Source organism: Lactuca sativa, chromosome 7, assembly GCF_002870075.4.
Source record: "Lactuca sativa cultivar Salinas chromosome 7, Lsat_Salinas_v11, whole genome shotgun sequence".
Lineage (NCBI taxonomy): Eukaryota > Viridiplantae > Streptophyta > Magnoliopsida > Asterales > Asteraceae > Lactuca > Lactuca sativa.
The window spans coordinates 88,343,616-88,415,704 of record NC_056629.2 but is presented as its reverse complement, the minus strand read 5'-3'; the positions used below and the strand labels follow the sequence as shown (position 1 = coordinate 88,415,704).

The 72,089-nt window shown below is 36.7% G+C and overlaps 1 long non-coding RNA gene across 1 annotated transcript; it reads right to left on the bottom strand.

The window, feature by feature from the left end:
* Window positions 1-45,725: 45,725 nt before the first annotated feature.
* Window positions 45,726-47,428, bottom strand: LOC122195003 (uncharacterized). Its single transcript, XR_006184919.2, has 3 exons — window positions 46,626-47,428; window positions 46,361-46,430; window positions 45,726-46,254 (listed from the first exon to the last, which is right to left on the bottom strand). It is a non-coding gene; the product is annotated as an uncharacterized LOC122195003 (long non-coding RNA).
* Window positions 47,429-72,089: the final 24,661 nt, after the last annotated feature.

Below are 72,089 nucleotides of genomic sequence, written 5' to 3'. Positions count from 1 at the left end.
GCAATCCCGAAGACACCAACAGAAATCCGACAATTCTTGGGCCTCGCGGGCTACTACCGAAGGTTTATCTAGAATTTTTCCAAGATAGCCAAACCCCTCACCACCTTGACACAAAAAGGTGTATCATTCAACTAGATGGAAAAAGCAAGAAGTTGCCTTCCAAACTTTGAAGCAAGCCCTCTGTAGTGCACCAGTGCTATCCTTACCTGAGGGAACTGAAGACTTCATGGTCTATTGCGATGCTTCGAACCAAGGTTTAGGTTGTGTCCTCATGCAGCATGGAAATGTGATAGCTTACACATCCAGGAAATTGAAGACGCATGAAGCAAATTACACCACCCATGATCTCGAGATGGGAGCTGTGGTCTTCGCTCTAAAGATTTGGAGGCACTACCTCTATGGTACGAAGTGCACCATCTTCACTGATCATAAAAGCCTCCAGCACAATCTAAACCAAAAGGAGATGAACATGAGGCAGCAAAGGTGGGTTGAGCTGTTAAATGATTACGAATGCGAGATCAAGTACCACCCAGGCAAGGCTAATGTGGTAGCCGATGCCCTGAGCAGGAAAGAATACTCAGGCCGCTGGGTGAAGGCATTATCAATAACCATCCACTCCCACCTAACCTCACAGATCAAGAGAGCCCAATCAAATGCATTGAAGCCGGAGAACGTCATAAATGAAACACTGTGTGGGATTGATAAAAACTTTGAAGCCAGGGAGGACGGAACTTACTACTTCATGAATAGAATATGGGTCCCTAAACTTGGGGGATTCAGAGAGATAGCCATTAACGAGGCTCATAGAACGTGATATTCCGTCCATCCAGGTTCGGATAATATGTACCTGGATATTAAGCAACATTATTGGTGGCCAAATATGAAGGCAGAAATCGCCACTTACGTGGGCAAATGTCTCAGTTACGCCAAAGTAAAGGTGGAGTATCAAAATCCCTCGGGATTATTACAACATCCAGTGATACCCGAGTGGAAATGGGAAAGGATTACTATGGACTTCATAACCAAATTACCTAAGACAACAGACGGATTGGATGCTATCTAGGTGATTGTCGATAGGTTAACTAAATCCGCTCATTTCCTACCAATAAAAGAATTGTTCAAGATGGAACGATTAACAAAAATTTATATCAGATAGATTGTGAGACTTCACGGAGTTCCGGTATCTATTATCTCGGATCATGATAGTAGATTTACTTCATGGTTTCGGTAGTCACTCGAGAAGGATATGGGGACACAACTAGACATGAGCACTGCTTACCACCCTCAAACGACGACAAAGAGAACGAACCATCCAAACACTCGAATACATGCTCCGAGCCTGTGTGATAGATTTTGGCAAGTCATGGGATACTCACTTTCCCTTGATTGAATTCTCATACAATAACAACTATCACACAAGCATAAACATTACTCCTTTTGAGGCCTTGTATGGTCGCAAATGCAGATCGCCTCTCTGCTGGGCTAAGGGGGGTGATACACAGCTAGCAAGAGGGCAAATATGGAGCAAAACTTTTGCAGGACCATAAATCATTTGGGAAACTATAGAGAAGATAATCCAACTCAAAGCCCGACTTCAAGCGTCGTGTGATCGGCAAAAGAGTTACACTGATAAACGACGAAAGCCTCTAGAATTCCAAGTCGGAGATCGAGTACAATTAAAGGTCTTTCCATGGAAAGGAACGATCCGTTTTGGGATATGAGGGAAACTAAATCCGCGATACATCGGGCCGTTCGAGATTCTTGCCCGAATTGGTCCGGTGGCTTATAAGTTGCAGCTACCTTCGGAGCTCAGCAACATACACCCTGTGTTCCACATATCAAACTTGAAAAAGTGCTTAACAGATGAAACCCTCGTCATTCCTCTAGAAGAGATCGAAATAAACAAGAATCTCCTGTTCATCGAAGAACCGGTCGAGAAAATGGATAGGGAAGTAAAGCGTATGAAGCCGAGTCGTATTCCAATTGTGAAGGTTCGATGGAACGCCAAGCGTGGACCGAAATTCACATGGGAACGCGAGAACCAGATGAAGCAGAAGTACCCTCACTTATTCTCTCGTTCGTGATCCTACCTTTCAAAAGAATTTCGGGACGAAATTCCCTCTAACGGGGGGATGATGTTACAACTACAATTTGAGTTAGGGATTTCTATCGTCATGTAAACATCAACTATATTAATACTTGTAATCTAAGTGGATATCATACTTTATGCTCAATCAAAATCATCCATTGGAATCAAAACTCCTAAGTGAAGTTCAAAACCTAATACAATACATCTCATATATTTAACTATGGGTCTGAAACCCTAAAAATCCTGGTTCAAATTTATTATGGACTAGGATCCTCTTATTGGGCCTAATGGACCAATAAACTTTCAAGTTGAGTATGTTGGGCCAAGGAACCCTATTTGGGCTCTAATTGTAACCACATTCATTAAGCTAAAGTATTTTGGGCCATGTTGGGCCTAAATGACTCACTTCCTTTTTATGGGCCGTAATGGGCGATAGATGTTTTCTTGAACCTAAATGGGCATAAAACATATTATGTTCACTCCTTTGGGCCGTAAACTCCTAAGAGGGTCCAATGGGCCAAAAACTTCCACCTTGGACCTTGTAGTTTCAAGTATATTCAATTCTAGCCCTACATTTCTCCTCACACTATCTCATTCTCGACCCAATATAAAAAAACTAATAATAAAATAACAAGATGACAAGCTAAGTGCCACCTAATCTTTGTATGGTGGACTTCCATGCTTAAACACAACAAATATCAAGACAAACACATACAACCATGCAACATCATTTCAATATTTCTCTCTTTCTTCTCTCATCTTCTTAACTCTCATCTTCTTTCATTTCAACTCCACCATAAATCTTTCTAGAACTTCAAGAATTCACTCATCATATCTCCAAAATTTCAAGTGTGTCTTGTGAAAGATCAAGAACTCTTCATCAAAGCTCATCACTCTTGGTAAGTTCTTGTTTGACTCTATGGTTTAACTTCAAGTTTATACCAAAAATCTCTTCTTAACCCACGTCATTTCATGATCCATGCTCTTAGAACTTCATTGATCTCGAAAATCTCCTCAAGGAAACATCTAGGGCCGAGATCTTCTCATTTCCTCACCAAAAACCGAAAGCTTCAAAGCAATGTGAGTTAATAACCACTATTTTCGGGTTACACTATGTTTTGGGGGAGAATATAGTATGTTTTGTGTAGATCTATGTGTTTATGCATGCATATGTGTGTTTTCATGTTATATGTTGTGTTTATGTTATGAAAACATGCTAGATCTTTACCAAACGTGAAATATCTACTATATTTGGTGATGTTTGTAAACTAAACAATATTATGTGACATACTTTGGGGTGGAAAGGATTAAACATGCTAAAATAGTGTGAAAAGTAACCAAAATCGTATAAAGGGCCATTTTTGACAAAATAAACAAAAAAGTGAGGTTCATATGTAACTCACGGTTCTGAGAGGACCAAAAGAGTCAATTTTAAATCAAAATGGATCTTTATGATATTCATGGTTTTAAAGGGGCCAAAAGTGCAAATTTTCACAAATGGGCTTCTATATGGGCGTTCACAGTTTTAATGGGCCAAATATGCCAATTTTCACAAAAGATGGGTCTTAATTATGCAACCCACGGTTATTAAGGGTCAAAAAGGATTATCTTTGCTAAACATGGTTAGTTGCAATATTTGAGACCCTACAAGGACTAAAAATGTAAACATTATTAAAAATGGGTCATATTTGGACTTTTCACGGCTTTGGGCCAAAAATATGTACTTTTGGACTTTTATGGGCTTCAATGTCATTTTCAACAAAGTTGTGCCAAAATTGTAAATTTTTGATAAGAGGGACTAAAAATGTGAATGTAGTTAAAATTTGGGCCAAAAAGATGAAATTATCTATGATGGGCTGAAAGTGCACATTTTTATAAAGAACAAGCCAAAAATGATATTTTTGACAAAAGTGAGTTAAAAATGTTATTTTTACAAAAGTTGGCCTTTTATGTCATTTTGATAAATAATTGAACTAAAACAAGCAATAAAATAACAAACGGAGTAATTTTTTCATTCTCATGTTGTTGGACCTTAGTGACCTATTTATATGCTTGATAGGTCATGAATACTCTTTACATGTTTATTGGGCCTTGTTGACCCATGTACATGCTCGACGGACCATGGATACTCCTTGCGTGCTTTTTGGGCATGTAAATATCATACATGTGAAATGGGCCTTAGTTGTCCTTTTACATATATTTTGGGCCAATGTTATATAATCTCATTCCTTATGAGCCTAGAAATGATTTGCATGCTTAGTGGGCCTTAGTCGTTCACTTACATGTTCATTGGGCCTGGAATGTGCTTTATATGTTTCTCTTCGCGTAAATTCGATTATGGATCTAGTGAGACGTGTCGGTGGACACCTATTGAGTGTACGATCGTAGCATGTAGTTATAACCAGAGTCTCTTGGAGGGAGAGCAGGGATTTGTGTATAGATCTATACGAGGATGACACCCACAACTGAGTTGTTTGCTACAGTTAGACAAAACCAGTGTAGGATGACGAAAACCTTACCTTATTCCGTCAGCGTTCAACAAAGCTAAGACAGGGGAAATTGTCATTATCTAGTATAGTTATAACGACTCACTTAGAGGAATTAACATTTTGAATTTTATAGAAGACCATTCTCTTTTCTCTTTGGATTACTCAGGAACATACTCACGCCGATACTCAACTTCGGAGGTTGGTATAACAACATTCTCTTTCACAAACATCAACAGGTTGTCTGGGGGCATTCTCTTTACATTCTCAGCATTCTCATTCACAAAAAACATCGGGTTGTCTGGGGGAATTCTCTTTGCAATATCTTCATTATCTTTTTACATTCTAGTAAACATTAACACACATTCATTAATACAAGATCGGACACAAACATACTAAGCTATTTTCAGAAAATATAGGATTTTTTGGTGGTTACAAAACTATACAAAATCATTTTCACAAACATGCTTATAAACTCACCAACATATATATGTTGACCTTTTTAAATTAACTTGTATTCTCAGGAAACCATTGAGCAGGTTGGGCTGAAAGAATCCATGGATATTTTGTTATATTTTGTTTCATCGTACTTTAACTATTTTGGCATGCAATATTTAAAACACAATACTCGATGTAAATAATGTATGTTGTTATATTACATGTGTGATGATGATGATGATGTTATGTTTCACTTATATACTATGTGATGATACCGCATTGTTGAAAGTCACACCAAGCCCCCGGACATTTCTGCCGTCTGGTTCAGGGGTATGACAAGTTATAACCTCTTGAAGTTAGGACGATTTTGGGTTAGCCGTGGACATTGGGCGTACATGGAGTACGCTTTGCGTACTAGGCATCCCTGGTCCGATGGGTGTAAACAATCAGAATCCAAACCTTATTTTCATGGTTTGAGCCCCATTTAAACTCCTTAACTTCCCCAAACCCATTCCTTTATCATCCTCCACCCCTTCAACATCCCCCCTTGAAACCCTAACCCTAGTCTAAGCCTTGTGAGAAAAAATAATGTGTTTTTAAGTGCTTTGGAGTGTTCTTGGTGCATCTTGGAGAAGAGGGAACTCATTGGAGAAGTGTTGGTTGCATTGGAGCTTGTAGATCCAGAACTTGTTCTCCCTGATTCTTCTTTTGGAGGTATAAAGTTTGAATTTTGATGATGAGATTGTTAGATGTATCTAGTTTTGGGTGTGATGAGCTTTTGATCACTTTAAATGCATAAAGTTTAGATCTTGAAATTTTGTGACCTTATTATGGATAAATTTGGAAACTTTATCGATCTAAACATTATATTGATTCAGATCTTAAGGTTGGAGACTTTGACTTAATGGATTAAGTTGAAAACAATGCAGTTTTGGTCCCTTTGAGACTTAAAGACTAGATCTTGTTTGATGGGACCATTCAAATGGATAAAGTTGGAGACTTTATCCATTATGAAGTTATTAGGAACCATAAAAATGTGATCTTGGTCCTTCTCCCTTCCATGATAGAGTTATGATGTCTTAATGGATTAATAAGTTAGGGTTTTGGCTTTTGGACCTTTTCTAGTCATAGAAAGTCATAAAGGTGGAAACTTTATGACTTATGTCCATGTTTTGACTCTAGATCTGAGCTGTAGACAAAAGGACTTAAGTGATAAAGTACTTAATGGAGAAACAAGATTAGGTTGCGTACAATGGGCTTACGCAGCTGCCATGGACTTTGACTTTGTTGACTTTTATTGACTGTTGACTTTTAACCAAGTTTGTCTTTAGGTCAAAGTTGAGGGTTTTGGACTATTAATTAAGGTTTTACTTGGTTTTCATGATTAGCGAATTCGTAGGAGCATGCAACACAGATGGGAAATGCGTCTCGGTTTTTCGGGTTCTTCATTTCAGGTGAGTTTTGCCTCATTATTTCCGTGGATCGAAGGCACCAACGCCGACCCACTAGTTTTGGTTACCTTTTAGGTGAAGGGTGCCATAAGGACTGTATATTGTCATGTAGGATAGACTGAGGACTCTTGATTTAGGCTTTCTTGCCTGTTCCTTGTTCGGTTGTGGCTCTGGAGTTGGATCACCTGTCTAGGTATCCATCTCACTGCTGAATATATACGGTTATGCATTCATTGGATTGTTGGTATTTTGTATGTTGCTATGTTGTAGTGATCTGTTAGATTCGTATCCTGGTATATAGTATGTTTCTATGTTGTAGTGATCTATTAGATCTGTATCCTGTTAGATAAGATGTTGCTATGTTGTAGTGATCTGTTAGATCTGTATCTTACTATATAGGATGTTGCTATGCTATAGAGATCTGTTAGATTTATATTCTTGTATATAGGATGTTGCTATTCGGTAGAGATCTGTAGATCTATATGACTACATGTACTTGTTGGTTATCATCTAGTGGAGTGCCCAAGGCACTATATGTAGTCATATAGGATAGCCTGAGAACTCTTGATCTTGGGTTTCTTGTTTGTTCCTTGTTAGGTTGTAGCTCTAGAGTAGGATCATCTATTTGGGTGGCAATCTCACCTCTGGGTTCTTACGGTTACACATTTCATGGAGGTTAGCTGGTAGTGGGACTGTGTGTTGTGAGAGTACTAGTAGGCGGTAGTGAGCTGTATGATTGTTGTTTTCCTATATTATGTGCCTACTTGATCCTGATTGTTTATATGTCGACATATGGTAGTAGTGGGTTGAGGCGATCCTACTTTGTGTTGTAGGCCAAGATACCCACTGCGGGCCGGCTGTAAGCCGTAGGAACAAAGGCTCGGGAAGAGCGATTGGGTTGAGTCAGTAGGCTAACAAACCCTGGGTATTCTAGCTCGATGGCTGATTGGATCCGTTGCATGTTGGTATTCCAGTCCAAGGATTGATTGTGCCTAGGCATTCCCACTGGGAGTTTGTAGGCCATCATGCATGCGTGTATGTTTATCGTATGGGGTATTTTGAGGGAAAATCACTAAGCTTTATGCTTACCCAGTTGTTTAGTGTTTCAGGTATCATCGGTGGCTATGGGAAGTCAAAGGCGAGACTGTACACACTTATCCGCTGCATTGAGGATTATGCGGTCATTATAATACTCTGATTTTTAATAATTGTAATTGGTAACGTATGGTTTTCTTAAAATGGTGTTATAATTGGGATGTTTTACTTTAAATAGCATGAAAAAAATTTGGTCGTGAAAACGGGACGTTACAAACATACTCGATGCGTAACCTATGAGTAAACTGCTCCCAAATCACTATGACTTTGTCCGCAGGAGAATAACCACCGGTCACCAACTTCCACCAATCCTTCACCTCCAAATGAAGAAGGTTCAAGGAAAACTTGACCTTTTTGTCCTCTGGGCACGAGCAAGTGAAGAAAAAACCCTCCACGTCAAATAGCCACCTTATAGCAACAATTTCATCCTTGACCGCGTCGAACTCTGGGGGCTTCATGTTGCTGAAGTCCCGATACTGAACCATCCCTCTCCCCTATAGTCTTGCAACAACAACAACAGTTATAGTGGATGTGGCAGCAACTACATATCTCTCATCCAAAAGTTCAATCATGCGGTCTTGAAAGACCCAAATATCTTCAGGATAGCCTCCCTAACAATCATGATCACTTAGGTGGTGATCATCTAAACGAATCTCATCGCCAGTCAATCATGGCTCTCCAGGCGGTCTGCTCCAAATCCCGATCCTCTCATGATCGCCTTACCGAAAACAAACCAAGATACATAAGAAAAGTCACAATTCATACTTCATCTTTATGGAATCACATAAATAATTTGGGTTCGTAAGTTCCTTGATACACATACAGGTCCCGTGCTACCAGTAGTATGAGCCCACACTACCTTCCACATCTACATCTATTTGTCTCAAAGGATCGTTATGGACCACTCGACCACCAAGCCCAAAGTACTAGGATATGCATACATCTTATACTCACTCTCTCAAAAGTGGCTAATCATTCCTCATGTTGGCCTTCTATAAGTCCTACTCACTAGGCCGTAATGGTCTATTAGCTATTAGAGTGACGCGTAAGGTTTTCTGCCACTTTGCATGACTCGCGAGTGGTTTCCTCCTTATTCCTCGCTGACTCCTCTGTTAACTGTCCTAGTGAGGTGGTGTCTCTAGCTAAGTTTCCAGTGCGAGAATGGGAATGTCTAAAGAATCTATGAGAATACTTAATCTATTTCTAGTACTAAGTTTTAACTTGAGATCCTTATTGAATCTTTCTATAATCACATAGGGTGTACAGATTATATATAACTCGAATCTAATAGACATTCGAATATGTGATACTACTCTAAATCCACATCTAAAAAAGGAAAAGGAAGTGAAGCGAAACCACACATTCTAAGTCTATGAGATCTTTATTATATATAATTCTATGATGTATACACTTTGCAATTATAGACCAATCAGTAAGGGTCTTTTAAATTTTCACATAATTATTTATAGTTATTTAAGATACTCATATAGTATCTCTCAAGCTATAAAATATTATTTATGTACAACTATGATGCACACACACTAAACAACCATAGTAATAATGTTAGTTCCATTTAGTATAACAAAATCTTTTAGGCTATCAGGCATCCTGTAATACCCGTTTTAGGTATGAGCTAATCCTTTATATTTGAATTCTTCATTTTAGGTGGCCACAACGTGGTGGATCCTCACCTCAGTGTGGCAATATTTTCAAGGGTTGCAGGATTTAAAGACCCGCCACGGCGTGCCCATATGTGCCATGGTGTGGTGGTTGATTTTAATGAAACCCTAATTATCGACCATTGCATCCTATTTAAATAAATAAGGAGGCTAGGTTTTATTCAACCTTAGCCTCCATCACCCTCAAGCTTCAGAAACCCTAACAATAATTCCTCCTTGTGAGTTGTGAGTCCTTTTTGATGATTTTGGTTGCTTTTGAAGGAATAAGAGACACTGGAATGGATTGTGGTACTTCTTAGCTGGAGTGAAGATCTCTTTGGACATCTTGGGATCATAGTAAGCTTTTTTCTTTATGACTCTATGATGATATATCTAAGGATTTTTCCCATTTTCTTCTTGTGTTACCTAGTTAGAATGGAAGGATTCCATAAAGTTGGAAAGTTTACGGATCCTAGAGGTCCCTTTAAGATCATATGTTTTAGATATGATGTTCCATGGCAAATGTTATCCAATGTATGATTTTTAAGCCTCTTTATCAATCTTTTAGACCTAAAATTAAGAAGACATGCATTGTATATGCATGTCCATAAAGCAACCAGCTTTATGGCTCTTAGGGTAAAGGAAAACTGTAGCGTCCCAAAAATACCGACGAAAAGTTTCACTTTAATAATAATAAAACCATCATCCAAAATGTGTTTATAAAATCATAAAATAAAATTAGAGTATGTCAATAATCATCCAAGTACATCAAATCAACAGAATGTGGAACAACGTGGTGTGTGCAATGCGATCATCCCAAGTCGTTCCCTTTTTGATCCAGAAGTACTTGAAACATAAACTGAAAACTGTAAGCATGAATCTTAGTGAGTTCCCCAAAATACCACATACCCAAAACATATAGGTTCCATGGGCTACCCCCATGGTCTTTCCTTGCAATGTCGATGGTCAAATCCCGGTCATATATACAAGTGCCATGGGCTATCCCCATGGTCTTTCCTTGCAAGGCCTAGGGCCAAATCCCGGTCTTACATATAAGTGTCAGGGGCCAGATCCTGGCATTTCATGCAATAACCAGGGGAAAGATCCTCGTATTTCATGTAATTATCACAAAAGAAAACTAGCATTCCACATAGCAAGTAACACGCCAACATTGGTGCCTTCGACCCTTGGATATAGTGAGATAACTCACCTCAAACTGTTGAATATCAGATAAAGGATCGAACTGCTGATATGGAAAAATCATCGTGCTAATAAATCAAACAACACCCTAATTAATAATTGGGCTATAACTGTCACACCCGAAAACCGGAACGGCGGAAACGTTCGGGGGTGGAGGACGTCATATGTAGTATCACAACAATTGAATAATAGTAATCAACGCAACAACATTCTTTAGTATAAATGTAAAAGTGTTTACATTGAGTTCAAAACATTACATGTTGTTATAGTATAATAGGATCAAAAGATAAGACGAGAAACTACTACTCCGTCATCACGAACTCCGGGTGGCTACCTGTCTTAATATATTCCTGAGAATACAAGTATTTTGAAAGCGAGTATCAGCTATAAAGCTGGTGAGAGCATAAGATTTAGTTTAAAGTAAGAAACTTCTTTGAAAATTGAATAAGTTTGAAAGATTGACAAGAAAACCATATGTTTCCTTAAAATAAAGTAATACCGAAACAATTTCCTCTATAATCATTTAGTTTATACTAATTGCATATAATCAATACAAGACGGATAGTCAATTGTGTGATTCGGTCATACCCCCACATCCAAACAAGGAAAAGGAAAGTGAAACTGGGTTCACAGTTTCTCCAATCTATCTAGTCTTCATTATATATATAACCTTTCATATAAACTGAAGGATTATAGTTATAATTAAAAGTAATCTATGTTATACTGATTCTAACTAAGAGATGAGTTAATATCCATGAAAACTTATCATATACACGTTATGATATAATCAAGATTGGGAGGATAATAAAATGTGGGGTTCTACCTTAGTTTCACATCCTAACAAGGAAAAGAAACTAAGTTAGAAGTCTCACATTCTATTGTCTACTAGATCTTCGTTATATATAACTCGGGAATGTATAAGCGAGGAAATCATAATAATAACCTTCTTACGAATCCTTTATAATGAACTAGAATGCCTAGTTAATGTTACTAGAATACCTAGAAAATGTTACCATTGAACCTAGGAAAACCCATATTCCCTAACTATTATCGAACTGTGGTTTTATCTCTGAAAACCGTTACACTGAAGGTTGGCATACCGTGTTATCGAATAGTCAGCTTGTAACTCTCCAAAAGTACGACTTAACGAATGTATAGATATACTATGGAATAGTATACTTAGTTTTATATCTCATAAAACCATTCTTGTGTTTGGATATTATGCTATTAAAATAGCAAGTTCAGTCTCAGTTCATAGTATAATAAATATACTATGAAAAGACTATAGTGCTATTGTTATGTTCCTCTGAATAGTACTCTGAATGCTCTTTGAAAAGACTATCCTATGATTCACCTAGTACATACTTATTATACATAACCAGAAATGGGTGGACAGTTGATTGTGCGATCCTATCGTACCCCCACATCCAAACACGGAAAAGGAAAGCAAAACAAAGTTCACACAGTTAACCGTCTATCAGTTTCTCATTGTACATAACTTATGTGTATATACTAAGCAATCACATAAACTACTACCTATATTCTTGTTATGTTTGGGTGTTGGTACCATGCGTGCGTACCCACCTATGAGTGGTGTCGTGGTACTATGCTCGCATACCCATGTTAACTGAAGATACAATATCGTGCCCGGGTACCCCTTTTATACGTATGGTACATTGAAAGATGTACCTTTTTGAGTTCTTTATATTTAGTTCGTATTATTGTTTGTACTTTCTAAATAGATAAGACTAACAAGTATTAGATCTCTATGTATGGCTATGACTTTAATGAACTACCAAGTGATAAGTATTGATCTACCAAGTAATGAACATTGACTCTCTAACTATACTCCATATAGTTTACTAGTAAGTTCTCTAAAATTGACTGAACTGAACTGAAAGAATACCATTGCTACCCAAGGTATTAAACTGACTTCTAGAAATTTTATATCTACATACATATACATAATATATAATAAATATTTAAACGACACTCGGACAAATAACCTTACTCTAAGCCCACATCCAAACAAGGAAAAGGGAATAGAGCTGGTAGTCAGTCCTAAGTCCTTTAAATACTACTTATATAACTATATCTACATAGACATCAATTATACACAATATAAGTTAAAAGATTTTATAAAACATTTAAAAGCATTGCCAAATATTAAAAGAGTTTAAAACCATTCAAAAGCATTTTACAATATTCAAAAGAGTTTATTTAAATTTAAAAGCATTTTGATGACTTGATTTCATTTACAAAATTTAAAGAGTTTTATTTATTATAAACACAATTACTTGTGTTTAGACTTATATTCCCCCCTTAAAACAGTGAAAAGTGATAAAATGTAGGGGTATGAAGTCACCTTATGATTGGTGATCCAAATGAGTCTAGTAAGGATGAGAAGTTCCACGAATGAAGTTCCGAAACACAAATGAGTCCTAATGACATATATTGTTACATATATGTGTATAATTAGTGATAATACAACTAATCATGAAAGAAACAACCTAAAGGACTAAGGAACTTGGACATGAAGTGTTGAATCACATGTGATTCATCAAAGGAAAGTGTGTGGCCACACATAAGTGTGTTTACGGCCAACACACATGAGTTTACGGCCTAGCAAGGAGTTTACGGCCGTAAACTCATGAAAATTATGCATAAGTGAGTGATTTAAGGTCCTATTAACATCTATTAAGGGTTCAAGGTCTAAGGCTTGCTTGTTGGAAGAGTTTAAGGTCCAAACATGCATCAACATGGAGTTTACGGCCAAGGAAGATCTTGGGCCGTAAACTCAAGATGTTCTTGGGAAATGCATGTTTTAAGGGTGTGATTCAAGGCCTCTTAGTAGATATGAAGTATAATGAAGGGATACTTACGATATGGAGGCTTAAAAGGGGTGATTTTCGCCAAGAACACTAGTGTGTGTTCTTGGTGTTCTTGAAGATCTATTAAAACATGATTTTCATGGGTGAATCATGAGGATGAAGCTAGTTAAGAAGGATTAAAAAAATACTAAGGAAAGAACACTTATGACTTTTGAAGATCAAGGAAGACAATCCAGATGATACTTGAGAGAGAATGGAAGTGTTCTTGAGGTGGAAATGAACTAATGAAGAAAGTTGAAGAATATGAACCTATATAGGGGAGTTTATGGCCATGCCTTGAGTTTACGGCCATAAACTCTTGTGTTTAGGCTGTGAACTCCCTTTTGGTGAGGCTAAGCTTGATTTGTTGTTCCGTGGCTTTAGCAGGTATTTTGTGACACTCATTCCTTAAGTGTATTGGGCTCAGAACACTCAAACAGACTCTAAACAGACTTTGATTGAATTGAATGGCTTTTAATGTAAAAAATTTCAGGTTGTCACAATAACCATCACTATGAATCTCATTCATTTGTCCAACTCTCAGGGTAAAAGACCATTTTACCCTTTCCTCACGTAGCCTAATAACCGAGGCCTATACCAATGACTCCAAAAGCCTAATATGGCCCAAATTCCTAAATGAGGCCCAAATCCCATTATGGACCCATATCCAAGAAGGCCCAAAGCCTAATAATGTTCCAAAGAAAAAAAGACCATTGGCCCAATAAGGCCCAAAACCCTACTAGTCCACATATGGCCCAAATAGCAAAAGTCAACAAAAGTGAAGCTGTTAAGTACACCCGACGTACTCAGACTTATGCCCAACATACTCCCTATGTGGTCAGTATGCGTAGAATACGAGCTGGGTACGCCCAACATACTCCGCAGTCAACCCAACTCACCAATAAGTGCTTAATCGGTTAAGCCACAAAGCCAAATTCTTTAATTTGATCCTAAATGATGTCTTAACACGTAAAGTTGGCAACTTTACACCCTTTCATTACTTAATGGGACCTAATACTCAAAATAAACAATAAGAATAACTCCAGCTCATGCATGGACCAAGATGACTCATTAAGATTGAATTTTATGAACAAGGGTCCTCAAAATGCCAAGATCTGCCATCCTTAGCTTCTGGAGTAGCTCATACTCTCAAGCATGGCTTAAAGGACCATAAAAACATAAAAACAAGTCCTAACTAGATCTAACCAAATGATCCATCAAGTTAAGAGCTTTATACCTCAAATAGCTTGCAATGTTGATGAAGGTTCTAGATCTTCAAGCTCCAAGTCCACCAAAGCTTCAACACCAAGATGCACCTCCTTCGAAGGATCCAAAAACACCACAAGATTACAACAATGGCTCACAAACACTCCAATGAAGCTAGGGTTTCATTCTTAGAGTTTTGAGAGGTGCAAGCTGGTCGTAAGAGAGTCTAGAAGCAACTTAATGTGTTCAAATACGGCACAAACCCTAAAAATTAAGGTTTTTCCTAGCCGGACATATGCCCACATACTCCCACGTATGCCCAGCATATGTGGGTGCCTCCGTTATCAAGCATCGAACCAGTACGTCCTAGTGTACTCCTAGAGTACACCTAACGTACTCGAATAGTGGCTAAAATCACTAATCTCTCGAAGGCCATAACTTCTCCATTCTAAGTCCGATTTTGACCTTCTTTATATCCACGGAAAGGTAATGAGAAGCTCTACAATTCTATCAACTCTCTTTTTCCTTAAAACTTCCTAAGCTTAAATACAAACTTCATAAAAGGTTTGAACTATCACTTAAAGGTTATACTCATGGGCTCCGAAACAAAAACCGAACTCTTGGATCCCGTAATCTACATTTCCCACTTCCAAATGTGTCCAAACCTCTGTTTCCCAAATCCCGAAACCATATGATAATTGATTCGGGCCACGACCCCAAGTTATCAAACGAATCGAAACATGTTGTTACAAAAACCCTTCTGGAAAGTTTGGGCTTGTTTCCTTTGTGATTAAGGACTTAATGTATGAGTTGCACTTCTTGTATGACCTTTAGAACCTAGGTTTAGAGATCTTGTCTTCATGGATAAAGTTGGAGATTTATCCATCAAGGCATTAGGAAGGATTAGATCTGGGATTTTGAGCCCTTGAAAATGAGTTAACAACAACTTAACTTGAATAATCCATTCAGACTAGTACCCACGAATGGCGACAAAGGATCAGTCGATTGATTTTTTGTTTTGTGCCCATGGCGTGACCAAGAAAGGCCAGAGCATGGAGAGTCACTGATGACATTGTGACTTTGTCTTTGACCATTGACTCCTTAACCTGAGTTGAGTTTTGGTCAACTCTTAGTTTTTGGAAAGTGGACTAAGGTTTTACCTTGTATGAATGATTAGATGGGGGTACAGAACCTATATTTCAGCAGTAACAGCAATAGCAGTTGATTATCATCTGAGAGGTAAGTCTCTTCACCATATACGTGGGTCAAAGGCACCAATTCCGACCCATTAGATTATGTTTATAGGATGCTAGTTGTCTTTATGACTCTTTCTTGTGTTTTTATGTGTGTTGAGCGATGCCCATTATGAATATCGGGCTGGTCCTGATGAATACCGGGTGGGGCCTGATGCCTGGTAGGGCCCGATGTATGTATGTTATCTTATATTTTGGGGATCTCACTAAGCATTGTGCTTATGGTTTTATGTTTATGATTTTCAGGTACTTTCGGTTCCAAGGGGAAGAGCTCGACGTGACTGCATCACATCCGCCAGGATTCCACATTTATGTTATGATTTGTACTTTCATAACTATTTTATACATTTTCATACTTTGATGGGTTTTGAAATGGATGATCGGTGGTTTTGTTTGACTTAAAAACAATTTTTTTACTTAGTATTTCTAGGATGTTACAAGTTGGTATCAGAGCTTTGGTTTGAGGGATTTAGGCGCACTCTCGAGTGAGTCCAAACTCAAACTGAGGTATTGGTAATCTTCTTAAAAGAAAATGAATTTTCTAAAATACTTATATTAAGGAAAGGGGTGCGATGCGTGCAATCAATCGAACTAAAGTAAATAATTCCCAAAATACACATACATGTTTATTTATTTTAGTATGTGTATATCTCTATAACATGCTAGCTTGGGGCCAAAAATCTGATAAGAATCGTATGATAGGATGCTTAGAGAAATGCCTTTGTATGCTTGTTGTATGAGCCTTTAGAACTAGATGCTAGTATGGATTTTAGATGAATGGATAGAGTGGCTAGATTAGGTAGTGTGTTGGTTTTGAAATCGATGCCCAAATGTTGCTTGCTTTGTGCTTTTAGGATCCTCCACTAGTATCAATTAACTACCAAGCGAATATGCTAGGTTACATGTTACAGAATATAGATAATTTTAGAAGGTTAGGTTTAACTGTATTGTGTAGCCCTTGTTTGAGTCTAATTGTTGTAGTGTGAGACCTTGTAGTCAAAGAATTATCTAGTTCCCATCACATGTAATTGTATCCATAACGTAGTTAGTTGGTATTTATGGGAGTTTCTTTTGCAGCTGGTGGCGGAGAGAGGTATAAAAGGAATCCTAGGAGAATCTAGGAAGTATATTAGCATGTTGAACACATTGTTTAGCAGTATTGGTGAGTATTTTACGGTGAGGGAGTAACTTAGATGATTCGGGGCGGTTCTTGAGGAAAGTACAAATAGGTATGAAAGGTAGTATTGGGCTTGTACTACTGAAAGCAAATGATTCATACTCGAAACAAGGGAAGCCATGAGGATAATAAAGAACTTGCTAAGTGTGGAGAATTCGCCGAGTTTTTTTTTGATGGTTGCACTGTTCAATTTCAATATGGTGGTCGCTCAAGGTGGTGTAGGTCCTAGTGAGGGATCGAGTTCGGGCTGAGCCGAACCTTGGATGATCAGATGCAAGAGTTCATGAGTTCATTTCATCAGAGATCACTCGTGGTATTCTAGAGTAGACTCATGTGATTTTTGGTAAGATCGAAGAGGGAATTATGAAAATGTTGGATGAGCATATGGTCATATTCGGTACTGAGATTGTGGCTATGGTGGGTGCACGCTCTCTGACATTTCGAGCGTTTCATGCATGTATGGCTCCCAAGTTCTTCGGGAGGAAGGACCCCATTGTTAGAAGGGGATGGTTTTCAAACATCGCTAATGCTTTCTGGACTAGCTTCTACCCCGAGAGGTCGAAAGTCAGATTTGCATCCGGTCTTCTGAAGGACAAAGCTTGTGATTGGTGGGAGGAGGTAGATCATGAATTGGGAGGTGAGGCTGTTGAGACAGTGACATGGGAGGATTTTGTGATGAGATTTAAGGTTGAGTTTTCACTAGTGATCGAGGTTCAACAGTTGGCGAGGTAGTTTTAGGACCTTCGTCAGACTACTGAGTATGTGGCGCAGATCACCGCCTTGTTCAGTGAAAAGGCTTTGTTGGTTCAGCAATATGTGGTAGATGAGGAGATGAAAAAGGAGAGGTACCATGATATGCCGAAGGATGAGATTCGGGAGTTTTTTAGCATGTCCAGTTGTAGGACCTGAGAGGACATGATAGTGAGTGGCGGGGAACGTGAGATTGACTTGGAGCTACTTAGGAAGCGGAAGCCGGTTTAGGATCAGATATCTGAGGGCACAATAAGTAAGCCCAAGACTATTGATTCACGTTCAAGAGGCCAACATGGCCAGATTCGATGTGGCAAGTGTGGTAAGATGCATGAGGGGGTTTGTAGGGTGGGTGGTTTTGGTAGCTTCAAGTGTGGAAAGACTAGTCACCACAGTAAGGATTACACAACCACCACCACTACCACCCAAGGATCGAGTGTGATTTGCTTCCATTGCAATAAGATGGGCCACAAGAAGGTCGATTATACGAGCTTGATAGTGGGAGCGGTATCAGCACCCACTACATTGACATTCAGGATCACTGATGACCGCCAAGGCAAGGCGAAGGCACCGGTTGTGAGGAGTCGAGCTTTTCAGCCGACGGACGAGGAGGCTCGTGCAACATCTAATGTGGTCACTAGTATGTGTCTTCTCCTCATTTTATTTATTGGTTTACTGACTATGCTTATTGTCTATGTTGCTATTTAGGGACGTTCCTTGTGAACGAAATTATAACCTTGGTCCTTTTTGATTTGGGTACCACCCGATCGTTTGTATCTCTTGCTTTTAGCAAGAGGTTTGGTGACGCTCCTAGGGAGATTGATTACCCACTAGAGGTGGAGATCACCAACGATCGTCCATTACATGTATCAAGGTTTCATTAGAGATGTGTGATGAAGTTATTTCATGGGCGATATCTGATTGATTTGGTTCATATACCTTCGCGTGAGAGCAAGCTTATTGTAGGTATGGATTGGTTAAGCCCCAATGGGGCAACGATTGATTGCAGACACCAGTTAGTTTGGGTTCGAAACCCAAGTGGGGGAGAACTAGTTATTCATGGCGAGGGTGCTCAGCGTGGAGCCACTATCTGTTCAGTCTTGGGGGCTGGGAGGTATCTTCAATAGGGTTGTTTAAGCTTCGTGGCTTACGTATTGTACACCAGAGAGGAGGGAAATAGGACAATTGATGATGTGTTGATATTTCAGGAGTATCCCCATATGTTTTTGGAGGACTTCCCTAGGGTTCCATCGGAGAGGCAGGTTGAGTTCTATAGTGATCTGGTTCTGGGTGCGGCTTCGATAGCCAATGCACCTTATCAATTAGCACCACCTAAGATGCAAGAGTTTTCTACAAAGCTAAAGGAGCTGTTAGAAAAGGGGTTTATTAGGTTGATTAGTTCACTCTGGGGAGCATCGATACTGTTTGTGAAGAAGAATGATGGTTCCCATAGAATGTGGATCGAGTACCGAGAGCTGAACAAGTTAATGGTAAAGAACCGTAACCCACTTCTGAGGATCGATGACTTCTTCGAACAACTTCAGGGTGCATCTTGGTTTACCATTGTTGAGAAGGAAAAAATTTATTTGTCTACTTATTGTTGGATTAATGTCTAAGTCCATAACTATAACTGGTAAGACTTGACCCGATCCGGCACGGTCCATTTGGGTTGCATGGCATCATGCACTTGGATAGACTATAATGAGAGAAATAAGACACTTATGGTTATTAATATATTATAAGTTCTAGTATATTAATAATAAGAATAATAAGATTATTTAATTAGTATTGATCAAGAATTAATCTAGGATTAATTAAGTGATCAAAAGAAGACTAATTAAATATATGGGTTGATTGTGTAAATCATCCATACTTGTATAGTGGGCTAATGCTCCATGGATAATCAAGTTGGGCTAAAACCCATAGGATGCTCCATGGTGTATTTGTACCCATGGATCATGGAAATGAAAGGCCATGACAATTAGGGTTTACATGGTGTAACCCTAACTATATAAGCATCTTATTCTTGACCAAAATCGGCCACTAGTGTGTGAAAGAAAAGGGCTAGCCGATTTCATGAAGTGTAGAATTCTCTCAAGTATAATAGAGAAAACATAGATCCAAGGTATTTAGGGTTGCATGTACACTTAGGAGTGTTAGAATGCTCATAACCCAACAGTGGTATCAGAGCCTAGGCTTGTTTTCTTGTTATACTTGCAAAAGAAGCTAGAAAATCGAGTTTTGATGTTGTCTGCCCAGCAGACTCGCCGAGTCCATGAATGGACTCGCTGAGTCCAAGGCAAAAAGCATCCAACTCACTGAGTTGGTTCGTGCACTTGACGAGTTGGACCCCCAGACAGCATAAATTCCACTTTTTTGGCTGGAATTGGACTAGGAACATTACCCTAAGATGTTTTTGAACTTGTAAACTTGTTTTTGATGTGGTAATGTTCATGATAATCCAATTTCAAAGATAATTGTCAATAGATTCATGTTTTGTATTAGTTTAAGGCTTAGACTAATTACATGAAAAAGTTTGATTTGAATTATCTTGTTCTTATGAGTTGCTTAGATTAATAGAAATGTTGAGTGAAATAGTTGTTTTCAATCCAAATTAATCTAAGAGTTGATTCTAAAATGTGTTTTTGTAACTTGTCCTCAAGTTATATGAAAAGTCACATTTAAGTTCCATAAAACTCATAAAAGTTGGCAAAGGTTACAAAAAAATGAAGAGTCTAGTTCTAATTAAATGGTTTTATGACTCCATAACTTGTCCTCAAGTTATGGAGGACCAAGAGTCTCTTCATTAAATAATAAATTAAAAAAAAAGTGTAACCTTAAATAATTCCATAAGTTATAAAATAAAGAAAAGTTAATTCTTTTATTAGTTTAAAGTCTTCCATAACTTGTCCTCAAGTTATGGAACTTGAAGAGTTTTTGGATTAAAACTACTTTAAACACATAAGTTATGGAATTAATTAGTTTTGAATAGTTTCAAAACTTGCCCTCAAGTTTTGGAATTTGAAAAGTTTTCACTTATGAATACTTTAATTCCAAGTTAGCCCTTAGAATTTTAAAAGTTAAAATTCAACCCTTATACTTTATAATATTATAAGTTAATAATATATATATGTATAAGAGTAAAGTCAGTCTTACCGCTAGTACGCCTCATTCACGAAGCCGGTCTATAAGGTGGGTATAAGGTTGTTGCCTATAAAATGGCAACTTAATGGGTGTCCACTCTCACCCACTGCTTGCTTGACTGGTGGAGGGTCGTTAGCCGAACGGGTTTGACAGGACTAGAATTCTCCCTTCATTAAAAGTATTAATGATAAATACTAAGTAACTAAACTCTTAATAATACCCAATCTTAGTTACTTAGGAAAATGTGAATAAGGTGCTAATCCATGAAATTACACTTTGCACTTTGTTGAAGTCGGTTAGTGGAGCGTGTGTGGTTAACCGGCACATTAACTTAATGTTTATCATAGTATCGATGGAGCGTGTGTGGTTAACCGGCACATCGATTGCGGGGTGAACACTTAAGGGTACCAAGTAATTTGCATGGTTACTTCACACCTTGTTTTGTGATCCTCGGCATCCCAGTCACAAAACCTGAAGGGCACACTCGAGATTGAAACATGCCATTGAACAGTTCAATGAATCTCAAAAGATCTAGGAGTTTCAAAAACCAATTAAAACCTAATAATACATTTCGTTTATCTTGGTGGAAATTGGTGAATCGTCATTCACCTACCTTCAAATATTTTATAGCTTGGATTACGGCATACCTCTTCTAAGTTATAAAATAGTTTGTTGGGTCCTAGCCTTAATATTTCATATTGGGTGTCATATTAAGGACTTTAGATCAACTATCTTGAATATCTCCCAAAACATGTCTGGTTTAGACATTTATGATCTTCTCAAATCTCTTGAAACAAGCTTTCCTAAATGAAGATGATGTCCCTTGGAAATCATCCTTCTTTCACCTCCTCCAATTATTCTCCCTAACCCACAAGTTCAAGGTCACTCAAGCCCTATTGGCAAGGCAAGGTCTAGGTGTGATCACATCTTGGAGATGTAGTCACATATTGACAAGCCGGGAGAGTTGGGTGTCAAAGTCTTGAGAAAGTTGGTGGTTCAATCACTTTCTAAGTCACATAGTGAGTTCCTTTGGGACACTTATGAAACAGACTATAACAAGACCCTTAATGATCTTATCTATTTGATAAGATCAACTTCCTTAAACTTTATGGACATTGACAATGATGACATTGGATATCTAGTAAAGCTCTCTCTTCCCAGTGGAAAGGGATCGGCCATAGTCAACTCGGTTGACCAAATGGTAAAGAGAAAAGCTAAGTTTGTGATAGTCCCGTGTACCATTATCAAAGAGTCCATATGTTTATATTGCCAAAGGAAGGGACATTGGTTACGAATCTGCCAAATTTACCTAAGGATGTTGAAGTCAATAAGTTTGACTCTACTTCAGGTAAAGTCCACTATCTAACTCTGCTAAGTTTCTAATATGAGATTCTTGATACATGATGTGACTGGGTCACATGTTGATGTTTTAAGAATCAAAGAAAAGTAAAGAAACTTAAAGAAAGAATATGTTGAATCTGATCGTGTAGATGGATTTCTATCGCGTAGCTTGAAGATCGGATTCTTGAGCTACTTCTTAGGAGTTATGAGATATTGCTTAGGAATAAATAACAACAACTTTTCATATGGATTGTAAGGATAAGTTTTTCCGCAAAGTTTTAAAATAAAAGAAAATTTTTGATTTTATTTATTTTAAAATATCCTTACAATGGCATTTGAGGAAAAAATGTTGCTTATATGATTCCATTAATAGCAAGAGTGGAAATATGAAATTGATTCTTTCATTTGTGGTAATGTCTAAATTTAGAAAATAAGGAAAGAGTCTCATCACCCAAGTTTCAATTGGACCGGAACTTGGAATCATGCAAGTTGTATAGCATGATGAATGATAACTTTCAAGTATTGGAAAAATTAAGACTAACTACTTGTTCACATGGATGTGTGAGTCAAGTAACGGACTAAGGGATCGAGTACACATTCTTGTGCACTGATTAAGTCCACCACAAAAGATCGATAAGATTATTCGTCATAATTTACTAAAGCTTAGTAAATATGGTTATACTTACAGGCTAAAGTATAATTCTGAGACATTGGAAAAAGTTTCAATGTAAGGTAGAGCGAATAAGAAGAATCAAATTAGGCAAAAGGTTAAAAGTTTCTAAAATCTGAAGAGATGGGAGAGTACTTTAGTATCAGTTTTTGTGATCATCTTAATGATTAAGAAACCATATCAAAGTTAGTTCTCTAAGGAAATCTTAGTGTATTCTTATGATTAAGAAGAGGAACTTGAATTGTTGAAATGGTTAAATCAAGAAGATGAGTCATACTTCGTTCCAATACAAGTCTTAGAGTTATACTCCAAGATTGTAACTTGAGTGACATGTCTTAAAGAATGTTTAAAACACTTGTCAAATGTAAGAGTAAAAGTTTTCTACTCTTTTACATTTGAAAATGGTAAGTTGTGAGGTTTTGGATAAAACAAAGACCAACTTAGGCCAATTTTGTGAAGTGTTTGTCTTGATTAGAATCCACACTATCTCTTGAATAACTGACAAGAAAGTCTTATATGTCAAGAGGACAGTGGGAGTCTTTAAGGTCTTGAAAGTCTCAAGAACTAATCAAGAATAAAACCTGAAGTTCTTCACTAGCACACGATTTGAGGTTTCTAACCTATCGTGTTGACATATTCTGTGCCCATTCCGGTTAAAGTTGGCTTTGCATATGAGTTCTTAGAGTTCTCAATTAGTTGCACAACAACTTGGAAGCAATGGCAGGCCCTTGAGCTGCCAGGTGGCAAGAAATTAAGATTGAGTTCAGTCCATATGAGTTTGGATTTGTCATTATCCTTGTCTTGTGACTATGGTTTTGACAATTTAAATGGATAAGAACACATACACCATTAAATCTAAGTGTCATAAGGTTTCTCTCTGATTCATGAAAATGATGGTGAGGAAACACTTTCACTAAGTAGATTTCAGCTAGATAGCAATTGTGATATTTGCATTCTCAAAGTCGTTAGTGGAGCGTGTGTGGTTTACCGGCACACTAACCTGGACTTGTGAGAAGTGGCAAAAAGGTCTAACCATTATGATTACGACATCCCTCTTCATAATTTTTTAGACACACAAGTGTGCTATCTAAGGGAAGGTGTATGATTTTGATAAAGTTTTATCAAAACAATCTAGTATCAGAAATCTGAACTTTGGTAAGAAAGTCAGCTGATTTCTGAGTACATGTCAAAGCTAGTGGGAGCATAAGTGTTATGCTAATAATCATCATGTTAGTGGGAGCATGATAATTATGATAAGTATTGCAAGTTAGCAATGTTAATTATAGAAAACAAAAGTTTCAATTGGGAAAGAGTTGTTTTGCTATAATTAAGGGAGAGGAAATTATACTTCATCTCAAATCTATAAGCTTAGATCGTGAGGTTTTAATCATTTAGTCAAAGATATATATGAATTTCATGTTGGAATGGCTCAACATAAGGAAATTTTGTATATGAGTCCATTATTTGCGTTCTAAAATTTGATTACGATTACGGCATCCCTTTTTCATAATCTAGATTATGAGAACTTGCCAAATTGAAATGGACATATTATAGCAAAAGACTGGTTTAGTCTTTATGTGAGACATCATGAATCGTGTCCCATATGCTTCGGATATAGGATCGATTACATGTGCTGTATTCATCCTTTCTAAAATTTTCCAAATGCCTAGGGCATTAAGAAGGGAAAAGGTTTAGAACTGGATATGACTAAAAGGATTAAACAATTGTCGAGGATAATCTAAGGTTTACCAAAGATTGGTTGCTCAAGGACAGTTGGAAGTATAGTGATAATTCTGGAAGGACCATATTGACATAATCTGGAAGGAGGCAACTCTTGTTCAGAAGTGATAGTCAAAATGGAATCTGGAAATGTTTCAAAGTTAGAATTTTCATTCTGTTTAAGATTAGGAAACTTAATGCAAGAAGGATGTTTCCAAGGAGCTGTTCTCCTTTGGAATACTCTGTAATGATTGTTGTCAAGTCTTTCTGACTTTGTGCATAATCATTACAAGAGGATCAATGCATATAAGTTTAGAATCCAACAGATTTTAGTAAATGACATGAATTTGGAATTCTTGCATTTGCAGTAAGGATTTGGGACTGTGAAAAGAGGATCATTGGAGTTATGTTCAATTGATCTAGTTCACAAAGTGAAGATCATAGACAAACATAGATTGCATACTTGGTGTATGGCATGACTAGTGTTTAGAAAACATAGTGTACATGCTTGGAGCATGGGACTACTATTGTTTTAAATTCAAGAATAAAGTTGATAGCTGAAACAGTATACATGAATAATGTGTAATTATATGGTGATAAATAAAAGGTGTTTTATTTATGTTCATAGGTTTTGATACCATATTGGATTCAATTATTCTTCTGTTTCATTTTGCATGTTTTGACTTCCCGAATAAACTAGGTTATTCTTCCGGAATGACTAAGTTATTCAAACCATCCACAGTCAGTCATATGTTGGAAGTAGATATGAATTAAGACTGTCATGGGTTGGCTTGTAGAGGTCTAAGGTGTTGGACAAAGGGCAACAACACTCATGAGTGCTCATAAGTTCTGAGTATTGGATTCAACCCGCGCTCATTGGAATCACTTCATGGATTTTATCATGAGTGATCATGAGACAATAATATCTTATATTCTTCAAACCTAGAGATATGTGTTGTTACTATGAGTTGATAGTACATTGATTGCACGAAAACGCATTTGGTAACTCGGTGCTATAAAACGTGTCTTTGTGTATGATTCAACAAGTAGTAGAACAAGCCATATGAGTCGAAGTTTATCCATTCCTTTTACCTTTGGGATAAAAGCGATATCTGTGGGCCCCTCGATGATTTGATGATGACAAATGGAAGTGCTCGGCCGGGCCAGGACTGATTTGATTTGTTCAATTAGTCAGTCGTCATAAATCGGAAATCGGGAAACAACAAATGGACAGAGAGAATGATTATAATCCATGTCTCAGTCCATATGATATCTAGAATGGAGGAATATATGATCCCTTATCTAATGGACAAGTCATTGACAAAGGTCAGAGTTCATCGACAAGGTCAGAGTTCGATAGAAGCTTTTGAGAGCTACGATTGCCAGTCGGTTCCTGAAGTCATATGCAATATTAGTTTTAGACTTATCCAAGTGGGAGACTGTTGGATTAATGTTTAAGTCCATAACTATAATTGGTAAGACTTGACCCGACCCGGCATGGTCTATTTGGGTTGCATGGCATCATGCACTTAGATAGACTATAATGAGAGAAATAAGACACTTATGGTTATTAATATATTATAAGTTCTAGTATATTAATAATAAGAATAATAAGATTATTTAATTAGTATTGATCAAGAATTAATCTAGGATTAATTAAGTGATCAAAAGAAGACTAATTAAATATATGGGTTGATTGTGTAAATCATCCATACTTGTATAGTGGGCTAATGCTCCATGGATAATCAAGTTGGGCTAAAACCCATAGGATGCTCCATGGTGTATTTGTACCCATGGATCATGGAAATGAAAGGCCATGACAATTAGGGTTTACATGGTGTAACCCTAACTATATAAGCATCTTATTCTTGACCAAAATCGGCCACTAGTGTGTGAAAGAAAAGGGCTAGCCGATTTCATGAAGTGTAGAATTCTCTCAAGTTATTCCAAGTGTATTTGGTGTTGTGTGAACCATTTGAGGTGTCACACTTGGGGCACTAGGCACTCAAGCTTCATGAAGACTTTCTACATGAAAGAGGTATGTATTCTATCTTGTTATATTCATTATTTTATATGCTAGATTAGGATAATACCTTGGATGTTCATATTTGTATGTATAATAGAGAAAACGTAGATCCAAGGTATTTAGGGTTGCATGTACACTTAGGAGTGTTAGAATGCTCATAACCCAACACTTATGTATGTCTAATTACCAAGACAAAATGACATATAATGTAATAATATATGATCACATAATGAAATACACCTTGCTCAACAAGTTACAAGGCGGAATGAAATTGATAACATTTTTCTGTTGTTAACATATTGTATTGCTGTTCTTAGAAAATTTATAGAAAAATTATCAAAGGTCCAACTCAAAAATCCGTAAATTCTGGGAGTTTGGAAAATGAGTCTAGTTTGTTCATAAATTTTATTATGATTTTTCGTGACCTCCAACTTGTGTGAAAAAGTCCATTATCACAGACTGGTCCAGATTCGTTCTTGAAATGATAGGCGGTTTTGTAAAAATCACCATAAATTGTAGAAAAATCATATGGAGATGTGCAAGTGGTCATTGTAAAGCTAAGAAGTTGAACTATTTGCACCTAGTACAGTTTGGAAAACTAAAATGTTTAAGTTGCCCAAAACAGTCTGTGAATGGAATCCAACTTTTCAGATGAAAGCTGTTGGAAGAGTTTAGTTGTGTTCTTGTTGTATTAACTTGTATTCCCCCCCTTAAAACTTAAGAAAACCTGAAAAGATAGGGGTATGAACTCACCTTATGTGTTCTTAGTGGATGTATGTTGAAGAAAAGAAGTGTTCAACTCAAGAACACTTAGAAGATGCCTTGAAGAATCGAGAACCTAACATGAAGGTGACGATGTTTGTGTAAAATTTCTATGATTTTGAGTAGAAGGATGCATAATAATCATAAGAAAGATGATGATACTTACCAAATGAAGGAGAAAATCCTTGGAGTATGCCTTGAAGTTCTCGAAATTTAGAGGGAAAGATGAGAGAGTTTGGAGGGTGATTCTTGGTGTAAAATGAGAGAATGAATGAAGTGTGAGGAGAGAGGGTGGATGTTCCAGCTCTAAGAACGTGGGAAATGGCTGGAAATGATGAGAAACTACATTGACATGACCTAGGCATGGTGGAAGGAGTGTGGCTGGTCATGGAGTGGGTGTGGGTGGTTGCTTGTGTCATAATCTAAAGGAAAGTCAAAACTCCACCTTTTGTACTTCACCCACTCTTCTTGGATAAGGTTTATCCCCAAAAAATGTGATTAATTAATAAATATGGGGCCTTATATGTTAAAATAAAGTTTTGGGTGAAAATCCCACATTAAAATGATGAAAAACAAGTTTAAAATGAAATCTTAGTCGAAAACCAGGAAGAATGGTCTTTCTGCGAGGCTTCTCGCATGGGGGGGCCGAAGGTGGTTAGGTTCGGTCCTTAGAAGAATGGGACCGAAGGCACGGTTGAGTCAGGAGGCGAAATGGAGCGAAGCTGGTTAGAAGCGAAATAGCCCGAAGGCGAAGGTAGGAAGCGAAGGCTTCGGGTTCGGTTCGTCCGAGGTTCGGGCCCGAGAGGGAGGGTTCGGTCCGAAGGTAAGTTCGGTTCATGGCAGCTTCGGTCCTTCAGCAGTTCGGTCCCTAATAGGACTTTCGGCCCTATAGAGTGGGTTTCGGGTCCTTAAGGCTATTTTACCTGTTTTTACCCCGTTTTAAGTGATTTTTGACCCGGTTAAGGGTCGGGATGACCCGAAAGTTTTCAAAAAGTTAAAGGAACTTTCGAGAAAGATTTGGGAGAGATTTTTAATAGAGAGAGATAGAGTGAAAAAGGTTGAGAGAGGTTTCGTTTGTGACATTTTTGAGAGTCCGACTTCGCAACGCAAGGTCCGTAAACCCCGTTAAGCCATGTTTTAGTGTCGCACACACTCCCGATGAGTGCGTAATAGTGTTTTATCGCTTTGGTTCATTGTTTAGCACTATTAAGGCTACGTAAATTCAAACACACGAATTTTCCAATTGATGTTTTCTCATTAAAATAGTGAATTGTTCAGTAAATACATAACGTAAACCCTAATATACAAGGGTTGACTGAGTTGACCGGTTTGACTTGTTGACTTAGTTTGACTTTGACTTGACCAGAATTTGACGGTTGTCACATTAGTTATTTTCTGTTGGGGGCATGAGCAATAGACATCATTTGAAACTTTGAGGAAGAGACTATGCAAGGCTCCCATCTTGACTCTTCCTGAAGGAGTTGATGACTTTGTGGTTTATCGTGAAGCTTCCATCATAGGATTGGGTGTAGTGCTTATGCAAAAGGTTGTGTGATCGCTTACGCATCGAGGTAGTTGAAGCCTCATGAGGCGAATTATCCTACGCATGATTTGGAGCTAGGTATATGGTTTCATCCTCAATATTTGGTGACATTACCTCTATGGGGTTTGTTGTACATTTATACAGATCATAGGATTTTAGGGTACTTGATGGATCAACCAAATCTGGATATGAGGCATCGTACATGGCTTGATGTCGTGAAAGATTATGATTGCAAGATTTTATACCACCTTGGGAAGGATAATATGGTTGTTGATGTATTGAGTCACAAGATGACTAGCGCACATATTCGGGATCTATGTTTGAGGATGACGGTGGTTACCCCATTGCTGGAGCGGATTTGCGAGGCTCAGGTCGAGGCATTAAAGGATGAACATCGGGAGAGTGAGCGCATAGTGGATCAGGTGTCCTCTTTTGATTATAATAGTCAGGGTTTGGTGACCTTGCATCAGAGGGGTTGGGTTCCATATTTTTGTGGAACATTGCAGATCCTGATGCAAGAGTCACATAATTCAAGGTTTTCTATCCATCCGGGAGCGACAAAGATGTATATAGATCTCCAACTTGATTATTGGTGTCCCTTCATGAAGCGGTATGAGGAGAGGTGCCTAACTTGCAGAAAATTCAAGACCGAGTATCAGCAAACTCATGGCAAGATGGAACCATTGGCTATCCCAGTTTCAAAATAGGAAGAGATCATGATGGACTTCATCACGAAGTTACCGTAGACACCGCGATGGGTGGATTCGATTTGGGTCATCATGGATCGATTGACCAAGAATGCACATTTTATCCCTATTATGGAGAGTATCTCGATAGAGAAGTCAGCATACATCTATATCCTTGAGGTAGTTGTGTCATGGAGTCCTGGTATCAGTAGTTTCAGATTATGATGTACGTTTCACTTCTAGATTCTGGAGGAGATTTCACAAGGAGTTGGGTACTTAATTGCACTTCAACACGACTTTCCACCTACAGACTGATGGTCTGAGTGAGCAGACTATTCAGACCTTAGAGGATATGCTCCAGGCATGTGTTTTGGACTTTAGTGGTAGTTAGGTTATATACTTCCCATTAGCTGAATTTTCTTACAACAATAGCTACCATGCCAATATCGATCGACCTCCTTTCACTATGCTCTATGGGAGCAAGTTCCAAACCTTGATTTTTTTGGGGAGAGGTCAGTCAATGGGTCATGGGTAGCAAGGAGGTGGTGCTCTGGACTACCTAGTTGATTTAATAGGCATGCGTGAGATTGCAGACCGCGCAAAGTCTGCAGTAGAGCTATGTGGATCAGCGGCGATCCGATCTCGAGTTTCAGGTTGGTGACATGGTAATTCTGAAGGCATCACCTTGGAAAGGTGTCATCCGATTTCAGAAGCAGGGAAAGTTGGGCCCCATATATATTAGTCCGTTCAGGGTTGTTTCCTGGGTAGGCAGGGTTGCGTACCGTTTGGAGTTACCCGAAGAGCTTAGTCATATTCATAGCACTTTCGACGTCTCTCAGCTGCAAAAATCCTTTGTTGATGGTTTCGTAGTAGTGCCGTTGGAAGATATTTAGTTTGAAGAGTGTCTAAACTATATGGAGAGACTGGTTATGATCCTTGATAGGAAGACAAAGACACTATGAAACAAGGAAGTGGGTTTGGTGAAGGTGCAATGGAAGCACCATAATGGTTCCGAGTGGGCATGGGAACCTGAAGAAGAGATGAGAGAGCATTATCCATAGTTATTTGTAGCAGAGGACTTCGAGGACGAAGTCTGTTTCAAGTGGGGGAGAGTTGTAACACCCATTTCAGGTACAAGCTAATCTTTTATATTTTAAGTCTTCATTTTGGGTGGTCTCGGCGTGGTGGAGGCTAACCACGGAGTGACGATATTTTCAAGGATCGCGGGATTTAAAGACCCAACATGGCATGGACATATGTGCCACAACATGGTAACTAATTTTAATGAAACCCTAATTTTCGGGTTTTGAACCCTATTTAAAGGAACGAGGAGGCTAGGGTTTATTCATCCTTAGCTTCCATCACCCTCAAGCTTCAGAAACATTAACCCTAATTCTTCCTTCTGAGTTGTAAGTCCCTTTTGTTGATTTTGGTTACTTTTGAAGGAAGAAGAGACATTGGAAATGATTGTGGTGCTTCTTGGCTAGAGTGAAGATCTCTTTGAATATCTTTGTACCTTTGTAAGTGTCTAAGCTTTTTGCTTTATGCTTCTATGACGATAGATCTAAGAATTTTTTGATTTTCTTCTTGTGTGACCTAGTTTGAATGGAAGGATTCACTAAAGTTGGCAACTTTATGGATCCTAGAGGTCGCTTTGAGATCATATGTTGTAGATTTGATGTTCCATGGAAAATGTTATCCTATGCATGAGTTTGAAGCCTCTTTATTACTCTTTTAGACCTAAAATAGAGAAGACATGCATTGGAGATGCATGTCCATAAAGCAACCAACTTTCTGGCTCTTAGGGGGTAAATGAAAACTCTTCTAGAAATTTTAGGCCTGTGTCCTTTCTGATTAAAAACTTAACGGTTAAGTTGTACTTCTTGTATGACCTTTAGAACCTCGGTTTAGAGATATTGTCTTAATGGATAAAGTTGGAGACTTTATCCATCAATACATTGCGAAAGAGTATATCAGGGCTTTTTAGCCCTTAAAAAAGTTAAAAGCAGCTTGACACAAATAATCCATTCAGACTGGTCCCCACAGCGTGGTACTAGGTCGTCATGGTGTGGGGATTAAGGGTTAGTCGACTGATTTGTTGTTTTGTGCTAATGGCCTAGCGAAAGAAGGACACGACATGGAGAGTCGTTAATGACATTTTCACTTTGTCTTTGACTGTTGACTCCTTGACCTAAGTTGAATTTTGGTCAACTCTTAGTTTTTGGTAGGTGGACTAAGGGTTTAGCTTCTATGAATAACTAGGTGGGGTATAGCATCTGTATTTCAGCAGTGAGAGTAGTAGCAATTGATTATCGTCTGAGAGGTGAGCCTCTTCAACTTACTTGTGGTTCGAAGGCACCAATGTCGACCAACTAGATTATGTTTTTAGGATGCTAGCTGTCTTTGTGACTCTTGCATGTGTTTGTATGTATGTTGGGCGGGGCCCGATGAATATTGGACTGGGCCTAATGAATTACGGGTGGGGCCTGATGTATGCATGTTATGTGGTGTTTTGGGGAACTCACTAAGCTTTGTGATTACGGTTTTATGTTTCTGATTTCCAGGTACTTCCAGTTACAAGGGGAAAGGCTCGACGTGATTGCATCGCATCCATCAGGATTCCACATTTATGTTATGATTTGTACTCTGATAACTATTTTATACATTTTCATACTTTGATGGCTTTTGAAATGGATGATTGGTGGTTTTTGTTTTGATAGTTTCTGTTTGTGTAGAACAAGAATCGAAGAGCTGATATCGAGTATTGATTTTAAATGGGTTCCGAAAATTGAATGTTTGACTTTGTTTCGAGTCACAGTTGATTTTGATTAGAGTTGATTGAAATTGATTTTGACTGTGTCTTGGGATCGAATGGTTTGGAAATTAGGTCGATTGTGATTATTGGAGTCAATATCGGTTTTGATTTGTACTAGTTGCTGAGTCTTGAGTCAAATCGGTTTTGACTATTAATAGTTGAACAAGAATCGAATTTAAATAGTACTAAGGAATGGTTGGGTGTTGAATTGGAGTTGGATGTCCTTGGATTAGATTCAAATACTATTTCGGTTGTTGTTTTTTTCTAATTCGAGTCATGAAATCAATTTGGGAATCGAATAGTTCGACTGATATTTGATATTGGTTGGGAGTCAAAGCCGATTTCGAATGATGGATCTATTTGGAATAGTTTACTTGATGTCGAAATCAAATGTTGGGCTGAGTGTCAAAATAGAATTCGACTTGTATTGTGTTGTAGTTCGTTCAAATCAAGAGGAGCTGGGAGTCGAACGATTTCATCTATTGAAGTTTTGGAGTCGAGTTTTGTTGATTGGAATTCGATGTTTGACTGGAAATTTTGACTATTAAAGGTTTCGTTGTAGGTTGATTGATATTGATGGTCGAACTCAAATGGATTTGGGTTTACTGGTGACGAAATTGATTTCGACTTGTGATGCATCCAGCTTTCCGATGTGCACTAGTTTCCAAGTTCGATTTGTGGACAGTGAGTTTGGCATGAGAAGGATTTAATTTCAATGTGTGGCTTGCTAGTTCGCTATTGATGTTTTCGTTTGGAAGTCGAACTGCTTTCGCTTTTGGGGTCAAAATTGTATTTTGGATTGAGGTCCAAATCACCTTCGCTATGGGATAATTGTTGTGGCTGTCGAACAAGAGCTCCATATGAAGTTCATTGTAAGGCTTGGTAGTTCGCTATAGGAAGTTATCTTTCAACGCATATGGGAAGAGAAGTGGAGAAGAAAAGAGATATTTCGCTTCGAATCCCTAAACTTTCAACATTTTGACAAAATATACGCACTTTAGACATTGGACTAAAGTCTTGTAAGGTTTGTCAAATTTTCATTTCGAATCCCTACAGTTTATGCGAAATGGTAGAATTTACCCAGTTTCGACATTGGGCTAAAATTCTGAGAAATATGGAGCTTTTTCGTATCTAGTTCCTAAAGCTTTTGCAAATTGAAACTTTATGCACATATTTGCATTTGGGATAAAGTTTCACATTGGAAGTTGTTTTGGCATAACGAGGCCCTGCAGAATTTGCAAAGTTGACACCTTATATAAAGTATTTCAAATTCCTTGTAACTTTTACCCAAAAAATCGAAAATTTTCATAAAATTTGGAATTTTTTCTTGACTATTCGTGATTGTTTTTTGTGCAAGTTTTTAGCGGTTGCATTTTTGGCACACATCAAGAGGGAGATTTATCAAGTATATTCCTCAAGAGTTTCTCATCCTTTGTGGGTTTTATAATCACGTGTTGATTATAAAATGGCAGAGAATGTATAAATGGGTATTCTAAGACTCTCTGGTATTCATTGCGGATTTGAAGACCAGTATTACTTAAAGGGGGAGTCGGTCTTGATCGCCCAGCTCGTTTGGAAACTGAAGCGGGGACACATAATCCTAACTTTGAGGGGGAGAATGTTAGGGTGTAAAATTCTCCTTCGATGTAGCTTACCCTTTTGTGATATGTAATGGGTTTAGCGTTTCCTATAAATAGGAAGTGAGTGGCTCCCATGTTATGTAAGAACTTATAAGACCCATTTGTGAGTGTTAGTTAGTGAGAGAAAAAACAAAACCCACTTGTACTATTACTATTCTAATGGAGCTTAAATTATTTTATTTACTCCTTGTGCTCTTGATGTTTGTATGATTCACTAGATCTTTTTAATTCCGCACATGTCATCATAATCCGGGTAAGTACATATTTTTAAAAGGTTTTGTTACTGTATGGTATCATAATTTTAGAGGTTATGTCATATGAAACCCGTTTTGCTAATCACCATCTACCATACAAGAGAGTGGTGGGTGAAAGTGGACACCCATTCAATGGTCATTTTATATGCCATTATCCTTATAAACCCCCTTATGACTTCGTGAATGAGGCCTACTATTGATTTAACTGACTTGTTTAAAATAAATTTTCAAATTAACCAATTAACAATTAATTAATTTTAAACTAAATGGTGATTTAATCTTATATCTTAATTAAAAAAATTAGTTAAAAAAATTGAAATCATATTATTTACCAATTAAACAATTAATTAAATAACGTGGATTATAATTATTTACTAATTAAAAAATTAACTAAATAGTTAAAATTTAATCCTAATCCCTTCCTTCTAACTTTCCCAAAAAAAAAGGTTAAGGGTTACCAAGTTTTAATTGTGACAACCCGAAATTTTTTATTTTATAAGCTCATTCAGTCAACTCAACTGAGTGTCAAACTCATTAGTACTGAGTCCTAGCCCGGTTAAAGGTCATTCTAAGGAGTTTTGATACTAATACACTTAAGGAATAAGTGTTAGAAAGTACCCGCTAGAACCACAGTGTAGCAAAACGAACCCTAACCTCATCTAAGTGAGTTCACGGCCACAAGACCATGATTTTACGGTCGTAAACTCATGTGGCCATAAACTCCAGAGCATATATAAGGCAAACGGTCATTTTAAGTCATTTCTCTCATTCCTTGGCCAATTTTCCTTCATTCTCTCTCAACTATCATAACAACAATCACCCTAGATCTTCAAAACTAGTAAGTATTCATCCTTTATTAGTTGATACACCTCTTAATCTTGCATTCTCTCATGATTTCATCCACAAAAATCATGTTTTCTTAGATCTTCAAGAAACACCAAGAACACACACTAGTGTTCTTGGCCAAAAACCGACCCTTCAAGCTCCTAGATCATAAGTACTCTTGTTCTAACTTGTTATGTACTAGATTTAACGTGTTTAGGTATCAAAAACATCAAGAAACAAGGATTGGATGAGAGCTTACGGCCAAGGATCACCCAAGGCCGTAAACTCCCTTTTATGGTGCAAAATTACCCTAAATTATTTCCTTATGCTTAAAAACTAGCCTAGACCTTTACCTTGATGTGCTAAGTACTTGAAAACATCAAAAGACCATCATCCATATGGGTTTATGGCCGCCAACACATGGAGAAGTGGTCCATGGGCCGTAAACTCCATTTAGGAGTGTATTAATGCCACAAACACTTCCTAAGGCTTAGACTTGAAGTTAGGATGCTTCATTATGACTTTTAGGACTTCAAACCACAAAATGGTAGGAGTACCATGAGTTTACGGCCGTAAACTCATGGGTTTACGACCGTAAACTCCAATGGAGTTGGTCTCATGACCATAAACACCTTTAGATGCCATTTCACTTCCCTTTAATGAATCACATGTGATTCGAACACTTGATCAAGGTGTTTCCTAGTCCCGGAAGGCGTTTTCTTTCATATAGCTGTTTATAAACACTATATTCATGTCAGTATATGTCCTTATATGTCATATAGGACTTATTGTGTCTCGGGACATCATTCGTGGAACTTCTCATCCTTACACGCATACCCGTTTGAATCACCCACATCAGGTGAGTTCATAACCCGTAATGAATCTTTTAAATGTTTTAACTCTTTTAAGAGGGGAATACAAGTTGAACACAATGATAATTGTGTAAATGGTTGGTTACAAACATCTTTCAAAATGTTACTTATGTTATTTATAAGTTGTCACAACATTTCAAAAACTCTTTTAAAGTTATGTTACTTTATAGTTATACAAAACTCTGCTGTTTTTAAGGTACAAGCATAACTTAGTAGATAAACGAGTCTTTTCAATAACAGTCCAAGTTGAACATTAGTAAACTATAATAGGTGTAGTTCAGGAGAATACTATTCATTACTTCTAGTACAATGAAGCACACAAAGAGTCAGTTCATTCATGAGTCTATACTAATACAATACGCTTACATAAATACGTTTACATAGATACGCTTACATGAATACGTTTACATAAATACGATTACAATACACGATAACAGAACAGAACATAATAAGGTGCTATAGCATGGAATAATTTGAGGATCTAACTATACCAATGAATCACTAATGCATTGTGATAGTTATATTGGGTATACATGATCATAGTAATGTGGATGTTCGCGGCTTGCAATCATAGCAGGGGTCGAGTGTAGTTCCCAAAATCTCTTGAAAAGGGAGCGTTTAGCACGGAATCTAGCCATCACATTATGCCTTAACCCTCAATTAAGGCAAAATAGTACAAAAAGTAGTCAGTTATTACAAATACTACAGTACTTACACTGTATATACGACAATTACAAAAGGATATAAAATTCCAGTTAAAATATTATTAATACCTTTACTATGTGTCATATTCACGTACTCGACGAGGTAGATTAGATTTCAATAATAATAGTCGAAGAGTTGGGTCTTGGTAGAAGGCTACTTTCAAAACAATTGGGTCTTGGTAAAAGGATACGATTAAAAGTTAGGACCATAATGCTAGTCTTATGATTCCTTAATGTATACACCACATGATACATATATACCAATAGGTTCGGACAGCTAATAGAATGTGTGTTCTCCACTTCATTTCTTGTTCCTCGTTAGGTTGTGGGCTTGGAACGGATGCACCCAATCTATTATCTACCCGATTCTATATACATGTATGCTTAGTATACATTAAGTCATCATAAGGGTACCAAGTATGGGTCAGGTTATAGGACACAAAGTCGAAGCACAGTTTTTCTAGTACAAAACATACTTTTCAAAGTTAGTACTTTTGGTATACAAAACTGGAAATTTCCCAGATAAGGGCTTAATCCATTAATTAAGCCAGTACAAATTTTAAAGACTTTAGGTGAGTAACTCTATAATACCTTAGTTCATACACCATGTTTATATATAAAACTAATATCCAATAGGCAGTTAAATTTTTGTTTTCCGCCTTACTTCCTGTTCCTTGTTGGGTTGTGGACTTAGGGCAGATTCACCTAATTAACTCTCTGTCCGGTATCAGATTATATATAGCAGTATAAACTAAGCTATTATAAAAGTAGTTACTGTGGTCACTATTTTACTAAAAGAAATATAGGTTTTCTTAAAGAACTTTTCATTATATATAAAGGAACCATTACAATTAACTCCATGAGTAACAAGTGAATACACTAGGGTTATATATGACAGCGATCTAACAACCAATGGGATGTGTGCTATCAGCCTTACTTTCTGTTCCCCGTTCGGTTGTGAGCTTAGGGCAGATGCGCACAATCGATTGTTTGTTTACACAGAGTTTTATATAACTTGTACCCACTTAGTACCCATAGAAAGGCTTGTAGTGTCATTTTACTTAACTTTCATTCAAGTTGGAAATATATGATTTTCTAGAGGAACAGGCGTACTTTTCAAAATAGAACTTACAGCTTACACCACTTTTACATATACATTTTCAACAACATTTTACAGCTTACTCGCATCACTAAAATCTTATGAACTCACCAGCTTAATTGCTGATCAACTCTTTCAAATAACTTGTATTCTCAGGAGACTATTAGACATGTGCTCGTGCTGGGGATTTAGAAGATGAAGCATTCCAGCTTCAAGTCTTGTTTTGTTATTTATGTATGAATTCTATGTTTTGTGAACACACACATTGTAAACACTTTCTTTCGAAATGAAATGGTTGGTTATTACTTGCTTACCAAATACATATCTTGTGATACTTAACATGACGTCCTCCACCCCCGAACGTTTCTGCCGTTCCGGTTTTGGGGTGTGACATTAATTATCCAAATTTTAAGGCATTTAAATTGTAATTTAGGAAACTAGAAACCCTAAGGAGTCCTCCTTATTTTTGAAAACAAGGGTGGAGGCTAGGGTTTCAAGAATGGTATCCATTATCGAAATTTAGATCCATTAGGGTTTAATTTCCATAAACCTTAATTTTGATCGATTCAATTTAGTCCACAATCAATTGATGGGTTTTCTAGGTTATAAAACAAAATTTTCATGTGGCGGAAAAATTCTTAAACCCTTAAGTTCACATGCAACCTAGAAATGATCTATGTTTTCTCTATTAATAACAACTAACTATGAATTTAAGAAAACCTAGGTAACCCAGTAATCATGAAAAACCACAAAAGTGTTTAGGGTTACATACTTTTCGTTTAATATAGCTGTTAATCAAGTAACACCTCTTTTGACTTCCTTCGAAAGCAAGCGCTAGAAGCTTGGATGCCTCTAATGGCTTGTACCCAAAAGCCTAACAACTAGAAGACTTTGAGAGAGAGAGAGAGAGAGAGAGAGGAGAGAGAAATTCCGGACCTTGTGTGATAGAAGGCATGTGACGTAAATAATGAACCCTTAAAGGGTTTATATAGGTGAGTAAGGAGGCTTAAATAAGACATATATCCTTAGATAATCCTTATCCCTTTTCTTGCTCCCTAAGTCTCGTAGAATATCTAAGAACCCTCCAAAACTACCCCCCCCCCCCCTATATGGTAAGGTTTTGGAATTCTTCAATGCTCAACTTTTGAACATTGTCACCTTCAGTCCCTGTATTTTCAATTAATCTAATTAATCACAAAATTGATTCTACTTAATTTTCGATTAATTATGAATTAATAAATATAGTTTCTAATTAATATATTAATCATATAGTATATTAATGAATCGTTTATTTTTATTTCTAATTAATTTATTGATCATATAATAAATTAATACATCAACCTCTCTCTCCAAAAGTCATTCTATTCAGTTACTAATTATGAGGGAAACCCGAAAAGGACTTTGCTCTTATTTCAAGAATATACCAATTTAGTTATTTACTTATACACCTTAATCCAACAATTTCTCCCCCCAAACTCAACATAGTCAAAAAACATTGCAGTTGTTGTTCAATTTCTCCCCCCAAACTCAACATCGTCAAAAAAGATTGTAGTTGTTGTTTAAAAAATTGATTTTGTTGCAGAATCATAAAACTTATAACCACTTGATCATTTATAATAACCGATGAAGTAGTTGCTAACAATTTTTTAGTCCAATTTCTTTTCATTCGCCCTATAAAGCCTTGCCCCATCTTGACATCCCCAAATAAGAAGATAAGTTAAACAAGGCTATTTCCATGTCTAAATCTCATAAGGTGTTTTAGTAACTGCTTTAGTTGGTAACTATTAAGAATGTAAGCTAAAGTCTTATGTGCTTCACTCCAGAGTGACTCTGGTAAATTAAATGACTTATCATACTCCTTACCATATCCTTATGAGTCTTGTTGTGTCTTTCATATACACCATTCATGCTAGGAAAACCTTGCATTATGTGTTATGGGATGATTCCATAATCCTTTAGGAATTTAGCAAAAGGTCCCAGATGTTTTTCAGCTGACTAGTCCTACCTACCATAGTACTCACCACCACGGTCATATCTAACACATTTAATCTTTTTATAAAGTTGGTTCTCAAATTCAAGTTAAAAAGATTTAAGCATGACCAGTGATTGAGATTTTTCATGAATAAGATATAGATAACCATAAGGTGAGTAATCGTCTATGAATGATATAAAATATTGTTTACCATTCCAAGAAGCTGAAGGGAATGGTCCATAAATATCTATATGTTTCAATTCCAAGACATCTAAAGACATGTGTCATCTAATATTTTTGTTTGGTCTGTTTTCCCTTGATACCTTCAACATAAATTTTCAAATCCATAAAGTTAAGTTTATTTAACACTCCATCTAACACAAGCCTATCAATTCCCATTTATTATATATGGCATAAACGGTTGTGCCATAGTTTTGCTAAATGTTTATTATTTAAAATTCGCTTAGTACCACATGATTCAACATGCAAGGTCTCATCATATGAAGTAACAATACCAATCATATATAACTTATCACAATACGTTCGTGAACTAGTACCAATCACATTTGAATTTAAAGACAAACTAAATTCATAATTTCCAAAAAAATAATAATAAACAAGTTTATCCAATTCAAAAACAGAAACCAAATTCCGTTTAAAAGACGGTACAATACAGGTGTCTTGGAAATCAAAATAAAAACCAATATCTAGTAATAAACAAAATTTTCCAACTGCTTTAACTTCAGCCTCCTTGTTATCACCCACATAGATGTATCTTTCAACATTATTTGGTTTTCGGTAGCTCAGGTAACCCTGCATAGAAACACTTACATGAGTAGTAGCACCATATGCTATCCACCAAGTATTTCTAGGTACAAAAACTAAATTAACTTTAGTATACATGACAACACAAATTATACCTTTCTTAACTCGCCAAGCATTGTATTTTGGACAATCTGACTTCATATGACCAGGTTCTTGACAAAAGAAGTAGTGAGGAGGTCCTGATTCCTTTTTCTTTTGATTATTACCTAAATGTTGTTTTTTTGTTCTGTTCCCTTAGTAGCAACTTTTTTTCTCTTTCTTTTTCCCTTACTTTTAAAAGTACTAGCAAAATAGGCACTTTCAGTCGTTTCCTGCTTCAACCTTTCCTCTTCTTGCACACAAGAAGAAATGAGCTCATTAAGAGTCCATTTATCCCTTTGACAATTATAACTCACCTTGAACTAATTAAAATGTATAGGAAGAGAAAGCAATAACAAATGTAATAGAAAATCATCAAAAAAGTTTAGTTTTAATGCCTTAAGTTTTGAAGCAAGATGAGACATCTCGATGATGTACTCTCTTATGTTTCCATTTTGCACTCTCTCTTTAACAACCATAAACTTAATTATCAACATGCCTTGACTTTCTACAGCTTCTGTTTTTGTTGGAATATAAAACTGTTGACTTATTGTCATAATACAACTTTACTGGTCTTTTAGCACCAATAATACGGAGCCCCATGACTAAGTTCTGCAACCATATCCCGTTTTCTAATACCTTAAAGCATGATACAAATTATGTCGCCATTGTGGAAGAAGTTACCAAAGTCTGTTTAACACACTTCCATGAAATAGTTCCTCTTGCGAATAGGTAAATGTAGCCTGATGTTGATCGATAACTGTCTTGGCATCCGGAAAAATCAGAATCAGAATACCTAATGATCTCCAAAACATATTATTTCGTATATGTGAGTATATATTCATTTATTCTTTATAGATATCTCAAACCTGTTTGGCTACTTTTCAGAGGTCCATACCTGGGTTTCATAGATATCTTCCGAACATCCATACAATGAAAGATATATCAGGACTTGTAGATACTTGAGAATACATAAGACTCCTAACAACCAAAGCATAAGGAATCTTTTGCATCTCTTTAAATTCAAGGTCATTTTTGGGGCACCAATTGACACTAAATTTGTTTCCTTTCGAAACAATGGTGTCTCCTTGTTAGTAATTTTGCATTCCAGATCATTCAGGGATCTTTTCAATATAGCCCTTTTGTGATAATCCTAGAATTCTACAAGGTCTGACACGTTGAATTTAGATTCCTAATAAAAATGAGGCTTCCCCAAGATATTTCACTTCAAAATGCATTGAAAGAAATCTCTTCGTCTCTTATAAAACCCCTAAATCATTGGTGGCACACAAGATATCATCAGTATACAATACTAGAAAGATGTATTTATTGCCACTAAACTTGTGATATACATATTCATGTACTATATTTTCCTCAAAACCAAACGAGACAATGATATGATGAAATTTGTGGTATCACTGGTGGGAGGCTTGCTTGAGCCCATAGACAAATTTATTTATTGAATATTGGCTCATCAACAATCTTATACACTTACCATAGTATTTCTAAATTTAAATGATAATCATATATATATATATATATATATATATATATGTGTGTGTGTGTGTGTGTGTGTGTGTGTGTGTGCGCGCGTTTGTGCGCTCACGCATTTAAGAAATGATCCCATAATTTTCTAACAGTTGCATCACTCTTCGAGATGATTTCACCAAGTTCTGGTAAATCCCTATTGTTTCCCACCAAATCCCTTGCAACATCATAGTTCTCCCAGGCCACTGATCCTCTGTCTTCATCGTTTCATAGTTATCTACATCATCCTCTTAGTCCTAAACTAGTCCTTAAGTTTGATGGTTAAAGGTCTTAAGTTTGAGTTTATTTTATTATCCTTTTAAAACTTAAAAGAGTTCATTACAACTTATATATATATATATATATATATATATATATATATATATATATATATATATATATATATATACACACACACACACACACACACACACAAGCCATTTACTCGTGCCAAGCGACAGGTGTGAATGACAAATCCAACTTTGGCGTTGTTTTTGACATGATGCATCAAATAATAGATAAAAATAAGTAATTCAAGGTGGCACTGTTCTGCGAAGATAGGCGATTTCTATCTTTTGGTAGGTTAATTTTTATGGGTTTGCTTAGCAAGAAATGAATAGTTACTTTTCGGGGATGAAAAATCTAACTTTGGCGTTGTTTTTGACATAATACATCAAAAAACCAATAAAAATAAGCAATTCAAGGCGACACTGTTATGCGAAGATAAGTGATTTCTGCCTTTTGGTAGGTTAATTTTTACAGGTTTGATTGGCAAGAAATGAATAGTTACTTTTTGGGGATGGATAGTTATTTTCAATGAATACTTTCTTTTTCGGAAAGTTGTTTTTTTTGGTTAATAGTTTATTTTTAAAAAATGTTGTATAATAAACAACATTCATTGCGTCAATGAATAGCTTCCTTTTAGAGAACCGTTTCTTTGAGAGTTTTGTTTTAGAATTGCGTTTAGAGATTTAGGATTTATACTTTTAGGTTTATTGTTTAGAGTTTAAAGTACTGAAAAATTACACAACAAACACAAATATTATGCGCATATCTACCACGATTTTATATGTTATGGATATCCGATATTTGAAACATTATATGTATATTCTAATTAAATAGCTAATCATTTTGACAAAGGATTAATTTAAAAAAGTCAAATATTAAATAGCAAACTTATGGTTAGTAGATGTAGGGGCGAAATAGTTTTTGCATCCGGTGTCATCTATCGTTAAACTTTCTAATTAATAGTATTTTTCTAAATTATATATTTAACGTAATTAAAATCTATTTTACTTATGTCTGTAAATTTTTATATTTTTTCAAATAAGTTTTGTCTCTCAATAATTTATATCTATACATAATTAGAAAACGTCTTATATAAAATTACTTGCAAACCTTTTGATTCTTTCATTTTATTTTTATTATTTTTTTTGGAGTATTGGCTATCAATTAAAATAGAAAGTTAGGATAAAGCTTTTTTAACAATAAATAAAATACATTTACTTTCAAGTATTTTTTGTGACACCATCCTACTTTCAAAAGTAATCTTATTAAGGTATGTATCATATTATATCATATCATATCATATCATATCATAAATGAAGTATTTTTCCTTTCACCACATTCATTTGAAACTCTCATGCATTTTTCCTTTCACCACATTCATTTGGAACTCCCATGACTTTTCAATTTCTTTCTAATAATAATTATAAGTTGGTTAATAAGGTTAAATAAATATCAAACCTAAAGTTTAATCATATATAAACTAAATTTCAATATTAAAATAATATATTTAGTTCTACTTATAAAGTTATTTTTTTTAACTTTTAACATATTATACTTAATTGATCAGTTTTAATATATTGTTGGATGTAAACTATTATCATTTTAAATATATAATTGTGGAATAATTTGTATAAAATATTTAAATAATTAATTTGAATATAACATTACAGGGTCAACTTAAATATAAATTTTCGTTGAACTTAAGCAACCCTAAGAATATTTTGTATATAGTGAAAAGTGATTAATTATAGTGTCTTTCTAATAATGATTATAAGTTGGTTAATAAGGTTAAATAAATATCAAACCTAAAGTATAATCATAAATATACTAAATTTCAGTTGTAAAATAATATATTTAGTTCTACTTATAAAGTTATGTTTTTAACTTCAAACATATTATACTTAATTTATTAGATTTAATATGTTGTTGTATGTAAACCAATATCAGTTTAAAACTACAACTTTTGAACAGTTTGGTCAAAATACTTAAATTGTTAATTTAAATATAACATTACAATGTCAACATAAACATAAATTTTAGTTACACTTAAAAAAAACCAAAGAATATTTGGTAAATAATTAAAAGTGATAAATTGTAGTGATAAATGCAAAAACTAAATTGTAATGTCAATATAACTAAACTATTTTCTAAAGATATTTTTAAAATCGTTAAAAGTTTACAAATAGGTGACTTAAAATAACTTACAATAACAATAGCTAAAAAAAGAACTCTATATAAATGATTATATTGTTACCTTTAAAATCAAACAACAATGTTTGATGTTTTAAATAATTATAATGATAAAAATTAAAACATTAAACATATAAATTTTTAAAAAATAATTAACAATAACAACAACTATAAATAACATTAAACCATATATTATATTTAATTTTATTCACGTGTAACTCACAAATACAAGTCATTCAAACAATTGATATTATGCAGTTATAATAATGTATATATTATTATATAATTCAAAATAATATATATATATATATATATATATATATATATATATATATATATATATATAAAATAGCAATATAGTATAGGAATTATTATATCGAATTTAACAGAAATGTTATTGCTATATTTAAAAAAAACATATATTTATAAAGACTTCAACTATATAGGTGTATATGCGCAACGTACGGGCATTCGCCTAATTATAAATAAATCTAGCTAATTAAAACAACACGATTTCTTTCTTTACTATTTCTATCATCCATTTTTATTTATTTCTAGTACAAAACTTTTTTAAAGTATAATGTTGCAACTTGAATGTAAGATGATGTAATAGAGAAATTAATCAAAGTAAGTTGCTGTTAATCAAATATTCCTTAAATTTAACCCAAATAAATATTAGGTGGGCATTTTGGTCAAGAAAACACGCAAGCACACGTACACGCATTTTTTAACTTAAAAAATATGTGATCTATAATTTCTTTTTGTACATATTCATTAATCTACAAAATAGATAAACAAAACTAATGTAATCATCATTAACATCTTAATAATGTTAATTCCTAACATTAATTATTTGTACAACAAAAAACATTATTGACCCCTACAAAAAAACAATATACTATTATTTAGTTTCATTCTTTTTTGAAAAAGACCATAATATCCTCATTACATAACAATCATTTACATCCTTTTATATAATCCATGCTTTTAGAAAAAGTTAGGGAACCAAAAATATAAATTTAGTATTGAATTCAGAGACTAAAACTGTAAATTGCTCTTTTAGATAATATTTTTAGCCATCCTTCCATGAGAACTATAAAGTCAGGGAACAAACCTGTCATTTCAACCATGGATAATGGAAAGATAATATGCATTCATACTTTAAGCTGCTGACTTGAAGAAGAAATGCAATATGTTTTACATCATCAACATCCACCAGAACGTAGTCGTTATTTAAATACCAAAGAAAATTAGATTTTAACTTTTAAGATTCACCCATCAGTGATCAAATACAATAATATTATAAATAATTCTTTTGTGGTATCAAAAAATGATGCCGATACAATTGAAAAAACATGAAATAACATACACGCCCTTATGTTTGACCACCCTGGTGCCATACACAAAAACATACAAATTGACAACTTCATTAGTATCCTATAAATATTTTAGGCTTAGCATTTTCCTGTAACATCAAGATGACTAATAAATATAAAATATTTAGGTTTGGTTATCTTCAAAGTAATCAAGTGCTAAACCAAAATTTTTGTTAACATTTCTCCAAGGGACCCGTTTTGTTGAAGAACGAATTTTGTTGTCACCTGGAAGTTTTATCACATTAGAAACAAAAAAATAATGTAAGCAACAAAAAACCTTAAGAAGAAATTAGAATAAATGATGAATGGGCATCACAACTAAAGAATGCACCTTCATCATTAACTTCCAGACTAAACACAACTTCAATTTGATCCAACTTTTCACATTCTATATCTGTTTCCTGCAATAAATGCATCAATCAGAGTAAACAAAAGCAAAAAGTATATGCTTTCTTGATACATGGATCGATGCACACTGAAAAATGATGGAACAATCAAACCTGTGAGATAAAAACCCGAGAACATATATAGATGTACAATCAAACCTATTAAATCATAAAACAAAATTTATGAAAATCAACAAAAAAAAAAAAAACCTGGGAAATCAAAGGAAGAGGAAAGAACTAGATCTAGATGATCTTCTGTATTTTGAACTTAAAGGATTTGAGATGACTCCAAATCTGCATCATATTTAAAGAGTATTTGAAAGAAAAATACATATAATTTTGGCATATGAATCCAGGATATCCTTTGAGTTGTCATCAACTCACCCACATGTAGATATTTATATGAATAAAACATACCTTCAGTACATGCATGCATCTATAGAAGTTGCCTTTAAACATTATGTGTTCGTAGATATGGTGATCGATAGTTCGAGACTCGTGAATCTTTAGATTTAACACAGATATATGTCATATTAAACACATTCGATTTTTAGAAATAAAAATAGACGATGAGAGTAGGTGAGGAGAAATCGTAATCTGTAACCTTACATGCATGTGATGTAAAGCTTACATGGTTATGTGATTATTGATTATAACTTAAATGAAGTCGTTGGTGACGGAAGCAGGAGGCAACACAATGGTTATGACCCGTTATCTAGGGTTCAGAAGGGGAGAAAAGTCGGTTTAGTGAGAGAGGAGCAATGGTGCGATGGACGGTGATGTTATGAATTCTGAAATGGCGAGGGGTGGGTGAAGGCTTTGGTGGTGATTGAAGTCGACCGTGAAAGCTGCAGATGGTTGTGGTAGTCGAAGCAACAATGGCGATGAAGAAGCAGAAGGTAGTGGGTGGGCTTCTAGGGTTTCAATCTAACCTCAAATCGAAACCATCTAGAGATTGATTGAAGGAATTTAAGGTGACGGCTTCAAATTTAAATCTAACTAAAACTCCTTAAATTATGGTATGGTAGGAATCGGTAAATTACGATTGAATACTCATGATTTATATTTTGACTTTTTCATTTTATCGGATAAGATTTATTATTCTCTAATGCATAAAGTTGTTGTACATGATTCTTTAAAGGTTGTACCTTTTAAAATTCAGCAATTGAGGATATATATATATATATATATATATATATATATATATATATATATATATATATATATATATATATATATATATATATATACTTGCCGTTAACCCGTCAAGCGACGGGTGCAAATAGTTTTTTCATTAATTAGTTTATTGTTTACAAATATATACAAACACATGATTGATTTTATATTATTAATCGTGTAATACTTCTTTATACATTACATTTTATATATAAACTTCACTAACTTTAAATTGCTCATCAGGTTTTACTAATAACCAGCTAATACTCAAAGTGTTGTCGAAGTATCCAAAAAAATCTATCCATTTATAATATTCATTTATAACATTGTATTTTTTTTTTTCATTTTTCGGTGAACAAACCCAATTATAAATATTAAATATTTTTACGCAAGTTTTTTACCAAATCATATTTTTTATCATAACAAAATATTTTTAGTTTTTTAATTATTTAACTTGTTAATCTGAAGCATAAATTTAGATATTATCTAGATTGATTATTTAAATAACAATAAAGTTATTGGAAGTATAACAAAACTTAAAATAAAATTGGTATGTTTTAAATTATTCCGGTTAAACAATCAATTGTAAAATTTAACAACAATTTAGTAATGATATTAGTTTTTGTGTCGCACCGATATATATATATATATATATATATATATATATATATATATATATATATATATATATATATATATATATATATATATATATATATATATATATATATATATATATATATATATATATATATATATAACACAAATAACTAAATTATAGTAAACATCAAAATTCTCACAATATTACAATATAAATATAACAATTCTGGAATGTTTAAGCCTCTATCATAAAACATTAATAAAATGATGTGGCAAGCAAACCAAAGCATCTTTAGGGTTTAGCAGAGTAGCAACATATATTTTGTCGAAACTCTAGGCAATTATAGCAATTTTGTTTTAAATCACCATTATTCTAGAATTTAAGGCTATTTAAACTCAAATTTGAAAAAAATTCTTACCAAATCCTTCTGAAGTAAAGAACCAGGACATGTAAACCCATAAACCAACACTATTTATTACCCACATATGCAAATAACATGCAATTAGAAATAGGGTATATAAAAAGAGAAATAGATCTCACTTATTTATACCTTTTTCCTTTGAATCAAAACAAAAACTTACGAATGTCCTACCAACATTAGTATAAAACTGTAACGTCCCAAAATTTTTGTTTAATCAATACTTTGGAAAGCATTTGTAAATAAAACATTGTCTGATCAATTCACTCCACAATCATATATCGTGTTTAAAAACCAAAATACGAAATCAACCAAATATCAAAGTACAAATCCCAGAACAATCTCGCAAGGCGGAAAACAGTGTATGTGTATGATGTGTCGCTACCGCGCCAGCTCTTTCCCCTTTGATGAAGAGGTACTTGAAACCAAAACTGAAAACTGTAAGCACGAAGCTTAGTGAGTTCCCCCATCGTACCACATACCATACAATCATATAACATAAAGTATAAACATTTAACATACCATACTTGTCAGGCATTTCTGGGGTGCCCGACCTACCCAGTACGGCCATTCTGGGGTGCCGACCTACCCGTGCAACCATTCTGGGATGTCATCCTACCCGTGCGCCCTTTCTGGGGTGTCGACCACCCTTCGGTCCTGACAACCGAACCTCGGGGACTATTTCACCCCCTACCACTACTACTATCACATGTCATAACATAACATACTATCAGACATATCTGGGGTGTCTGACTACCCTTCGGTCCTAACAACCGAACTCGAGGACTCTTCCCCTCCTACTACCCCTAACACATATCTCAGATCATGCTAGCATATAATCATGACATCACATACTGTCAGACGTATCTAGGGTGTCTGACTACCCTTCGGTCCTAACTACCAAACTCTACTACTGTAACACATCAAGCTCGCATATAACATATCAGGTAGTAGCAAACCTAGATGATATCACAAAGACAATCATCTAACACACAACTCCTACTGGTAGGCCGGCATTGTGGTCGTAGACCCACCGCTACTGGAAGGTAACTCACCTCGAAGTAGCTGCTGATCTGCACGGGAACTGACTGTCTGCTGCTGCTGCTCCGGAAATCCTCCGGCTGTAATTCCCACAAAACACTCAATCGCTAACTGTCCTTAAGGTAAAATGACCATTTTACCCCTGACCAAGTGAAAAGTCAAAGTCAAAGTCAAACTTCCAGTTAACCCGACTCGCCGAGTTGGCTCGCCAACTCGTCGAGTCCCTATCCAGTCGATTGTCCTCACTCTTGTCCCTACTCGTCGAGTTTAGACATTGACTCGACGAGTTCTCCTTCTATACAGATATCCAATGGTCCTTCATCCAACTCGCTGAGTTGTATGAACAACTTGTCGAGTTCATCTTCATCCGATGAACACTCTGGTCTGTGACTCGCCGAGTTGTATGAACAACTCGTCGAGTCTGTTCTTGAGGCAAGAAGATTGCCTTAGACTCGCCGAGTCAGGGCATTGACTCGCCGAGTTCCTCCATTATTGAGTTTGGCTTCCGAATCACTGAGTCCACCTATAGCTCACTGATCCCACTCGGCATAACTCAAAAGGGGAAAATCGGGGACTCGCGACTCGACTCGTCAAGTCTGAAGAACGACTCGCCGAGCCACATGCATGCAATCACTATATACTCGATTCTGCTTGAATCCAGTGCATTCCATCCATAGATCTGGGTTCTTAGGGCTCGATTAACACGTAAAGTTTCCAACTTTACGTGTAGATAAACACCAACAAAGGTTTTAAGGCTCAAAATACACTTAAAAGAGTAGATCTAGGGCTTTCATGCAATATGGCTCCATAAAGGCAGTAGATCTGAGCTCTTGAAGCTCAAACCTAGCTAGATTCAAAGGCCATTCCACTCAATATGATCTATATATTACAATCAAGCTAGGAAGTGGATAAAGATGGCTTAAATGGGGTTTCTAATAGAAAATCATCATGGAAACAGAAAAGATCTGAAATATACCTCAATGAACTCTAGATTGAGTTCTAGATCCTTGTTCTTCTCCTTCTCCTTGGTCCTTCCTTTCCTTCTCTTCTTCAAACTTCAAGGAAAAGCACACAAACACTCAAATCACAAAAGGGAGCTTGGGGCGCATAAGGGGGGTTTAAATAGGGTGCAAACCCTTGAAATTAGGGTTTCTTCCAGACTGGCGGACTCGCCGAGTCCGGGATATGGACTCGTCGAGTCGCCAACTTAAACGTGCTCGAAATCTCGTCTCTACTCGGCGAGTCGGGCTTACAACTCACCGAGTCCCAGCTCAAAATGCAAAAATACTTAGATTAAAATACATATCAGGAACCAGGTGCTACAAAAACAAATATTAAAAAAAAAAAATAGAGGTCAGTAGATGTAAAATCAAACGTACAAAAAACTTGGCTTGTTGAGATATTTCATATCATGATTTGAGTCAACTAAAAATATTGGTCCCTGTATCTGTCTTTCTATCTAAGATCCACCCTTGATCCCCCATTTGTATTTTCGTGTGTGTGTGAGTTACTACACAAAAAGCAAGGAAGGTTGAGTAAAGGTGGTTAAAGATAATGGCTGATGGTAGAAAAAATAAGGGAAGCGGGTAGTTGAAGACCCTAGGTGGTGTTTTACAATGATTGTTCAAGGTTAGACGCAAGCGAGAGGGTGATGGTTGTAGAAACTTGATTTAGACATTTGTATTTTTAAAAATCATATACCAATTTATAAGTGAGATATTATACGTAAGTAGTTTTTTCAAAAAGATAGAAGAATAAAGAGTAGTCGGTATGCCTATAAAGTCATGTATGTAACCGGTTACTATGAGACTTAGTCAAAGAATCATTGAACTACTTAAAAGATAGTAGAAATCTAAAATTGTGAGTTGAGTTTGTTAGGATGATAAATGGCCTTACTTTTAAACAATTATGAGTCCTCTACTTGTGAGTCGACTTGACTTTGTTATGGAAAGGCAAAGTTTGAAAGCTATTGTTTCTTTTCTTGTGATTTTCTTGTCTGAAAAGAGAGAGAGAAACCACATATGTAATGGATGAAAAGGAGAAAATAATTTGTATTTTGGATGAAAAGGATGTAGCAGAGCACTTGAGGGTAATATTGTCATTTTTTTGATATAGTTTTTGTACAAATCTTCACACAACTATTAGGGGTTTATGGACTCGTGGCTCTTGTTTTGGAAAATTTCAAAAACTTGGACCATTTTACCCCCGATTTGTTGCTTCTGGTGTGGTGTTGGTGGTTTTTGATGGATATCACATAGCTGTTTGGAGGTTATGGAATCATGGTTGATGTTTTGGCAAGTTTCCAAACACTTAGACGATTTCACCCCTACTTGGTTGCTCCTGGTGTGATGCTCGTGAAACATTAAACTGAAACAGGGGCAAAAATTACACACAAATCAGGTACACGTTTGCAAATTCCAAATAGTTTCAAGAGCATTAATGTTTGTGAAACACTAAACTGAAGGACCTATTGAAAACATGATGCTAATGTCTATTTGACTTTATCAAATCCATATAAAGATAATAATGCCTCTGTTAGTATATATATATATATATATATATATATATATATATATATATATATATATATACACACTTACAAAAGAGAAACCACACTGTTTCTCACCATATACTTGTTGATGCTTTAAGAGTTTTACATTAGATTTTCACCAGAGGTGAAATAAACCAAAACCAACACTTATAAAGTGAACAGAAAAATAATAGAACAAACACAAGAAAAAATCAAACAATGTTACAAAAAAAATCATAAAAATTAAACAAAACATGTAACAAACCAAACAAAACATTCATATCTTCAAGATGGTAAAGACTTGAAAGGTTGCAATATATAAGATTTTATGAGTACTAGACTAGAACATTAAGAATAACTTTATCTTGGACTAGACAGTGAGCAGTTCAAGAAAGAAAGAGCTTACCTGATGTTTTTTGAGACTTCATTGGTGGCATATGAACTAAGGTCCTTTGTAAATGATAATCATTGATCATCCACATCAGCAACGATGAGAGAGGAACTAAAAATGACTAAATAAAAGTGTAAAATTAAAACGCATACAGAATTAGGGCTTGCTAGTAAGAAAATACTACATATATAGTTACATTGTCTTTTGTATGAGGTTGCTTCTAATATGTTCTCCAACCATTCATGTTCAAATTACACAACAAATTTACAAATAATATAGTCATAATTTAATAAATATACCTTCATTTTCATGTAAGAATTCCCATTTGATGTTAAAACAAACTGTGACAATAGTCAAATTCGGGTCAAGTCTAAGCCGAACAAAGTCAACGAGTCAAACCGGTCAACTCAATTAAACCTTGTATATTAGGGTTTGTGTTATGTAACTACTATATAACTCACTATCTCAATGAGAAAACATCACTTGGAAAAAAATTTGTGTGTTTAATTTTTTCTTAACCTTAGTACTAAACAATGAACAAGAACAATAAAACAATATTGCATACTCATCGGGAGTGTGTAAGATCCTGAAACATGGCTTAACGGGGTTCACAGACCTTGCGTTGAGGAGCCAACCACTCACTATTGTCACACATGAAACCACTCTCAGTCGTTTTCACTCTATCTCTCTCTATTGTCCAAATCTCTCCAAGAATGTCAAATCTCTCCCAAATCTCTCTAAGTATGTGAAATCTCTCCCAAATCTCTCTAAGTATGTGAAATCTCTCCCAAATATCTCTTTGTATGAGAAATCTCTCTAAGAATGTCAAATCTCTCTAAGTATGTGGAATCTCTCTCAAATCTCTCTCAACTTTCTATCATCACTCGGGGCATCCCGACCCTCGAAATTGGCGAAAATAGCCTAAAAATGGAAGTCTACGCGAAAAACGGACTTAAGGAGCCGAAACTCCTCTTAGGAATCGAAACCCCTCTTAGGACCCGAAAGTCCTCTTAGGAACCGAAACCCCTATTAGGACCTGAAAGTCCTCTTAGGAACCGAAACCCCTCTTAGGACCCGAAAGTCCTCTTAAGGGACCGAACCCTTTTGAGCCGAAGGCTGCTGAACCGAACCTCACTCAAAGAACCGAACCCGAAGGCTCCTGGAACCGAACCTCGCATATCACCCGAACCCGAAGCTTCGGTCCATTTCGGTTCTGACCCTTCGGACCAAGCCTTCGCCTCTCGCTTCCTCTCTCCCTTTGGCTTCGCGCCTAGCATCATTAGGGACCGAACCTCGGCCTAGGACCGAGAGGTCTCGCTGGAAGTCCTTTTTCTCCCGGTTTTCGACTAATTTCGCGTTTTAGGCCCGTTTTTAATTGTTTTAACACGGGGTTTTCATCCAAAACTTTATTTTAACATATAAGACCCCTTAATTAATGATTAATCACGTTTTAAGTGTAAAACCTTATCCAAAAGAGAGTAGGTGAAGTACAAAGGTAGAGTGTTGACTTTCCTTTATTTTATGACACAAGCAACCCCATACCCACTCCATGCCTAACCCACACTCCTCCCCACCATACCTTGTCACTTCCTTGTACTTTTTACCTCTCTCACAAGCCATCCCCACGTTTTTAGGGCTGCTCACTCAACCTCTCTCCTCATTTCTTTCAATTACTCTCATTTCACCAAAGATCCAACTCCAACTTTTCCCTCAAACTTTTCTCTCTAATTCGAGATCCCAAGGCTGATCATCAAGTGTTCTTCCACTCTTGGTAATTATAATTCATCCTCCTTGTGATTATTGCACTTCATTCTACTCAAATCATTGATTGCTTACACAAACTCCATAACTATGATGCTAGATTCTCGAAAATCTTCAAGGCATCTCCAAGTGTTCTTGAGTTAAACACTTCCATTCTTCAACAGTCATCTACTGAAATCACATAAGGTGAGTTCATAACCCTACAGTTTCATGTTTTCTCAAGATTTTAGGAGGAGAATACAAGTAAAACAACAAGAACAAAACTAAACTTTTCTAACAGCCTTCATCAGGAAAGTTGGACTCCATTCACGGACTGTTTTGGACAACTTAAACATTTTTGTTTACAAAACTGTTTTAGGTGTAAGAGGTTCCAGTTCTTAGCTTTAAAATGACTACTTTCACATCTCCATACGATTTTTCTACAGTTTATGGTGATTTTTACAAAACTGCCTATCATTTCAAACACCAATCCGGACCAGTTTGTGATTATGGACTTTTTCACCCAAGACGGAGGTAATTAAAAATAAAGATAAAAATTATGAGTAAACTACACACATTTTGGGAACTCTCAAAATTTACGTACTTAGTTTTCGACTTCGTATGATTTTTCTATGACCTTTCTAAAACAGTGCAGAAAGGTTAAAGTTAGTTAACAGCATATAAATTTCATAACACTTTGTATTATGTTGAGCAAAGTGTATAAAAATAAGTTCTAAATATTGAATGTGTTTCCTTGTTAGTTTATCATCATAAACTGAAACTTAGACATTCATGATAAGATTATTCATTCATTTAGAACACGAATATTAAGCTATAATAAGCATGGTTTATGGATTATAACACTAATATATTTTCATAAAAGAGTTCTTACACATTACAAACGTTTTGGATAAACTATAATAGGTATAGTTTATGATTCATCACATAACACACTCGTACAAAAAGGGTACATTCATACAAAAAGGTTCTACACTTACGCACACTACACGTAAACTTGTTAACTCAGATTGTGAGACTATCTCTCCCCGTACGTCCGCGTGCGGGATTCAAATTCCTGTATGTTATAACCAAAATCTCTTGTAGGGAATGTGTGATAATTGTGTATAGATCTATATTGGGGTTGACATCCCACACCTCGCTGCTAGCTACAGCCCGACCGGCAGGTCTGCGGGTGACAAGAGTCATAGGATCAGGGCGTCTAAAAGGACGTTGTGTAGGTTACCTCTAGTCATAGTATGGTTATAGCGACTCAACATAGGAAGCTAATAATACATAAAGTTTACGGGATTTTTATAGAGCAAAAAGGGGTTTTATGTCGATTGAAAATCACTTTTATCTCAATAAGTACAGATATTACCGTACGCTTTTGGTTTTTGGTATCTATGACTACACACATTTGAAAACCACTTTTATATCTTAAGTATGGAAAATACTTGTTCATTTTTAGTCCTGGGATTTAGGACCACGTAACTTTTGTAAAGAAAATATTGTATTTTCTGGATACATATTCTAATGCTTTTACAAGGAAAAAGGGTTTACTTCTCTAAATCTCTTATGAACTCACCAACCTTTGTGTTGACACTTTTCAAAACAACTTGTATTCTCAGGAAATCACTAAACAGGAAATCAAGAGCATTTTGAGGATGGGACGTTAAGGCGTCAAACATTTCATATTTTGTCAACATATTGTAATTGATTTTGAAATATGTAGTTCATACAATGATGTAACTTTTTCAATTATATATATCTTGGTTGTGTTTGCTTTAATCACTATTGCATTTGTTGTTATGATACTATACATGACGTCCTCCACCCCCGGACGTTTCCGCCATCCTTGGTTTGGGGGTGTGACAGATTGGTATCAGAGCATGGTTTATAGTGAATTAAGTATATCAAACAACATAGGATATACAAACTATAAACACATTTGGGACTAAGAGTCTCTGATTTTAAAACATTCTAACGGGTTATACTTTTAGGAAACGAATAGTTCTTGTTTAAATTTATACCTACATGCATTACATACTCGCGTAGTGTCATAACTAGAAGAACATAAACTAAAAGAAGAGGAGTTGAACGCTACGAGTATGCCTTGGTATGAGTAATCAGTTCTGGGAAGGATATATCCTGATCAACTATATTTGTCCAAGAAGTGACTTACTCATATCGGGGGATAGTCGTAGGGGGAAACAAATCTAATAACCTAACTTCACCCTACAAAGAATGCCCTAAGAACCAAATCTAAACATTTAAAACACTATAGGAGTATTTGTAGGTTGCTATATCGCAATAATTATTATTATTAACCGCTATCTGCTTCTTACACCCCTATTCTCGCACAGACGACATGGCAGGATTCCATTTACCAAGAGACCCATACTTTCCCAACCAGGGAAATGCCGGCTGGATTAAGGAAGAGCCTGAAGAGCTGATTGAAGAGGATCCCGAAGAAGAACCCGAAGGAGAAGAAGAAGAAGAAGAAGAAGAAGAAGAAGAAGAAGAAGAGGTAGACGAAGAAGAAGAAGAAGTGGAAGACGACGAGGTGGACATGGATGAGGACGAAGATGAAGAAGAGCCATAGGAGGAAATCTTCAACCCTCCATACATCGCGAGGGTACCTGCAAACCGTTGGGGACACAACAGGCCTAAGCCCCGTTGGGCAACCATGATCGAGAGGTGGAGCCGGCAACAACGCCAGAGGTCACCCTATGGCGACCAACGAGGTTACTATGACCTCATCCACGGGGGACCGGCTGATAGAGCTCTCCCCGTTATGGTCCCAGGATTTGGTCCTAGAGTAGGGAAGTGGCAAACCAGGTTCGAAATCTTAGCGCTATTACGGCAGCCACCGATGCATGCACCCGGGATTTGGAGAGGGACTTCTATCCAGTGGACCAACTCATCGAGGACCTTACCGCTGCTCGAGCGGAGGTAAGGGAGTACCAGGAGAGGCACGCAGCTCTCGAGGAGAGGGTGATCGCGGCCGAACCCGTTGCAAGTAGTGTTCGCACTGCTCATGTTTTGTTATAAATCTAGGATTTCGAGTATGCGTTGGTGCTACTCTTTATTGCGAATAGGCTGACCTCGCGACTAAGTGATCACACTAGTTAAAGGGGCTTTTGTACTGCCGAAACTTTATCTTTATTATGATGTAATGTAGACCCTTGTGAGGTCAAACTTTTTCAAAACAATATGTACTAACAAGTTATCAATGGATCTGGCATGTATTTTGCTTTCTAGAATGTTGACATAAACAAACACATGACTCTGCTTGGGTCAACACTATTAAATTCATAAGTATGAACTTTTCGATGAATTACCTTCTAAAGTAATAAACTTGGGACAAAATACAATTAAGATGTAACCAGTAGGACTCGAATCGTTATTAGTATTGAAGTCTTACCGACTTGTCATTTTAAAATTATGACAGAACTATGCCACCAAGAAAGAGACCAAGACCTTCCGGTAGCACAACACCACCTCCTCCGCCGCCGCCACCACAATTTGATCCAGCAATGTTCCAGGCCGCAGTAACGGCAGCTGTGGCAGCAACTATGTCACAAATCGGTCCTAACGGTAATGGTGGATCCGGATCTGGTGCTACACCCTCTAATTAGGGTGACAGTTTGGGGTGCACAAAGGAATGCACTTATAAGGACTTCACAAATGGCAAACTCGATTCTTTCAATGGAAGCGGGGGCGTCATCGCACTAATGCAATGGTTCGAGAGAACCGAAGCAGTCTTCGAGATTTGTGCTTGCCCCGAAGCGAGCAAAGTCAAGTATGCAGCATTCACTTTCACCGGAAGAGCTCTAACTTGGTGGAACGGCAGAGTTAAGTCGCGTACTCCTGCAGTGGCTAACTCTATGAGCTGGGAGGATTTAAAAGCTTTAATGCTGAAGGAATATTGCCCAAGAGGCGAAGTGCAGAAACTGGAGGAAGAATTCTGGAACCTCAAGATGTCGGGGACGGATCTCGAAGCTTATACCGCCCGATTCAATGACTTAGCACTCCTCTTTCCTACAATGGTCACTCCGGAGGAGAAAAAGGTAGAACGATACCTTTGGGGGCTATCATCCCAGATTCATGATAGTGTACTGGCCTCGAAACCTACTACCTTTGAGAGTGCCAAGGAATTGGCAAAACAACTCATCGATCACAGGGCCAGCCGTGGTACCGTGATCGTCATCCCCGGTCAAACAAAAGGAGATAACAATAAAAGAAAGTTCTGGAGTAACAAAAAGAAACAGTCGACACCAGGATCCTCCAAGAAACAGCAAACTATCGCGATTTATGCTGCTACTACTCCATCTACTTCGGCCCCAAGGAAGCAATATGTCGGGACACTCCCTACGTGCGACAAATGTGGCTTCCACCACAACGGTGTCTGTCGGGAATTACACTGCAATAACTGCAAAAAGAAGGGGCACACTGCACGACTCTGTAAAGGGTCGACCCAAAACACCACTCAAGCCACCCCTATCGCCAGCACCGGGGCAAGCCAAGCCTGTTACGGCTGTAGAGAGGCAGGGCACTTCAAAAGAAACTGCCCAAAAGCACGAAACACTAATGCCGGTGGTGTAGGGAGAATCCTGACGATGAGACACGGAGAAGCAGTCAAGGACCCCTCGGTGGTTACCGGTACGTTCCTCCTCAATAACTCTTTTGCATGCGTACTTTTCGATAGTGGGGCAGAAAGAAGTTTCGTAAGTCACCAATTCAAACATTTCACTTAAGCAAAATTCCCAGTCATTAAAAGATTCATACGTCGTAGAAATGGCAAACGGAAAGGTTGAGCGCACTAATGATATTTACATGGGATGTACCCTCACTCTAGACAACCATTTGTTCAAAATCAATCTAATGCCGGTCACAATAAAAATTTTCGACGTCATCATTGGTATGGATTGGTTAGGTCCTAATCGTGCCGACATTTTATGTTACGAAAGGGTCATCCGCCTCAATCTGCCAAATGGCAACACCCTCACCGTTTATGGCAACAAACCTAGTGCGAACCTACAAATCATCTCTTATGTCAAAGCCCGAAAGTATCTCCGAAAGGAATACCACGTCTTCTTAGCTCACGTCGTAGATAAGAATCAAGGGTTAAAGGACATCAAAGACATTCCGAAAGTGTGCAACTTCCCCGACGTATTCCCAGAAGATCTGCTAGGTGTACCGCTCGCACGACAAGTCGAATTCCAAATCGACTTGGTTCCCAGTGCTACCCCTGTAGCCAAAGCACCATATCGCCTCGCACCGGCAGAAATGAAAGAGCTGTCTAGTCAATTGAGCGAGCTATTAAGCAAGGGATTCATCAGACCGAGCTTTTCACCCTGGGGATCACCAGTTCTATTTGTGAAAAAGAAGGATGGATCCTTTCGCATGTGCATCGATTATAGGGAGTTAAACAAACTTACCATCAAAAATCGATATTCCCTACCCCGAATCGACGACCTTTTTGACCAACTTCAGGGAGCGAGCTACTTTTCAAAAATCGACTTGAGGTCGGGCTACCATCAATTACGAGTTCAAGAAGAAGATATCCCCAAGACGGCATTCAGAACTCGCTATGGACACTACGAATTTGTAGTGATGCCATTCGGGTTACCAAACGCGCCTGCGGTGTTCATGGATCTGATGAACCGAGTGTGTCGACCCTTCTTGGATAAATTCGTGATCGTGTTCATCGATGATATCTTGGTCTATTCAAGAAGCGAGGAAGAGAACAAGCAACACCTGAGACTAATATTGGAGACGCTAAGATCCGAGAAGCTTTACGCCAAGTTTTCAAAGTGTGAATTTTGGCTCCGTGAAGTGGGATTCCTTGGCCACATGGTAAGCAAGGAAGGAATACACGTGGATCCCTCAAAGATCAAGGCGATTAAAAATTGGTCAGCACCTACAACGCCCACGGAAATCCGACAATTTTTGGGACTCGCGGGGTACTACCGAAGATTTATACAGAATTTCTCCAAGATTGCTAAGCCCCTCACCACCCTGACTCAGAAAGGCGTGATGTTCAAATGGGAAGATAAACAAGAAGCCGCCTTCCAGACACTAAAGCAAGCTCTATGCAGTGTGCCAATCTTGTCTCTTCCGGAAGGAACTGATGACTTCGTGGTATATTGCGATGCTTCAAATCAAGGCCTCAAATGCGTGCTCATGTAGAGAGGAAAAGTCATCGCCTATGTGTCAAGGCAACTTAAGACACACGAAGTTAATTAAACTACCCATGACCTTGAATTGGGAGCGGTAGTGTTTGCTTTAAAGATCTGGAGGCACTACCTCTACGGCACAAAATGTACCATCTTCACCGATCACAAAAGTCTTCAGCATATCCTCAATCAAAAAGAGCTCAACATGCGGCAACGAAGATGGGTTGAACTGCTGAACGACTACGAGTGTGAAATTCGCTACCACCCAGGCAAAGCTAATGCCGAGTAAGATCCTTAACAATGACCATCCATTCCCACCTGGCCACCCAAATCAGAGAAGCCCAACTAAAAGCCTTGAAACCAGAGAATGTGGCAGGTGAGGAATTAAGGGGAATGGATAAAAACTTAGAATTCAAGGATGATGGAACTCGTTATCTCATGAATCGAATCTGGACCCCGAAGTTCGGCGGGTTTCGAGACGTGGTCATGAATGAAGCACACAAGACTCGATACTCCATCCATCCAGGCTCAAAGAAGATGTATCTAGACCTCAAAAAGTTATATTGGTGGCCAAACATGAAAGCCGAGATTGCTACTTATGTGGGCAAGTGTCTGACTTGCGCCAAGGTCAAGGTGGAATATCAGAAACCCTCAGGACTACTACAACAGCCTGATATACCGGAATGGAAGTGGGAACGGATAACCATGGACTTCATAACCAAGCTGCCTAAGACTTCAGACGGGTTTGACACCATATGGGTAATCGTAGACAGACTGACCAAGTCTGCGCACTTCCTGCCAATAAAGGAAACCGACAAGATGGAGAAGTTAACCAGGACATACATCAAGGAGATTGTGCGACTGCATGGTGTACCAATATCCATTATCTCCGACTGAGATAGTAGATTCACTTCGCGATTTTGGCAGTCCCTGCAGAAATCCTTGGGAACTAGGCTAGACATGAGTACGGCCTACCATCCACAAACCGACGGGCAAAGCGAGTGCACTATACAAACATTAGAAGACATGTTGAGAGCCTGTGTTATAGATTTTGGTAAAGCATGGGATACCCATTTGCTGCTGATTGAATTCTCCTACAATAATAGCTATCACACCAACATTAAAGTCGCTCCATTCGAAGCTCTCTACGGTCGCAAGTGCAGATCACCCCTGTGTTGGGCCGAAGTGGGGGATACCCAGCTAGCTAGGGGGCAAGTCCCTAATAGCACCCTTACTGGCCGTGAAATCATAAGGGAGACCACAGAAAATATTGTTCAAATTCGGGAAAGAATGAAGGCGTCTCGTGATCGACAAAAGAGTTACCCAGACAAGCGACGCAAACCCTTAGAATTTCAGGTCGGAGATCAGGTATTACTAAAAGTTTCCCCTTGGAAAGGAATGATACGTTTCGGTAAACGTGGGAAACTAAACCCGAGGTACATCGGACCGTTCGAAATCCTTGCCAGGATTGGTCTTGTGGCGTACAAACTCCGATTACCTCAAGAACTTAATAACATACACCCCACAATTCACGTATCCAACTTAAAGAAGTGTCTGTCTGACGAGACACTTGTAATACCTCTCGGAGAGATCAAAGTTAACGAAAATCTCCACTTCGTAGAAGAACCAGTTGAGATTATGGATCGAGAGGTCAAAAGAACGAAACAATGTCGTATTCCCATCGTGAAGGTCCGATGGAACGCTAAACGAGGACCTGATTTCACCGGGGAACGTGAAGACCAAATGAAACAAAAATACCCGCATCTTTTCCCAAACTCTTGAAGTCCCGGCCAAAACCTAAATTTCGGGACGAAATTCCCTCTAACGGGGGGGGGGGGGGTGATGTGACAATAGTCAAATTTGGGTCAAGTCTAAGCCGAACAAAGTCAACGAGTCAAACCGGTCAACTCAATTAAACCTTGTATATTAGGGTTTGTGTTATGTAATTACTGTATAACTCACTATCTCAATGAGAAAACATCACTTGGAAAAAAATTTGTGTGTTTAATTTTTTCTTAACCTTAGTACTAAACAATGAACAAGAACAATAAAACAATGTTGCATACTCATCGGGAGTGTGTAAGATCCTGAAACATGGCTTAACGGGGTTCACGGACCTTGCGTTGAGGAGCCAAACACTCACTATTATCACACATGAAACCACTCTCAGTCGTTTTCACTCTATCTCTCTCTATTGTCCAAATCTCTCCAAGAATGTCAAATCTCTCCCAAATCTCTCTAAGTATGTGAAATCTCTCCCAAATCTCTCTAAGTATGTGAAATCTCTCCCAAATCTCTCTAAGTATGTGAAATCTCTCCAAAATATCTCTTTGTATGAGAAATCTCTCCAAGAATGTCAAATCTCTCCGAAATCTCTCTAAGTATGTGGAATCTCTCTCAAATCTCTCTCAAAATCTCTCTTAACTTTCTATCATCACTCGGGGCATCCCGACCCTCGAAATTGGCGAAAACAGCCTAAAAATGGAAGTCTACGCGAAAAACGGACTTAAGGAGCCGAAACTCCTCTTAGGAACCGAAACCCCTCTTAGGACCCGAAAGACCTCTTAGGAACCGAAACCCCTCTTAGGACCCGAAAGTCCTCTTAGGAACCGAAACCCCTCTTAGGACCCGAAAGTCCTCCTAAGGGACCGAACCCTTTTGAGCCGAAGGCTGTTGAACCGAACCTCACTCAAAGAACCGAACCCGAAGGCTCCTGGAACCGAACCTCGCATATCACCCGAACCCGAAGCTTCGGTCCATTTCGGTTCTGACCCTTCGGACCGAGCCTTCGCCTCTCGCTTCCTCTCTCCCTTTGGCTTCGCGCCTAGCATCATTAGGGACCGAACCTCGGCCTAGGACCGAGAGGTCTCGCTGGAAGTCCTTTTTCTCCCGGTTTTCGACTAATTTCGCGTTTTAGGCCCGTTTTTAATTGTTTTAACACGGGGTTTTCATCCAAAACTTTATTTTAACATATAAGACCCCTTAATTAATGATTAATCACGTTTTAAGTGTAAAACCTTATCCAAAAGAGAGTAGGTGAAGTACAAAGGTAGAGTGTTGACTTTCCTTTATTTTATGACACAAGCAACCCCATACCCACTCCATGCCTAACCCACACTCCTCCCCACCATACCTTGTCACTTCCTTGTACATTTTACCTCTCTCACAAGCCATCCCCACGTTTTTAGGGCTGCTCACTCAACCTCTCTCCTCATTTCTTTCAATTACTCTCATTTCACCAAAGATCCAACTCCAACTTTTCCCTCAAACTTTTCTCTCTAATTCGAGATCCCAAGGCTGATCATCAAGTGTTCTTCCACTCTTGGTAATTATAATTCATCCTCCTTGTGATTATTGCACTTCATTCTACTCAAATCATTGATTGCTTACACAAACTCCATAACTATGATGCTAGATTCTCGAAAATCTTCAAGGCATCTCCAAGTGTTCTTGAGTTAAACACTTCCATTCTTCAACAGTCATCTACTGAAATCACATAAGGTGAGTTCATAACCCTACAATTTCATGTTTTCTCAAGATTTTAGGAGGAGAATACAAGTAAAACAACAAGAACAAAACTAAACTTTTCTAACAGCCTTCATCAGGAAAGTTGGACTCCATTCACGGACAGTTTTGGACAACTTAAACATTTTTGTTTACAAAACTGTTTTAGGTGTAAAGAGGTTCCAGTTCTTAGCTTTAAAATGACTACTTGCACATCTCCATACGATTTTTCTACAGTTTATGGTGATTTTTACAAAACTGCCTATCATTTCAAACACCAATCCGGACCAGTTTGTGATTATGGACTTTTTCACCCAAGACGGAGGTAATTAAAAAGAAAGATAAAAATTATGAGTAAACTACACACATTTTGGGAACTCTCAAAATTTACGGACATAGTTTTCGACTTCGTATGATTTTTCTATGACCTTTCTAAAACAGTGCAGAAAGGTTAAAGTTAGTTAACAGCATATAAATTTCATAACACTTTGTATTATGTTGAGCAAAGTGTATAAAAATAAGTTCTAAATATTGAATGTGTTTCCTTGTTAGTTTATCATCATAAACTGAAACTTAGACATTCATGATAAGATTATTCATTCATTTAGAACACGAATATTAAGCTATAATAAGCATGGTTTATGGATTATAACACTAATATATTTTCATAAAAGAGTTCTTACACATTACAAACGTTTTGGATAAACTATAATATGTATAGTTTATGATTCATCACATAACACACTCGTACAAAAAGGGTACATTCATACAAAAAGGTTCTACACTTACGCACACTACACGTAAACTTGTTAACTCAGATTGTGAGACTATCTCTCCCCGTACGTCCGCGTGCGGGATCCAAATTCCTGTAAGTTATAACCAAAATCTCTTGTAGGGAGAGTGTGATAATTGTGTATAGATCTATATTGGGGTTGACATCCCACACCTCGCTGCTAGCTACAGCCCGACCGGCAGGTCTGCGGGTGACAAGAGTCATAGGATCAGGGCGTCTAAAAGGACGTTGTGTAGGTTACCTCTAGTCATAGTATGGTTATAGCGACTCACATAGGAAGCTAATAATACATAAAGTTTACGGGATTTTTATAGAGCAAAAAGGGGTTTTATGTCGATTTAAAATCACTTTTATCTCAATAAGTACAGATATTACCGTACGCTTTTGGTTTTTGGTATCTATGACTACACACATTTGAAAACCACTTTTATATCTTAAGTATGGAAAATACTTGTTCATTTTTAGTCCTGGGATTTAGGACCACGTAACTTTTGTAAAGAAAATATTGGATTTTCTTGATATATATTCTAACGCTTTTACAAGGAAAAAGGGTTTACTTCTCTAAGTCTCTTATGAACTCACCAACCTTTGTGTTGACACTTTTCAAAACAACTTGTATTCTCAGGAAATCACTAAACAGGAAATCAAGAGCATTTTGAGGATGGGACGTTAAGGCGTCAAACATTTCATATTTTGTCAACATATTGTAATTGATTTTGAAACATGTAATTCATACAATGATATAACTTTTTCAATTATATATATATATATATATATATATATATATATATATATATATATATATATATATGTTGGTTGTGTTTGCTTAAATCACTATTGCATTTGTTGTTTTGATACTATACATGACGTCCTCCACCCCCGGACGTTTCCGCCATCCTTGGTTTGGGGGTGTGACACAAACCTTGAGTAACTTCTTAATGAGTAATTTCATCACATGCTATGTTTTCAGTGTGTATATAACATATATACACAGAAAATTTTTCAAAAAAAGTAATTCAATAACATGATATGCTTATTTATTCCATGGGGTTATGAACATCGATGGTGAGCTGTAGAACATCATAGGCTAAAACATAGAATCTGTCAACACAAATAAAAAATCAGATGTATTAGCCAATAGATTAATGAAGCTTGAAAAACATTAGCAAAAACAATATATGGTAAGAGTTTCCTGTGATAGATGAAAGACAGTACCACCATGTCTTTCCGGTAGTGACAATCATGTCGGTGGTGGACATAATAACGGTTTAGTAGCGGTGGAGACGACAATGCGCGTTAGTGGTTGCCATTTATGAATGAGAGAAGTAGACATTGGAATGGAGATAGTGGAAGAAGGCATCAATTCAGAAATTACCCTGAAAGTGCCAAATCAATAATCAATTTTAAAGAGTAAACAAAATTTAAAGAGAGAGAGTGAGAGAGAGAGAGAAGGCGATGATGGAAGTAACTCATTGTTTGAGAGAGGGTAAGGGAAAGAGGGGTATCTCTTGATTTTATGGATCCAAAGATGTAGGTGGTGGCTGACGGAGAGGTAATTGGTAGTGCTTCCAGGGTGATGGTTAAATATGGTTAACCTTTGTATGTACTGAAATGTAGATGAAGAGTAGGAATACAATTGTAAGGAAGAAAGCCAAGGGGAAAAAGAAACAAACCTGATTTACCAGTGGTGAATAGGTGGGGACAGTGAAGGTAGTTGTTGGAAGAATTTCAAAAAAATTGAGGCAGTAATGGTACCTGATGGTGGAGAAGGCAATATCATATAGGGTTTAAGGTGATTTTTTATCGATAGAATGTGAGGGATGCCAGAGTCGTGATGGATTTTAGGGATTTTTTAGACAGAGAGATGGCGATAGTGAGTATAGAAGATGGAAGAGAGAGAGAGAGAGAGAGAGAGAGAGAGAGAGAGAGAGAGAGAGATGGATGTCATATAGAGTGAATCTCATGTTGACCGATTCAATCGGCTAAATAACATGAGGAAATACCGATTCAATTTTGACAGATTCACGTTGTAAAATAGTTTGTTTAGCTTGAGATAATATAGTTAAGAGATGATTGGGATAAGATTTATTATTTGTTAATGCATAAATTGCTTGTAAATATTGCAGTAATGTTTGTACCTCTTAAAATTCAGCAAAACATGCTAAATGCTTTTTAAGGTGTGTATATATATATATATATATATATATATATATATATATATATATATATATATATATATATATATATAAGATCGGGTGAAGATTCATTTTAAAGTGAGGACTCGTGAAAACACTTTAAAGAAATTGAATAAAAAAATCTAAAAAAAGTTATAAATCATAAAATCAAACATAGATCTATGTCAGGAGAAAAAAATTTGGAAAAAAAAAATTAGATCATTAAAAATTGAATAATGGATCATAATGATGCAAAATAAAAAATTAAAATTGAATCATAGATCAATTTTAATGATGCGAAAATTTTTTTCCAATTTTTTTTCTCCCGGACATAGACTTATACTCGATTTTATGATTTGTATTTTTTTAGATTTTTTTTTCAATTTTTTAAGATGTCCTCACTCACGAGTCCTCATTTTAAAATGAATACTCACAAGGATCGGACCCTATATATATATATATATATATATATATATATATATATATATATATATATATATATATATATATATATATATATATATATATATATATATATAGCATAGGCGTATGTATATTGATTATTGTTATAATTATTTTTCTTTTCAATTTAATATTATTAATTACTAATGATTAGTCATCTAATAGCTTATCAATTAGAACTAATATTCAATGTTATTTGTCTTTAAAGTTACATTTGGAATTTTAAATATTCTCTTCCTATTCTAATAAAAAAAATGTTTATTTTTCTTTTGTCATTTGTCACCCTATTACACACCCTAATTAATGTAATGTCAGTTGTCAATCTATTGATATTTCATTTTAAGTTTCAAATTTTAACTTCTCACTCGAATTATATTAAATTAATAACATTAGACTAAAAATTAAACTAAAATTAATAAAGATTATAAAGTGATATAATTTTACGTATTTATTTAAATCAACGAATATAATTTTATATAACTAAAAAAATATCTTTTAATTAATAATTTACTTAAAATAATTTATTAATAATTTTAAATTTTTACTATGAAAGTTTAATTAATTTTATAACAATTGTTCCTATGGTTTATAAATTAGTTTTAAATATAAACAAATTAGTTCTTTAATCTAAAAATTCATGTTAACAACACTTCGGTTGAAGAAAACGATTCTTTCATATCAAATCCGTAATTAATTGCTTCGAGAGGCAATTTGTTAAACATTGTTGAAATTTCAATGTACAAAATCTTTCTTTTGCCAATAAATACAACATATTGGCCTATTAAAATGCGCCGTACCTAGTTGATCTTTTTGAAGAAAATGTCAATTAGATATTTTTGTTATCTAACTACAAAATGAATGTATGTGTCATTGTCGTGGCCAGCTGTGTTAGTTGGACAAGTGAATCCTTTGCATGTGTTGTGGACGTGATTTTTTTGTTAGAATGTTTGTTCTATTCTTACATGCATAGAGACAACACAAATGCATTTGTCATTTTCTTGGATGTTTCTCTTTAGCATAACGGTGATTTTTACTTTTGAATGACATGGTTTTATTAAAAAAAAAAAAAAGAACCTGGTATATTTTTGGAATTGCTGAGTTTTATAAAAAGTAGTCGGAAACCAAGAAAAACAATTGCAAATTTAAAATAATACAAAACTATCCTTTCAAAAATACTATTCGAAAATTGCTTGCTTTGAAGATGAGTCCATTACGGTACGTCCAAAAAACCAAATACTCTTTTGGAACACAACCTCCAACAGTAACTTGTGCCAATGGATTGGACAGTTTAGATGGGCTTAGAGCCTTTAAATTCTGGTGCTCCTTTTTTATATATTTGTGTTATAATAGAAAAAAACATGATATATGGCATATAGCGGATATGGCGGATGAGGTGAAAAATGAAACCGAGGCGGCATTAATGTTAATTCTTTGGAGATTGATAGGCTTGCTAGCATCTTGAAGTGTGAGTTCGCTGCTCTACCCTTCACTTACTTGGGCCTACTCGTTGGGGCCAATATGAAGCTAGCAAAGCATTAGAGTCCGGTGATTGAGAAAGTAAAAAAGCAATTATCAAATTGGAAGACTAAATGCCTTTCTTTTAGTGGGCGTCTCACTCTTATTAACTCGGTGCTTAGTAGTCTTTCGTTTTACTACTTTTCTCTTTTTAGAGCTCCAAGAAAGTAATTAATATTCTAGATGGTTTGAGAATGCGGTTTCTACGGGGTGGAGATGAAGCTAATAAAAAAAATATTGGGTTTCTTTGGATGTTGTTACGAAATCAAAAGAAAATGGGGGTCTAGGAGTGAGTTGTCTCGACTCGGCAAACTTGGCGCTTCTTGCAAAGTGGTGGTGGAGGTTAAGAGTTGGGTATGATGATTTTTGGTGCTCTTGTGTCAAAACCATTCATAATATTATGCTTATTGATGGAAAACCCTTGGCTAAAAAGTCTTTAAAAGGTGTTTCGCTTGATATCTCAAATTTAGATAATGATTTTTTTGATAAAGGAATTGAGTTGAATACTCTTTTCAGAAGGGTAGTAGGTAGAGCGGATAAAACTCACTTTTGGAAGGATGTTTGGTGTGGTGACTTAAAACTTAAGGAGATCTTTCCAAATCTTTATGCAATTGAAACTGTTAAAGATTGCTTAATTAGTGATAGAGTAGGTGTGGGGGCTGGAATGGAGACACAATTCTTTTGGGAATGGTCTAGACAATCAAGGAGTGGGCGTGAAATGAGGCAATTATCAGACTTGACTGATATGTTGAATAATTTTTAGTTTCATTTTTATAATGACAGGTGGACTTGGAGTGCTGATGTGACAACCCAAGTTGTCCCGTTACATTTCCCCGTTACCGTTAACGAAATATTCCAGTATATAAAAGTTCCGTTAATTGGAGGTCGTCAATTTAATAAACATTTCATTTGTTTACATTTAATATGTCGTTAAGTCGTGATAAAAAGGAAATAAAAACACATAACACACATTTCCATTTAATTGGAAAAAGTTAGTTTTTATTATTACGACCACTAAATCGGGTGCGACCAAAAGCCCCGTATAACGGCAGTATTGGGTGGAATTCCACTGAGCTCCAACTCCCACCCATATATATAGGGGAGTAAACTCCATTTGGAGCTTTTCCACTCTCTCTCTCTCTCTATACTCTCTCTAGACTCGTTTTCGCCCCGAATCCGCAACCAAACGCTTCCAAATTGTAAGTCCGCTTATCCTAGCTTGTTCTAAACATTATGATTCGTGTTTATAGCCCAAAAATCATACTTAGAAGCTGTTGAAAAGGAGTTTACGGCCTAAGCTCCTCCTTAGGCCGTAAACACCTTAAAAGAGGCCAAAATGACCCCAAAATGTCCCTAAAAGCTTGGAAATAAATTTGGGATTTAACCTAGGAGTGTTTAAACATTAAATCACAAGGATTTAGGGTGTAAAATGGAGTTTACGGCCCAGGCATATGCCAAGGCCGTAAACACCCCTTAAACATGTCAAAATGCCCCAAAAAGACTCCTAAAACACCCTTGGACTTCATACATAAATTAGGGGCTTATTCTCTTGGGTTTAGATCATTTAAACATAAGGATTTGGAGGATTAAAAGGAGTTTACGGCCCAGACATGTGTCAAGGCCTTAAACTCCCCAAACCAAGCCAAAAATGTGGTTTTTGCCCCCCAAATGGCCTTAGACTATTTTTATAAAATGCTAGGAATGATTTAGGGGCTTGAAACTTCATTAAACTCAAGGAATGAGAGTTTATGGCCGTAAACTCCCTTAGGAGTTGTTCCTGGGCCGTAAATTCCATTAAAATGCCCTTAGGAGCCTTAAACCCACTCATGCCTTTTTGGAACTGGACTTAGAAAAATCCCATTAACAAGATTAAGCTTTGAAACACACTAGAACCCTTCACCATGAGTTTACGGCCGTAAACTCATGGTGAGTATTCCCTGGGCCGTAAACATGGTGTTGGGAGTTTACTCTCGGAGAGTAAACTCCATTCCTAAGCCATACACACCTTTAAACGCTACCCAGGACACCCCAAACACTTAACCAAAGTGTTTTCTGCTCCTTTGAGCGCGTATACTTGTTTAATTAGTATTAAATATACTAATTGTATGTGAACATATGTTATCATATGTTAAATAGGTCATTGTGTGTGTTCGAGTCCTTACGTGACACCGAACGCCCAAACGGCACCTTCGTCGGACCTACTTATACCAGGTGAGTTCATACCCCTGAATGAACCTTTTAAATGTTTTTACATGTTTTATAGGGGGGGATACAAGTTAAACATGCCAGTTATCATATCAATCACATGTGATTGATAACCCGCATGCAGAAGATTTTACCACACTTTACATTGTTTTACCGAGTAGGACACTATAATGGTTTTCAAAAAGGTTTTTCGTTTGTTTCAAGACTCTTATTTATACTGCTTTATTTAAAACTCACTTTAAACTGGTTTATAAAGGTTTTACAATATTTTAATCAAAGTTCTCTTTCACAATGTATACTTTTACTTGTTAGTTACTGCTGCTTCGCTTATACTTATTTTATACTCCTACTTAGTAACGCTTTCACTTATACTTGTAGTCACTTATACCTGATAGACGCTCTTACTTCACTTAATGTTGTCTCTACTTCGTGATACACTTATACTTGTTCGACACTCCTACTTCACTTGCGACCGCTCCTACTTCACTTGTTCGACACTCCTACTTCACTTGTGACCGCTCCTACTTCACTTGTTAGACATTCCTACTTCACAAGAATCACTTCTACTTGATACACACTCAGTCGTAGTTAGATGTATGTCTGTACTTATATAGGTACATATAAGTAATGATTGAAAGACTTAGGAAGGCTCGTTCGCCCTATTTCCTTTTCTTCGTTGAGATGTGGTCTGGTGGGATCGGATGGCCGTCCGAAGGTCGTTTGATTCATTAGTTATATATTATGTATAAGAGTATGGACATACATGAATTCTCTAGTCAATTCAGTTAAGAGTCTCTACCTCTAGTCTACACTTACATTAGAAACACACTACCCACTATTTGGAAGTCTCTACCTCTAGTTCAACACTTACACACTACCCACTATTTGGAAGTCTCTACCCACTATTTAGGATGCATCTTCAGGACACGGCCTTCTCCGTCGTCT